The sequence below is a fragment of the Amphiprion ocellaris genome, chromosome 16 (genome assembly GCF_022539595.1).
Source record: "Amphiprion ocellaris isolate individual 3 ecotype Okinawa chromosome 16, ASM2253959v1, whole genome shotgun sequence".
Taxonomy (NCBI): Eukaryota; Metazoa; Chordata; class Actinopteri; family Pomacentridae; genus Amphiprion; species Amphiprion ocellaris.
The window spans coordinates 4,802,754-4,862,813 of record NC_072781.1 but is presented as its reverse complement, the minus strand read 5'-3'; the positions used below and the strand labels follow the sequence as shown (position 1 = coordinate 4,862,813).

Below are 60,060 nucleotides of genomic sequence, written 5' to 3'. Positions count from 1 at the left end.
TGGAAACCAGCATTTGTCCTGTTTTTGTGTTGCTCCTCGGCGACCCCAGACAGCCGGGTCCTAATGTTCTTTGAGCAACACACCATACTATGACGTTTTTACAATGATGGTTCTACTATGGAACCAGTTTGACATGTTCAGGTGTTCTTTGTGTGAAAACTCAGAGATTTCAGGTATCAGAAGGTGGTTTTCAACTTTCTTTGTTAACTCTCTGCTTCAACTTTAAACTAAATTTCCTTGACTAAGCCAGCCCTCTGGACTTCCAGTAAGCTGTGTTCCTATTGGCTGTCCAGGTGGCTGCTTGGTGTTATCAGGAACACCTGAGCAGCTCAGTGTCTTCCTGCTTTATGTGGCTGCATACAAACATTTCCTCTGCTTCTCCACCACTGAACTGGGTTTGGCTCCGTTGCTTTAGTTTTTTGTTTAGGCGTTGGCTTGCAGCTTCCAGCAGTAAAATAGTCTTTAATGTATTTCTTGGTGTGTTTTAGGGCTTTGTACTGGATAGTTGTCTTGGTAAATGTGGTTCTTTAGCCACAGTAAGCACATGGTGGTAATGTGTGCAGTGATTAGTGGATTTGGTGCAGCTGAGTTGTGTCTTTATCTTGGCTGTAGTGAGTCTTTAGAGGTTTTTGGTCAGACTCATTCTGTATTCTTGTTTGTGAACCAGCGTTGGTTGTCCAGAAGGTAAGAGTTCCTGTCCTGATTCTCTGTTCTCAGAGGTTCTCTGGTAGGCTGCAGGAGACTTTAGTGTTTGGGTTGTGTTAGTTTGGTTTTGGTATGGTTTCATTTGGACGACTATCTTGAGGCCCCTCCATGTGGTTTAATGAGGTTTTCTGGAACAGTTCTACAAAGCAACCTGCAGCAGAAGAGACTTTGAGAGTTTTTAGGAAGTTCTGGAGACCAGACTTTAGAGCAGCAGAAACATTTATCAGCAGTTTGAGCAGGAAAAGGTGATCTTCAGAGTAGAAATGAGATGGAAACCTTCTTGACCCGTGTGGTGAGGTCCTGTACCAAGAGTTTGAGCAGGTTGTGAAGAGTCTGTAGTTCTTTGGTCTGAAAGCACAAGAAGAGTCGACTCATTAAAGGAGAAAACAGGAGATATTGTTGGTTCTTCTGTCGCTCTGCAGTTTCCAGTTTCCTTAGACTGAATATCAAGTTTATATTTTAAATGATTTCCCATGTGAACCCGAGAAGACTTCAATAAACTCCCTTCATCCCCTGAACACAACATATTTAATTACGATGTTAAATCTTTTTTTTAAAATGTTTTTTTGAGTTTTAATCAGAGTTGTAGCATAGTTTTTTTTTTTTCTCTTTGCTTGTTTAGCTTTGTCGTCTGTGTGAAAGTTGCTAAACAAATAAAGTTGAATTGATAAACTGGATAATTGACTAACTCATGATTGTGACAACAGAAGTATTTTCATTGTGATTTAAGGGTTCGTTTCATTTTTTAGGTTGGTGTTAAAATCTTGACAGAAAAAGAAGATTAAAGAAATAAACTACACTAAAAAAAAGCAATTAAATCAAAGGAAAAAACATTTAATACAATAAAACTTCCAAAAAAAATAAACATTAAATGCAATTAAATTATATTAAATGGACAACATGTTTAATTAGATAATTAAACAGAACATACAAAACATGTAATTATGAAACAACAAATTTTTAAACAAAAATATTAAACATTACAGAGGAAATATTTTAGATAATTAAACATTTAAAAAATACAATTAAACAAGAAGGATATTGAACATTTAAAAAAAAAAACACTTAATTAGATTATTAAACTTTTAAAAAGACAAAACATTTAATTAGAAAATTAAATGTTTAATTAGAAAATTAAATCTTAAAGACAATAAAACTTTAAATAGGAATTAAACAGAAAATACGATGAAGCATTTAAAAAGAAAATTAAACATTAAAAGGTGGTAAAACATTTAAAAAGAAAAACCTTAAAGATTTAATCGAAAAATTAAACATTGGGAAAGAAAAGGAAATTTTTCAAACAAGCCGATAAAAAGATTTGACAAAACAACAATTAAACATTAAAAAGACAAAACATTTCAAAAAAGAATTAAAGGTGAGAAAAGAGCAAAACTAAACATTTAAGAAGAATCAAACTAAAGACAAAACATTTGAAAAGACACCAGTTAGACTTTAGAAGATCAAATTAAACAGAAGAGACAATAAAACAATCACGAAGAGCAAAAACAGATAAAGGTCTAAAGTCGTTTTCTAGTCTGAAATGAAAACATCAAGTTGTTTCTTCAAACATTTCCTCTTTCTATGTTCTTGGTTTGATTGTGGATAGATTTACTAAGAACTCATTTCAGAAAACTGCTTTCCAGATAAAGTCTACTAGTAGTTGAAGGCATTGATCAAACTAATGTTACCTTCTGATCTCCACAAACTTTACTGTTCAGTGAAGAGAATCAAAGTTTGTTCAGGATTTCTAAAAAACCCACAGGTGAAGGTCTGAGAAGAACTCAGATGGATGGTCTAAATGTGAAATCAAGACTTATGGTCACAAGTTTTAAGGCTTCTGTTAATCAGAAAGTTCAAACTAACAGAGAAGTACTGCGAAACTTCTAAAATTTCAGTCCTCAGACTGTGGAAAGGTTCAAACCAACAGAGAACTACTCAAGAACTTTTAGATTTTCAGTCCTCAGACTGTCTGAAGGTTCAAACTAACAGAGAACTACTGTGGGACTTAGAAAATTTCAGCCCTCAGACTGTCTGAAGGTTCAAACTAACAGAGAACTACTCAGGAACTCAGAAGATATCAGTCCTTGGACTGTCTGAAAGTTCAATCTAACAGAGAACTACTGTGGGACTTAGAAAATTTCAGCCCTCAGACTGTGTGAAAGCTCAGGTCCTGAGGACTCGGGAGGTCTGGAGGCTTTGGAAAGTCTTGGAACTGAGGGTTCCACCCTCCAGAACAAAGGCTGAAGTCCAACCTCCTGAGAAAAACGGTCGATTCGAGACTCGAGTTAAAAAAAAACTCGAAAACGACAAAAAATAGATGATAAATGCGCAAAAAAAAGAAGAATTTGTATCTGAGCGAGTAGCTCAGGGGAAAAGAAGAGTGACTACCAACTGGAAGGTCGCAGGTTCAAGACCCGCCACCGGCAATTTTCTTTGTTTGTCTTTGTCAGAATGTTGAGAAAATTTAAGAAGTGTCTGGTCTTGAACCAGCGACCTGCAGCTCCATAGGCAAATCCTTAACTCACTGAGCTACAGATCAGATACAAAGACATAATTTCGTCGTCCCTTTGGCATCGTAGTTCCTCAAGTGACCACATGGGTGGAGCCAAGGCGGAGTCTGGGTGGAGTCAGGGCGGAGAGTAGGCGGGGACGTGGGTGGCGGCCTCCCCCCTCTACTCCCCCACCTCTCCCCACCGCCCACCACACCTTCCCCCGCCCGACGAGTTCTTCGAGTCTCCACGAGTTCTTCGAGTCGCCACGAGTTCTTCGAGTCTCCACGGGTTTTCCCGAGTTTCTGGAGTTTCCACCAGGTCGGAGGCAGAACAAGCTGTCATGAAGAGGTGTTGAAGTCGGCCAGGATGGACTGACTTTTTACAGCGACTAGAAGGAAGACGACTAGAAGAGCAGGTCTTTAACCACCATCCATAAAATCCATGGAGTCGCTCCAGAGAAATGAAGGGAGGTCAACTTTTATCAACCTCCATCCGGATGTTCAACTTGATATCTTTACTTTGACATTTTTAGCACCACAAACCTTTAGTATCACACTTTATCATTTATTAGGACTTTAATGGAATCCACCAGCAGATTTAGTTTTTGTTGAGAAACTTTATTCTTGTCGTCGTGGGACTGCAGTATTTAAAACTGTTCCTTCAATTTGACCTTATGTTTATTAGTTTTAGTGGAGAAAGTTATTTTAATTGTCAATTAGTCTCTTAAAAACCAAATAATAAACTGGATTAGTCAAGAGGTTTAAATTTCTTACTTTGTCATATTTTAAATATGACAGAAAATGGAAAAATAAAGCATCTTGAGACAGTTTGACCTGTAATTGGCGTTATATAAATAAAATTGAAAATTGAATTTAAATTGTATGTATCTTGTAATGTTGGAGTAATTCAGCCATATATGTTGGAAAACACATTTTCTTTGTCCATTAATCTGTTGTTTTCTCCAGTAATTCATTTCTTGTTTTGGTTTATAAAATGTCAAACCCAAATATATTCAGTTTACTGTCATAAAAACCACAAAGATTTACATTCATGATGCAGGAATCAGGCAGTTTTTCACTTTTTATCTTAGTTTAGTCAGAAAGATAGTTGATAATGTGTGAATTGTTGCAGATTGTGAGCCGTAAAAGGTTTTAATCTTTGGGGCCGAGTGTCAAAAAACATTTAGAAACCAACATCAACAAAACACTCAAAGATTTGAACATCATTAAAGGGAAATCCAACATTTGCAAGACAATGTCTAATTAAAGGACATTTATTTCCAACGTAAATGTGTGATATTCATCCTCTGGAGCTTTCTCTTCACATCGTCTTCCACCTGGACTGGTTTGGTCGGGAGCATGTGCAACAAACATTTGAAAAACTGCACTTTAACATCAATGAATGACACTGAAGTTTAATTTCTACATAAATTAGACTGAGTCTGGATGTGCTGCTCTGTCATTAACTCCTAAGTTTAGGGAAAGTTCAAACAAAAGAGGACAGTTCAGATCAGACTTGAGAATGAGCTTATTTTGAACAAACATCTCAGACTTTCTGAGCTTCAGCACCTCTAGCAAGATATTTTAACAACAAGCAACTCAAGAGATCCAGAAGCTGGAGAGAGTTAGCTTTAGCTGAGCCAAAGAACATGTGGGACGCTAACCTAGCAAACATTTCAGACTTCTCTCTGTGAATTCTGAGAAATAATTTCGTATTTAATGACAGAGCTACACATCTTAACTCAGTCTCATTAAAACAGACTCTAATTCAGTGTCATCCATCCATATTAAAGTGCAGTTACCCAAAATGTTTGTTGCATGAGCTCCAACAAAACCTGTCCAGGTAGAAGGCCACTTTGACAAACAGGAAGTGGAAGATTCCAAGCAGATTTATAGAAGGGGGAACCAGACTGTACTAAGTGTGGTCCAGTATAAAGGGGTGTTTTGTGGGTTTTTAAGGCTGATAATGATTATTAGTGAGACATTTGGAGTAGATATTCATTTGCAGTAAATGAAAGTATTCAAAATCTTGGAGTTAAACCTACAAGAACACAAACTCTAACAGAAAACTTTGCTGATATGTTTTTGTTTTGTTTACAGATGTTAAGTTAAAGGAGTTTTATTCGTGACGTATAACCAATCAAATCACTCCAGAAGACAGAGCGACCACAGGTAGATTAATGTTCAGAGCCAAAGTAGCACCATTTTTAAATGTATTTATTACTGTAAATCAGTAAAAAATAAAATATTGATAATCAGTAAATCAATCAGCCCACAATTACTACAATTCTACAATATATGTCTCTTTCCTTTGACTTGTTATTTGTACAATATACGATGTATATGATGGTGTTTTTTCATACCAGAGGCTATACTATGATGTTTTCTAAGAGACATACGATGCTACTCTGGTTGTTCTGGCTCTGGGCTGATGCACTCCTCCTTTGTTGTTTTCTGGATTGTACTCAGCTGCATGTCTTCGTCCATCCGGCCTCCGTTGACTCGTCCCGCCTGCCGTCTCTGGAGCTGAAGCTGGATTGGAACAGACCAAAGTACAGTCCAATCACGATGCCAGCTGCCTCTCAAAAGGCTCCTTCATCTGGTGGAACTTCTTCTGAGGGGAAGCTGAGCTGGCCCAGCAGAACTTTGGAGATGTGTTCCAGTGGTTGGTGGATGTGTGGGGAGATAGAGAGGGACCTTTGAATTGTTCAGAAAGGAAAACAGGGAACCCATTGGTAGTTTTAGTTTAGGGTGCTACTGTGGTGTGTTTTTGGGTTTTAAGAGGTGAACAGGAAGAGTTTTTTTTCGTATTGATTATCTTTTACTTTGTTCCTGGTTGGAATGCCCATCAATGTCAACGTGAAGTTTACTTTTAGTTTTGTTTATTTATTTTTATTTTACTAACACCCATTTGTTTTTAACCCCCTCACATGTTGTGTTGTTGTAAACTTACTCTTTCAAATAAATACTCGTCTAACCCTCTGGAAACCAGTGTTTGGACTGTTTTTGTGTTGCTCCTCACCTACTTCAGACAGCCGGGACATAACAACGTTTTGTGGACTAAAGGCTATACTATGACGTTTGTTAGAGCGACACGCTATACTATAGGCTTTTTTAATTGACATATTACTAAGGACTTTTTTTTTTTTTTTTTTTTTTTGTAAAGCAACATAATATAAGAATATGAACAGTTTTAAAAATGACTATACTTTTCCTTGTGCAATGAAATATTATTCTATGGCATTTTTTAGACAACATATTATACTCTGTTTTCTTGAATAACATACTATTTTGACAATATGACATTTTTTGAACCACATATCATACATGACAATTTTAGGCAACATCCTATCATTTTGTGCTTTTTGAACCACTTAATAATCTATGGGGGTTTTTTTCTTGCCGACATGCTGTACTATGAACTACAGGCCATACTATGTTATTCTTGAAAAGTATACTATGACGTTTTCTGAACTACATCCTATACTATGGCGTTATACACAGAGTGCTTGCTTTGGTTACATGTTGATTTATAATCTAGATTTTTTTCTGTTTTGTTTTTTTATGGGATTACCACAGACCTGACTGTGAACACTGTTGACACCCACCTCAGGGAGACGTTGCCTAAGATCTCAAGGCTGCTTGGTCGTGGTCTTTATGGTCCTGCTCCAGGACGCCTTCATCAACTACGTCTTCTTTTGAAGAGGCCCTCAGGTGCTGCAATCTCTGACCTTCAGGAGGAACTGCTACTTTCACTCTGTAACGAGACAGCAGTCATTTTAACGACCCAGCTCCTGGTGGCTTTGAGTGAAAATTTAACATCCATCAAAACGGAACTACAGACAGTTAAATCTGAGCTGTTGGTCAGTATTTCAAACATAAAGTCCAACCCGGCTGCCCTAAAGAACGTTGTGGGTGAAACGGAAACTTCACTCTCCACATCACCAACGACATCGTCACACTCCAAAGCAGAGCACCTGTCTGCTGAACTTTTAAAAGTGGACTATAAATGTGAAGAATGTGAGCAGCAGCAGCCTGTGAGCAGCGGAACAGATGTGATCAGAAAGAAGTCATTTTCTTTTTTCTTTTCTTTCTGGTTGACTTGATGCTGTCAGATGCAGATGTTGGAGCTGATTCTGATCTTTCAGGATAAAAAGCTGCTTTTCCTTCACCAGGGATGAGAATGACAAATGGAAAAAAACTCTGAAAATGTCTGCCTTCGGCAGACATTTTCAGAGTTTTTTTTTCATTTTTTTTTCCAGAGTTTTTTTCAGTTTTTTTTCAGTCTTTTTTTTCCAGAGTTTTTCTCCATAGATCTATACGTATCCACGCACCAGAAATGATCAAAACTCAACAATACCGTGTGCTTGCATATCTGCGAAATTTAACACGTGGAAGGAAACAATCAGATAAAACTGGCGCCAAATTGCTGCCGAAAATAGGCGGATGTTGTCATTAACATAGATAGCGAGTGATGTTTACAGATAGCAATGCCGATTTCCGTTCTCACAGCTGTATCTGATTTTGTAATGCGCGTTGCCGAAAGATGTCGGCGGCAGGATGGCCATCACAAGCCTCGGCTCGCGACACGTCGGCCGGCCGGCCGCTTGCCTACCCCTACCCCCTACAATTTTCTCAGCGGATTTACACGATTCACAAAAATTATACTTTCGGCGGAAAAAAACTCGGAATTCCGCGGATCCGCGGAAAATTCTCATCCCTGCTTCACAGACTTTCCAAGAAATTATTCTCTCAGGTTTCTCTGCTATTTATAATGTTATTATCTGTGATTATTTCATTATTGTAAAATAAAGTTTGAGGCATAAAGACTCATTTAGGTATTGTATTCCTGAAATCTTTGACGTAGCAGAACTAAACTTCCATTTTCCTTCTTGTTCTTCTGATACTAGAACTAAACGTGTCTTCAACATGGATCATCTGGTTTTAATGAATCAGCAGCAACATCACAACAACAAATGAGACAATTTTCAACAAATTAATGAAACTGATGTCATTTAAAACTATCAGTCTGTTTTAGTGTCAAATTAAAGCTGATTACTGACAACTAGAACATTAACGTTACTGTTTTAATCACATTTAAGTTTCCTGAACGTTACATTAACGTCAACCACCCACAGTTTTACGAACTTAGTGAACCACATTACAGGAACACAACACACTTCAGCTGCTGACAGGAAACAACACAAACATCGTTAGCTTGATGCTACATTCAGCTGCTAATCAGGACTGGTCAGCTAGCTCGGTTAGCATCGCTAATTCACATTAAAGCTAAAATTCACTGGATACTAACTCTATTATTAACATGTGAATCAGTCATTAAACAACGTTAGCGACTAGAGAGTAGATTTACTGTTTTCTCCTGTTTAATTTCAGAGACTCAGCAGATATTCAGGACTACTGACAACACAGAACCTTAACCTTACTGTTTTAATCACATTTAGGTTTTCTAAATGTTACATTAATGTGAACCGGCGTCTCCACTGACAGTTTTATTAACTAAATGCACATTACAGTAAGACAACACACTTAGACTGTTTACATGAAACTCAACATAAACATCGTTAGCTTAATGCTACGTTAGCTTTAATCATACTACGACTGAGCAGCTAGCTCGGTTAGCATCGCTAACATTAGAACTAATATTTACTAACTTTCTTCTCTGGTCAACACACACATAAATAAACTCCACCAACATCTGGAGTGCATGGCACACATTACATCTGACACTAAAGCTGCATATAAAGTGCAGTAAAACCGGAACCGTTAAGAAAATAAACACTTACCAAACAATCAGAGTCCTTTCAATGTCTGCTGGTAGAATCAGCTGAAGGCAGAAAACTGGTTAAAACAAGCCAACGGGCAGAAAAACTATCTGGAAAAGGTTCTGCTGCTCCACCGATAAATAAACCAACAGTTATTATATCAGAATTAATCCAAACGTGGAGAGCAGAGTCTCTGCTGCCTCCTCCATTGGACCTGTCAATCATTCCAGACCAGACTGTCAAATAGCCCCGCCCCCTGGCTTCGCAAAACTTTCACGCTCTATAAAAAAAATCAATATTGATTTATTTTAAGATCAGCCACCTGATCTCTCATTTTGACGATGAAAACTAACGAAAAAAAAAACAGTCTATGCACCGTACTCTGTTTGGCTCCACACTTGCTGATGACCACTTCCGGTCTCAGAAAATGAAAAAACGGACCTTTTTCCGTTTCTGTCTCTTACTCATTTTACTTTTTTGTTATTCTAAATATAAAATTAAAATCAAAGCATTTTTCAAATTTCGTATATCCATTTTTGATCATGAAAAGGAAAAACGCCTTGTATTTCAGTTTTTGTATTTTAAAACGAAAATCAAATAACCACTCCTTTTTTGTTTTTCAATACCAGTTTCAGAACGGAAAATCCAATTGCCAAAATATACACGGACCGGTAACTTAGTTGAAAGTGATTTTTCGGACACAGATACAATTTGTTGTTTTCCACATAAAATTTGATGAGCTTCACCTTTTAGAAGACGAATGTAGAACAGCAGCAACTTCAGTGTCTGGATTTAAAGTTTCACCGACAAAAGATTAAATCAAACCTATGAGGCATAAATCGTTGTAAACCGTGTCTGTGGCTTTTATTTGTAACGTGGCATAAAACACAACACACATTTGGCTCAATACATCTCAGAATTCTGGCAGTTTTTCACTTTTTAAGAAGAAAGAAAGTAAGAAGAAACGTTTATAGATCCTCTCTGGTGGTTCAGATACAGATCAGACTGAGGGTTAACTTAGTGTTGAAAAAGTTATTAATATTATTATTATAATGTTTGTACTAAATCTGAATATGTTTCCAGAGGTATCAAGAGGTTTTACAGGAATAGGAACTAAATAAAGAGCACAAATTCCAAAAAAGAGCCAGTAGTAGCTTTTTTTTTTTTAAGATGGCTAATCTAAATTTGATTAAAAGGAAAATCTTCATTGTTGGTAAATGGCACCCATGACTGACATCTTGTAGCTGTTAATGTCAATATTTTTTATAAAAATATGGCAAGAAACACTAAAAATTACACTTCATCGGAGGAATGTGCTGTGCTGCATGAAAACATAAAAACAAAGCAAAATAAAAATGACAAAAGAAGAAAAAAAAATCCATACTCAGGCTAAACTAAGTCCAGCTTTGAACTACATTTCCCAGGATGCATCAGGTTAGTGCAGGGGTGTCAAACTGCGGCCGCAGGCCAAAAGCGGCCGCCAGAGGGTCCAGTCTGGCCCTCAAAGGGTAAAAATTACAGAGAAGACATTAACAGGTTGTAAATTTGTAAAACTACAAATTTAAAACAATTATAGTAATCATGACAAGTTTTTTTGATCATAAAGTAAAATACTAGATTGATTGTTCTTTGTTTTGTCATTTTGTGTCTCGTTTTTATAATATTCCGTCTTGTTTTTGTTGCTTTTTGTCGTTTTTTGTCTGACTTTTATCATTTGTCTCATGTTTTTGTCATTCTGTTTCTTTTTTGTCTTGCTTTTGTTTTTCTCATTTTTGTCATTTTGTGTTTTGTTTCATTTGTTGTTTTGCGTCTTTTTTGTGTTTTGTTTCTCACGTTTGTCATTTTGTGTGTTTGTCCATATTTTTTGCTGCCTTGTAAATTTTTTGTCAAATTTTTTCTTTATTTTTTTGTTTTGTTTCATGTCGTTTGTCTCAATTTTTGTCGTTTTGTTTCATGGTTGTGTCATTTTTTCTCTCCTTTGTCCATTTTTTAGTTGTTTTGTAACTTTGTCTAATTTTTTGTTTATTTTTTGTTTTGTTTCATGTCATTTGTCTCATTTTTTGTCATTTTGTTTGTCGATTTTGTAATTTTTTTGTCTTGTTTGTCCATTTTTTGTCATTTTGTAACTTTTTTGTCTCATTCTTTCTCTTTTGTTTTGTTTGATTTCCTTTGTCTAATTTTTTGTCATTTTGTTTCACACTTTTGTCATTTTTTGTCTCCTTTGTCCATTTTTTTTGTCGCTTTGTAACTTTTTTGTCTGTTTTTTTGTTTTGTTTCATGTCGTTTGTCTCGTTTTTTGTCGTTTTGTTTCACACTTTTGTCATTTTTTGTCTCGTTTATCCATTTTTTGTCGCTTTGTAACTTTTTTGTCTAATTTTTTTGTCTCTTTTTGTTTTGTTTGGTGTCGTTTCTCATTTTTTGTCATTTTGTTTCTCGCTTTTGTCATTGTTTGTCTCATTTGTCCATTTTTTGTCACTTTGTAAATTTTTGGTCTAATTTTTTGTTTATTCTTTTATTTTGTTTGGTGTCCTTTGTCTCATTTTTTGTTGTTTTGTTTCTCGCTTTTGTCGTTGCGTCTCATTTTTGTAATATTTTGTCTTGTTTTTGTTGTTTTTTTTTTAAATTGGGCTGAATGCGACCCCTGAACTAAGATGACTTTGACACCTCTGGGTTAGCGGCTCTTGAGTTTGGATTATTTTATTCTATGAGCAAAATGTTTAAAATGCTCTTCTTGAGTCAAACACCTGCACAGATGTTGAATGCGCTGAACAGTAACATGCATTTGAGGCTGCAGCTCGAGGTAGCGACGGATGAATCCACTCATTCAGTGTTTCTGTAGAGTGGAGGAAGAAGAGCAGAAAGACAGTTAGATTCTGAGCCTCCTGCACATCCGTCCTACATCTAAAAATAGTGAGAAGGGTGGGGTGAGCAGAGGTAATTATAGTCTTTGTGGAGAAACTCTCCTGCTAAGATTTCTCCTGCAGGAGTTTCATTTTCCCTCCCTCTTTCTGTCTCGTGGCTTCGGGCGATTGTTACGTGACAGCTGATACTTGACTTCTCATTTTGTAATCTTTTGTTGCCATCCAAGCCGTCTGTGTGCCGCTCAGACAGTCGCACAGAACAGACGCTTGTAACACATTCTCACGGATATACCGGCTTTTTTTTGCTGTAAACTTTTCACTCAGACTGAATGATGAAAGATGAGTGTCTGCGCTGGTGTTCTGTAGCTTGAAACAGGTGGGATTTTCTGCTCGTACCTGAGCGATCAGAGCGTAGTGACGCATTTCTCCGAGCTCCTGGCGCTGCTCTTGGCCTGCAGGGGGATGACGGTCTGAGCCTGGAGGCAGTATTTAGAGTTGTGGTCAAGGTTTTTCAGAGTCAGCTTGTTGGAGCAGCAGTTTATCTGAAAAACCTCCTGAAGAAAACAGAGGAAGACAGTGAGGCCCTGCTGATCACCACACTCAGGAAATGTGTGCACAGAACTGGGCCATAAAGGAGAATCATGCTGAAGAACATATAAATAGTTTTGTTCTTCTTTTTCGTTGTTCTCGTTTTGGTTCATTCTTCCTCCTCTTCTTCTTCCTTTTCTATTTCGTAACAGTAACTATGTCCAGACACCAGAAAAAATCCTTTAAATGATGAAACAGTCGACTGATTAGTCAATGGTGGTATTTTCTGGAGCGAAACCACCAGTTATGTTCTCATTCCAGCTTCTCTAAAGTGTGCACGTTTGATGAAAGTGTCCTGGTGCTGTAGTCTGATGCAAACCATTAGAAAAATAGGGGTGTTCCTTTGATTACCTATCCATTCTGATTATATGTTGATTTTGAGCTAGCTTGTAGGACAATGTGACATCGTACCAGCCTGCTTTGAATGGACTAAAATACTCTCTGCAACATGCATCAACTCAGCATAATTTTGCATGTAACTAGATTAAAATTCAAACATTTTGCCATTTTTGTTGCACTACTTGTTCATATATTCAGGTTGTAGTGCAGCAGGATGCAGGTTAATATATTCCTGAGGCTTGTGAGAACTAATAATTATACTAAAATAAGAGTAATAACTTTTAGGAATATGGAAGATCAAAAACTCATAGCTGGTGTGAGAAGAAATCGTCTTAGAATTAAAATAAAGCCCAAACATTGTGATCATGGAGGCCTGTTGTGTGTTTGTGTGTGTGTACCTCCTTTCCATTGGTGTTTGTGACGTAGATCTTGTAGTGCAGGTTGCTGTGCAGCTTCCGGACCAGCGTTCGTGGTGACTTCACTCGGACCACAATGCTTTGCTCCGTGAGGTTCAGCTTCAGTGCAGGAGGGCTGATTTTAGCTGCAGAGAGACACAAGAAGTTTAATATATTCATAAAATGATGAACATAAAGTTATGAGGTCGTGTTTCATCAAAGAAAATAAAGAGAGCAACCACATATTGTTGTTTTTAACCAAAAAAAAGGGGAAGATTTTTTTTGTTTTGTAAAACCTGACTTCACCTACTTTTTATGTGACATTTCCGTATATAGAGCTTTATTTCTATCTACTACACACCAACTCTGTAAATGAATCTGGAGTGAAGCAAGGAAATTCCTCTCCCGGCTGTGAATAAAGAACTAGTTAAAATGAAATTTAAATATCCTTTTATTGGTATTATTTTTTCATTGATGTCTCTTGTAATTGTGGGAAATTTTTTTAATCAACACAATTTTTTACATAAATATTATTATGCATGGAACGTGCGTCCCACAACATGTTAGCATAACCCGTTAATTACGTTTTTGTCTTTTGTGCTTTGTTTTTAGTGTTTTGTATTTTGTTTTTGTTGTTTTTTTGTCTTGTTTTTGTCATGTTTTGTCTTTTTTTGTCACTTTCTGTCTTGTTTTTGTCGTTTTTGTGTCTTGCTTTTGTCATTTTCTGTCTCATTTCTGTTGTTTTTTATCTTGTTTTTGTCATGTTGTGTCTTTCTTTTGTTGTTTTCTGTCTTGTTTTTTTCGTTTTTTGTCTTGTTTTTGTTGTTTTTGTCTTGTTTTTGTCATTTTGTGTCTTGTTATTGTCGTTTTGTGTCTTGATTTGTCATTTCTTGTCTTGTTCTTGTCATTTTATGTCTTCTTTTTGTCGTTTACATCATTTAACAGTTTTCCTAAAGCATGGGTAGAGCAAAGCTATGTCCTCTCTTCTATTTTTCATATTTTCAGAACATTGTCAGCCTTGACTGAACGTCTCACTCTACCTCATATTATCAGGATAAGACTCATTCTTTTTTTTTTATTCTTTTATTGATTATTTTTATTCTTTTTTTTTTTAGTAACAGCTAGCTAAATATCTAGCTTCTACTGCTGAGAAAAAGCTAACATTAGCATGGATTAGCAACCCTGTTACTGTGATTAGAGTAGGGTTAGCAAACAACAAATAAAACATGGACTAAAAATGCGACCATTGATGTGTGAGCTGAGCCAATCAAGCCTTTGATAGTTTATTACCTATTATTGATGAATATGGAGCAGAAAACTGTAAAAGAGAAGGTTTGTTTTTCAAATATTTTGAAGCCCAAACATCCTCCAATTCTAGAATGACCCTTTTCTCAGTGCCTGTTTTAGGTTTTTGAATGTTTCTTTGTGTTTGAGGATGCAGATGATGATGATGATGAGGAGGAGTTGTTTAAACACTCACTGTCCCATCGGGGGCTGAATCTGGGTGATAGAGTCCATCCTGATTTGCTGCTGGAGGCCACAGAGGAGGCTCGTACCCGGGCGTAGTACCACTCTCTGGGCTCAGAGGTCACAGCGCTGAGGTCACAGTGGAGCTTCTGGACACCCTGACAGCCGTCCACGTCCAGCCAGTCGGCCTCGCCGTATCTGAGGATGGACACACGACATAATGCCAAGTCAAGACATCAGCAGATGAGTGGCCTAGTGGCACGTCTGACTCACAGTGAGTGATAGCTGGGGAGCAGGGAGCACTAAACAGACTGGTCAGGAGGGCCGGTTCTGTCCTGGACTGTTCCCTGGACTCCATAGAGGAGGTGGGTGAGAGGAGGATGTTGGCAAAGCTCACATCCATCATGGACAATCCCTCTCACCCACTGCATGACACTGTGGGGTCTTTAAGCAGCTCCTTCAGCAGCAGACTGAGACATCCACCCTGCAAGAAAGAGCGCTATCGCAGGTCCTTCATCCCATCTGCTATAAGACTTTACAACATCAGCATCACTGGCTGATGTTAACATAAACTGGACTATATCATTACCACCCCAAACCATAAAATTTGCACAGACATTCTTGCACTGCACATCTTTGCACTTTTAAACTTTATTTTTTTTCTTTTAAGCCACTTTATCCTCATCTCTCACCCTTGTATATATTGTAAATATTGTTACTACTGTTCTATTGTTGTTTTGTTCATATCACTACGTCTACTGTTGCATGGGCTGCTGTGACAATGTAAATTTCCCCTGGCGTGGGGAGAAATAAAGGACTTATCTTATCTTATCTTATCTTATCTTATCTTATCTTATCTTATCTTATCGAAGAAGGTGAAATTAGCAAAACTCAACTTAATGTAGAAGCTGAGCATTTAAAATGATCTTTTATGGAAATAAAAGAAGAAGTATTATTATTTTTATCATTGTGTCCTCTTTATTTTAGATGTTGTTTTTGTTTGTTTTTAGTTTTATGCCAGTTACTTTTCAGGTTGCATTTTTTACACAAACTATTCTGATCTTATGAAAAAATAAAGTGGTTTAAGTCAGCTTCAGTTCAACCTGCTGAAACTGTAAATACTTCTTATATTTCTAAATACTAATAGAGTGAAGTAATGACAGGGAGACTCCTGCTGCCTTATGGATACTTTTACTGTGATTCTTCAAGTATATGTTGCAGATGATAGTTTTATAATGATGCTAAAGTAACTATAGAATATTGCTGCTTTTACTCATGTAAAATGTGAATATTTCCTGCATGGCTGTGTTGTTAAATGTACTGCACTCACATCTTCCACTGGACGTCGTACTGCAGTGACGAGCTGCTGGGAGCTGGAGTCCAGTGCAGGATGTTTCTGTAGTCCGTCGAGTTGAACTTTACCTGGGCAGGCGGAGCGAGCGTCACTGGAACAGAGGAAAGCATTCATTAGATACCGCAGGAGTTTATGAGGAAAATAATAATAGTGTTTATTATACAGAAGCTTCTTAGTAAAGATAATGAGGGTAGTAAAACACAGGAAATGAGAGATGGAGTCGAGCATGGACAAGATGGACGAAGCCTCTGGGTCTGAAAAGTGAAGCCAAATGTGTTAAAGTGCCTTAAACCTGCCTCCTTTCTAACAGCCAGCAGGGGGCGACTCCTCTGGTTACAAGTCAGACAGTTTAGACGTCTGTAAGAAAAAGACTCTACTTCTCACTTGATTTGCTTCGTCAATAAGCATTTTCTTGATGAATTTATGGTCTCAATGGCTAGTTTCATGTCTCCATCAATACAACGTGATGCTAGTTTTATTCATCGTGGTCCTATTTAGAAGAAAATAGACCAGGACTTTGTACTTTTAAACAGCTGTGAACTTGTTTTTGGGTGTTTTTCGTCTTAAAACTTGAATCCTTTCACAGTATGTTTGAAATTTAACAAAGTTTCAAACATTTTAGTCGCATAAAAATGTCTTGCCCATTGTCTGGCTGTACTAAAAGACACAACACGGAGGCGGCTGTTCAGTTTTTTCCATAAATACATTTTGTTTTCAGCCTGCTTTTAGTTATCCAAGATGAGCGTCTCATTCAATTCAGCTAAATCCTACCAAAACTTTGGTAAATTTAACCAAAAAGACAAACTCTGGCCCAAATGTGGTCACTTCTGACTCCAAAAAAACTAAGATGGAAACACTTCAAAAGTCCACAAAATATTAGGTGATGCCACAATGTTTATCTTTTTCCAGTAAATACATTTTGTTTTAAGCCTGCTTTTAGCTGTCCAAGATGAGATGGAGTTGAGGACATAAAAAAGAAAGAATAGAGAAGGACCTGCACCTTATAAAGGTAAAAACTCAATATTCAGAGTGACAGAAGTAGTTTCTTGAGTCTTTGACAGATTTTGGAAGGATTTTGTCGACAATAACTCATGAATGAAGATGCCTCTGAACTTTCTGAATGAATTAATGGTGCTCCATGCCCTTTTACACATTACAGTTAAATAATCGATCAAATAGAGGAAGACTAACACAGTTTTCACCACACTAAAATTCAACTAGAGCTCTTTTTCATGAAACAGATTCTAAATCTGGTTTCAGTGATGGTCCAAAGACCTAAACTGATTTTCCTCACAAAGGTTTATCGGAGATTGAGTCAGAAAAAGGACAACACCAGATGATTTCAGAGGAGTAAACACATTTCTCTTTGATTCTTTACTCTTGATTCTCACTGAAAAAAGTCAATCTTACCTTGAAAATCTAATCAATCACTGACATTTTCACAGTAATCACATAGAAAAAAAGAATTGAGAGTTTCTTGTAAAATTATCTCCCTTTATGATCTAAAATTGAGCTCTAATGTGATTTTTGAGCTATACAAAGAGCCCAAGATAGAATCCTGGACTGCTGCATAGCACAAAAATGTGGCAAAGTTCTGTTAGTGGTCTGTTTGTTTTTCTTAGAGACTCCATCAGCTCACAGCTACACTTTGTCATTTTGTTCCAGCGTTTTAAACTCAACCTCATGGTTTTCAGACGCACCAAACTGGGAAGGACGAATCAGAGAAAAGCCCTACTCCACACATCTTAGAGCGTAAATTAAGGTATTTAAGAGTTTACCTTGTGCTTTGACGCAGACGCTCAGGTTTCCCAGCAGCACGACTCCGAGCAGCAGGCGACTCATGATGCTGTCTCTGGACTCACAGCTGGACTGATGCTGCCGGCGGCGACGGCTCCACCTTTAACACACACACACTTCCTCCTTTCAAATTCCACGAACCATTTACGACTGACAGAACAAGAGTACTGTCTCCATCCTTTTTTTGTTGTTTTTCTCTCGGAACAAAAGCACATTTAGTCACAATTTGCACATTAGGTTTCATTACACAACAGCGACGGATCACCTTACCAATGTTCCAGCTTCTGATATTATCCGCCTGTTTACAGCTTAGTAAACATGAACCCAACGTGTGACGCTGTGCTTCCTGACGGTCCAGAAACAAAGACCCCACCTCCACGTGTCCTGGAATCAGGCTCAGCTTTATCTAATGGAGGTGGCCGGAGTGTTCCTGACACAAACAAATAAAACCAACTCCAGTAAAGTCACATTATCTTCAACAGGACCTGCACTTTTCTTGTCATTATGTGTTGGTAATGCTAATATGACAAGTTAAATGTTGAGAAAACAACAAAAATAATAATGTAAATAATAAATATTATTATTAACTGAAAATTGGATTCATCCCTGAAGAGAACCTTAGTCCAATCATCAACAGTCCAATCCTTGTGATCCCAGCAAAGAGTAACCAGCTTTCCTCTGCCTTTCCTTGATGAAGGGCTTCTTCCTGCCCTGTGTGACTTCAGACCAGCTTCAGGAAGTCGGTTTACAACTGTTCAAATAGGACATAAATATTATGGAATCAACTGCATTTTTTTTTTTTGTTTTTTTTTGTTTTCATTGTATTCTTCAGGTAATATACCTTTAGTGTTACCAGGCATTAAAATGAACAAGAAAACAAGGGTGGTCTAATCATTTTTTTCCATGACTGTCTGTGGTTTTCTTAATTTTAAATCTATTAATACATTCTTCAGTTGTACAACCGTGAGTTCAGGAGGACGTATTCATCTCAGCAGGTTTCAGTTTGTTCCGTTTTGGTTCAACATTTTAACACACTGCCCTACTTTTGGTTGACACAATTACAAGTATTAAATTACAAGAAGTCTGCTGGAAATGTGTCAGAAAAGTTCTTCTCAGTGGCAGGAGAGAAGGGAAGAGGGGTGGCATTTGATCTACTTCATGTTTTCATTTTGAGGTAATTATCGATTGTATCCTCACTGGGAATTACAGTAGCAAGGCAGACAATATGCCACATTAAAAACAGACCTCCTTAGTTATCTTACTGGTTTTCTTACTGTGTGCTCACAGATTGGACTTGTCATGACTGTTTTGATGTGAAATCACAGTTAAAATTTCAAACTTTCATCTTTAATAGTTAGTCTATTACCTCAAACATCACCTCAAAATTCAGTAAATGAAAAATTATGCTGAAAATGATTCAACTCGGAAAGCATCTGATGTCAATCTGAAATGTCAGCAATTTCTGATATCCGTGGGCTACGATTAAGAAACGTTCCCAACAAATCAGAGAATTTGAGATTGAATTATGTCCTCACATACTGTCTCCCCTTCATCCTCACCCTGACTGGTCGAGGCAGACGGCTGCCCTTCCTGAGTCTGGATCTGCCAGAACTTTCTTTCTGGTAAAATAAAGTTTGCTTGGATAAAGACAATCATTGGATGTGTTGGGTTTCTTTCAGTACTATTACCAGGTTTAGACTTTGGCGGTACAAATAAAACAGAATTGAATTTGGCCAATAAAACAAATTCTGATTGAAAAAGATCAATCGATTAATTGATTAGACTTTTTAAGAACTGATTCTAAGGGTTTTTACTTTAAACTTTCTTCAGGATTGTGGACAGAACAAAATGAGGATATCGTCTTGATGTATGGGGAACACAGAATGACATTTTCCACCATTTTTGGACATTTTATAGACCAAACCGACTGGAAATTGAGAAAATAATCTACAGATGACTCGACAGTGACAAGAATGGTTAGCTCCTTATTTGTGAATTACAGCATTGAATGAACAGAAAAATTAAGTCGAACTTCAACCACCAAATTCTATTCAGTTCATTCTCAAGTCCATTTGGACATTTACACCACATGTAATGAAACTGCTTCCAGATGTTGCTGATTTCTCACATTCACTGGATGGAACTGATGGAAGGTCACAACCATCTTGACCTTTTCAAGTCCAAAGGAACGTGTGCTTAGTTGGTTCAAACCTCGCACCTCCTAAGAACCTGTTTGCTTTTCTATTGGCAAGCAGCCAAGTTAGACCCCCATCATTGGGTCAGAGTTCAGAGCCTCAGCTGGAGTCACAGAATGGAGCAGGTCTCAATGGGGACTCACTTTTGGCCGACCACTGCTGCGTCCCAGCTTTCTTTTCTGGTCCATCTAGTCCTTTTTGAATTTCGTAAGTTTATTGAGGACTTAGTCGAGGCTTGTCCCCGGCTGCAGCCATCTCCCACTGGATCTTTTCCAACACCGGCTTGGTCTGAAAGGCTCTCTAACTTCGAACCACAGTATCAGGCCATATTTATCAATCAATCAAACTTTATTTGTATAGCACTTTTTATACAATAAAATTGCACCACAAAGTGCTTTACAACATTAAAAACATTGAATTAAAAACAAGAAAACCTTTCCCTCCCACCCTGGGTATGTACATATATACAAGCAGCTACACACACACACACACACACACACACACACACACACACACACACACACACACACACACACACACACAGACACACACACACACACACACACACACACACACACACACAGACACACACACACACACACACACACACACACAGACACACACACAGACACACACACACACACACACAGACACACACACACACACACAGACACACACACAGACACAGACACACACACAGACACACACACAGACACACACACACACACACACACAGACACACACACACACACACACACACACACACACACACACACACACACACACACACACACACACACACACACACAGACACACACACAGACACAGACACACACACAGACACACACACACACACACACACACAGACACAGACACACACACACACACACACACACACACACACACACACACACACACACACACACACACACACACACACACACACACACACACACCACTGACTGTAGGGAGACATGGCATGGCACTGAGGATCATGGAAAACGTCTCCATTGGGGTCGTCCAAACTGGGCAGAGCCACTGGGCAGAGCCGCAGGCCATGACCGCCCCCCGCCCCCCCCCCCCCCCCCCCGACCCCGACAGACGGAGGGACCCCTACACTGAGGTGGGGAGCCCCCCAACCAGTCGGGCCGAAGGGACCCATGGACAGCACCCCCAGCAGCAGACCGGTTTGAAAACACCAACACTAAACACTACTACTACTACTACTTGCTTGGCTGTTTAAAAACGGCAGTTCTGTGTTTCCGCCGTTGATCATTGGTCACCGTAACCCCGCCCCCAGCCCCTGATGTCAATGATTCTTAGCTCTGGCCCTGCAAAGAGTTGGTGCCTGATAAGCACCAGTTTTTGGAACCTGGAGCCGGTGCTTCGGTGGTGGAAACACAAAGAACTGGTGCTAAGTCAGGCTCTGAACTAGCACTGAAACCAGCTTGGAGAAAAACGGGCCTTAGGGTGAAGACAGGGGACACCTGGACAGGTCACCAGTCTATCACAGGGCTACACTTAGAGATGATCACACTCGCATTCACACCTACGGACCGTTTACAATCACCAATTAACCTCAACATGTTTTAGGACTGTGGGAGGAAGCCGGAGAACCTGGAGAAAACCTGGAGAACATGCAAGCTCCATGCAGAAAGATCCCGGGAAGGCCAGGACACAAACCAGGGATCTTCTAGCCACCAAGCATTCAGAAATCATCAACTGGCTAAAAATAAAAAAGGATAACCAGCTGAAATATTTAGCTACAAGCAGTTGACAAATGGTCAAAATCATTGGTTATGAATAAATTCTCAAAATAGCAGTGGATTAAGTGTTGAAATAACAGTCATTCCTAAAATAGAGGATAAATTGGTTGAGATTGTAAGTAAAAATTGCAAAAAGTTACATAAAAGGCTGAAAAAATGGATAAACAGTTAAAATATTTAGCTAAAAGTGACGATCTAACAGTTGGTGCCTTCATCTACCAATCACAAGTGGTGGCTCCAATGGAAACTTGATCGAACCAAATCATCAACTGGGTACAAAAACACGAAAATGTACAAAAACTGTCTTCCAACAATCAATTACAGCAGCTTAAAATGAATGCATTCTAAACATGACGGGTGGTTTCAAAGGAGTCCATGTGACCAGAAACCCTGCTGCAAACTAGATGCCAAGAATCAATAGAGGATCCACAGGTTAAAATAAAGTCTGTTATCAACTGTTACTGGAAACAATAAAAGGTATCCCTACTCCCACACACAGAAAAACAGGAAGGAAACATAACGAAGAGGTAAAACAGAGGCCCCCCTTTTCACACTGAGGAACAGCACAGATTACTTAAATGTCACAGAACATGTCGGCATGCGAGTTTCTTCCCTTATGTTTCACCTGACAGCAGCTGATGCAACATTTAAAATATCACTGAAGCAGATTAACTGCACTGAAATGTCAACTTCCCGTTCACCTACAGTAACCTGATGAACACAACATACAGTAAGGTTTGCAGCAGCGATGATTAGAACCAGATACCAACAGGAAAAGGCAGAAAATTCACAGATGTTTTTTTTATTTTTTGTTGTTTTTGAAAACAGAATGTAATTTGCTGGCGGAAGAGTGAATATTATATGAATTATATAGATGTACAGAACACCACCATATATAGTGAAAAAATTAAGAAAAGAAGTGCTTGGGGATAAATCAGGTAGCTGCATCAAATCACATATTTAAACATTATACATACACATATTATACACTATATATATATATATTTATATTTATTATACACACACATATATATAAATCCTCCTGAGACCTGGCCCATTCATTTATGTCCTCTGGAGTGGACATTTTGTTATCTTTTGACTCATTTGACTACCCTATTAACCCTCGTGTCGTCCTGCGGGTCAAACTGACCCATTTTAAAGTTTGAAAATGTGGGAAAAAGATATTTTCTCAGTGAAACTTCTGTCCATATTTTCAACATTTTTTGGTAGAAAAAAGCTTTTTATATTATAATTTTATATATACTGAAGCTTTTTAATGTACATTGGAAAGACCTACATGTAAAATACAGTAGTTTAACGTGACAGATTTTTTGTACATTTTATGTCACATTTTGAATTTTTTTCTTTTCATGGAGGTGATAAATTAACACAAGACAACTCTTCTGTTCAGGGTGGGTTTGCAAATATGTGAAAAGAACAATTTTTATTTTATATATTGTTTACACTTATCAACCTGAGCAGAACAAGTTTCATACTGAAAAGTTATTTTAACAATTTCTGATTGAGAAAGTTTTTTTTTGTTTGTTTTTTTAAACTTTAAAACGGGTCAATTTCACCCATTTGCAACGTAACAGGAGGGTTAAAGTTTCATTAGAAAATGGATTGACATTCTTGTTTTCTTGTCAGCCTATTTTGATTTCGAAGTGTCGCTGTTTTTTTTTTTTTTTTTTTGTTCTGTTGTCCTCTACAGTGGACATGCTGTAAAATCAAAAATAAACATATTTTTATATTGAGTTGTTTTAGCTCCAAAAAGGCAGGAAATCCACAAAAAAGTAGATTGAAAGATACTTTTTCCCTCAGTTCTCAGGAGGATATATGTGTGTGTGTATGATAAAGTTTAAATTTTATACATAGACACACACACAATCACTCTTAATTCAACCAGTCATTTTCCATTTGAAATTGGTGGAACAAAGGGGGGGGAGCACTTTTCTGTAACCTAACTGGCATCATTTCAAAATAATGTCCATGTTGTTGCTTCAGATGAACTGAATGATTCGATTCTGCACTGCAAGTGTTCTGGGCTCCATCACAAAACGCATCAAACTAAATACATTTAATTAAAACCAAAACACCAGATGAGCACTACAAATGGCACAGAGACAAGGCACTAACCAACTCCAACAAATTACAAAAGAGAGCCTCTGGTGCCAAAAACCCTGATTAAAAATAAATTAAGTGCACATTTGAAGTTTGACTTCCAAAGGATTCATTACTTTCTCATTTGGCTCTTTATCCTAAACTCAAACCTGATAAGGAGGGAAAATCTAATCAAATGAAATCAGAAGAACTTTAATGAATCCTTCTAAAACTATACACACATTGCATTTCACACATAAAAAAGTCACATTACTGAAGCTAAAGGTGCGCTAACTTCTGGTTCACTGCGACTTTAAGGTGCTGCCAGCCTAACTAGAAACTAAAGCATCCCAATTAGACAGAAAAAGATAGTGCAAGTGATTACAAGGACAATCAAAGGACACTATTCCACAGTGTTACAGTAAAACGACTACCCGGTTCAGAGCAACATAGTAATGCTTGTGTGCAACAGAAGCAGATGTCACTGAGTTACAGAAAGATTAAACCATTTGTAAATGTTGCTATTGGTCTATAATTCTAAACAAATTATTGTACATGATATTGAATTGTTTTTCAGTCTTAAATCTGACTTCACAAGATAAATCAGCAAAACACCACCTCCTACAGGAAGTCACGCCTCGTCTCATCCAGTGAACTCCCTCAGCTTCACTGTGTTCTCTTCTGTCGAGGATCATTTCACTGCTAACGCCTCATCGAGACAAACCGGCTCAAACTGATAGGGATAAGAACCGTCACAAGCGGAGCCACAGATCCTTTAAGTATTAAAACATTGAAGACAAGCGCTGGCTACTTGGCAACCTTTGATTCTGGCTTTCATTATAATGGCACATAATGCTGAGTAGACCTAGTTCAACACTTCTGTCTTTGTTCCTCCTGGAGGGTATAAAATAATACCCGGACTAGCGCACTACCCGGGGATTTAGAAACTGAAATGACCTCACTTATGCAAAAATAAATAGTTAAACAAAAGTGGTCTGCATTTCATACAAACACAAAAGTTTGCGACAAACCAAAGGGCTTGAAAGTAACTCCGATTGATGAGACAGTCTGAGATGTTAAAGTCAACACAACCAGTGAAGGAATGTCGTGTTTTTCCAGTAGTTCTTTCATATCTCTACTGATGTGGTTTTAGTAATCAGGTGACCTTGTTCACCGTACAGCTGTTAGTTTACCAAAAAGGTGCAATTTTATTAGACTTAATTTCACAAAAGCTTCTTGTTGCCTTTCGTTAGCATGCTAACACAGAGCAGAATGTAACACAAGAACGCGGTTGGCCTTTATCTCGGCACTGATAAGGAAATAACAGAAAGCGAATTTTGCAGCCACGACTCCTCTATGGTCTGCCTCGTTTGACCTCATGTCAAACACTAAATGTGCTGATTGTTAGAGGGAAGCAGCTCCTCCTTCAGGCTCGGTAGCCCTCGGCTGTCTCTCCTGGTGACAACTCAACCGTCACTGGACTACGGCTCTCATAGGCGGATCGACCTGCATCGGGTTCTTCCAGGTGCCCGCCTCCCATGTACTCGGAACCTTCAACGTTCGGTTCCCCTTGTTCTGTGACATCGGACACACCTTCGTTGTCCTCAGGCGTCATCCCGATGGGAAATCGCATGTCATCGTACGGAGCAACAGCGGTGAATCCTCTCCCATCCTGCTCTGCTGTGGGTGTCAGCAGCGGTGTGGGTGAAGCAGGCAGCACCTCCTGAATGCTGTCAGGATATTCATGAAATGGTCTCATGGTCTGATTTGGCAACGACCTGTTGAACGACTGAGACACAGTGAGGAGTGTTTAAGTTAGTGTGTAAATATGAAAACTTCTTCTTTTCAAGGCCTCTACACACCGCACGGTTTTCAGCCGTCCCAGACGACAGATAACAATCGTGACAGAATCGTGGCGATATCTTTGGCTCTAAATCGGTGGTCCTACATCGCACTGTGCGACAGGTTCAAGGACGGCCGTTGACATGGTGTTGCGACCGAAGACCAGCTCCGATAAAATTCTGTCAGAAATTTGGGGTGATCATCTCACAGTGTGACTGCTGCTGCGACCTACGACAACTAACTAACCAATAGAAACACAGGATGAAATGACATACTGATCAGGGCAACACTGGCGCTAAACCCAAATAGATGATTTGTGGCGACAAAACGCATCAAAACAAGTCTGTGGGATTTAAACAAAGAAGACAGTCTTGTAGGGTTGTAGCAGCAGAAGCCTTTTTGACGTGTCCTCCAGCTGGTACCACAACTGGACAAAAAAGGACCAAGCATGGAAGGATATAGCAGTGGAATTACAGTTTCCAGGTTAGTAACCTAACATTAGCGGCCAGCTAACACACACACACACTGCTGTAAATAGTGGCCACAGCACTTAGTTTATCCATCCATTATCTACACTGCTCCTCATTAGGGTCATGGGGGGGCTGGAGTCTATCCCAGCTGACTTGGGGTGAAGACAGGGGACACCCTAGACAGGTCACCAGTCTGTAGCAGGGCTACATATAGAGACAAACACTCACACCCACACTCACACCTATGGACAATTTAGAATCACCAATTAACCTCAGCATGTTTCTGGACTGTGGGAGGAAGCTGGAGAACCTGGAGAAAACCCACACATGCACAGGGAGAACATGCAAACTCCATGCAGAAAGATCCCAGGAAGACCGAGGCGTGAACCGGGGATCTTCTAGCTGCAAGGCCACTTAGTTTATGTTATTAAATAATGTAACCCCTGTGATTGTAGGAGCTCCGTTTATGCTTCAGCTGTTTATTTTTTCATGGATGGACGGCGCACGCTTATAACGTTTTATTCTTGTGCATTCACGTCGACTCACGTACATCGTAGGCTGAGATTCAGCTGAGTTTTCATCGTGTAACCTGCACAGAGCAAACTACACGTTGTGCCCAAAGATTATGAGATTCACGTCATACAGTGTGGCAAGCTGTGACCTTGTAAGATTGTTAAAATCCCACAGTGTGTAGAGGTCTTCAGAGAGGATAGGTCCTTCTAACAAATTCAACCTAAAGAATCTCTATCATAGAATTTAACCCTCTGAACCCCCAAACCTAGTGGCAGGTTTAAAAGGAATTACACCAAAATTACACCACTTATCAGAGCAACAAAACTGTAAAAACAGAAAGATTTTCAAACAACTCATCTGCGATGTGACAAATCTAAGTTTAAAATCATCACAATTAATGAAAATCATTTTATTCTACATTTCTCTTTTAAAAGAGATTTTAAAAACTTTACAAAACAAAAAATGTTGGCACTGACAAGATTAAGTAAAAAACCAAAAAAATTCTGCATTATTCAACGCAGATATGAAGCCATTAGTGACTGAGCTGTGACCAGCGGTGGCGTATGAAAAATTCAGGGAGTTTTCAGCCGATTGAAGTATTAATTCAAGGAAAACAACGGTGGATCTCACAGCTGAAACATGTCGTCTAAATTATTCTTATTGCATAAACTTGGTTTTCATTCAACATATTGAAGCATTACAACTAATTCAAATATCACTGCCAAAACTAAACCTTCATTTTGTAGCACTTCTGCTTAAAGAATCACTGCAATAAAACATTTTCTGTTCCTCTAATGACACTCCTGCTGAAGTTAGTAATAAAACATCTACAGTATGTGAAGCTACTATTGTTTTCCCAGTATTGGTAGCATCTGATGGCAAAAATACTGGCTGTGCTGATTTCAGGTTTACTTTTTTAATCAAACAAATTTTTTTTTTTTCAGCGTATGGTATTAAAACTTTTAAAGCCATGGTTGTGCTTTTCCATAGTGGTGCAGGACTTTATATTGCAGTAAAAATGACTCCACAATGAGTAGAAAATGTGACAGGAGCAGAAACTGTTTGGTGGTCAGAGAGTTAAATGTGACCAGGATGAGCATACGTACCAGGGGGGTGGGTATAGAAGATGGAGGACGGGTTTTTTTGCGGTAAACCATGAAGCCAACAGCAGCAAGTGGAATCAGAACCAGCACGCTGACGATAACGTAAATGTAATCTAGAAGAAACAGATGAAAAAGTAAACACATTAATGGCAAAAGACCAATGATTAGGATGAATCTGTTTTTCAATCTTATTATGTGCTACAGTGATAAACTGTCGCAGACTGACTACATGATGTCATCTCAGAGACTCCTAAACAGCTGCAGGCAACAAAATGAATTTTAGCTCTTGATAATGTTCTTCTGAAAACTTTCATTACAACCATTATTATTGCATTACATTAATTTGACCTGTTTATGAGTCTTTAGCTCTATTATTATGGGCATGTCAGGTTGTATTGAATGTGCAACTGCAGGGTAAAGTCAATGAGAAAGGTGTGTTGTGATTTTGGCAGCAAACTGTCTTTTGCTCTCTGTCATGTTTTGGGATCAAATTGGTGCTGAAGTGTGGAAATCCCACATTCTCCAAATCTCTTCACACTCAAAAGTATGCAACTCATGTGTGCTTATCTCTTAATGGAAAAGAAAGCACTTTAGACTCGTGCCAAGTTGAAAGTGACCGAGTAATTACTGGATTACCAGTTACTAGGTGTGACTGCTATGGAGATTTTTACAGAAGAGTGACCTGTCTGTTCATTTAGGGACACAATCAGATGCCATCAAATTAATCCCTTGACACCTGAATGTATTTACAATTAAATAAAAAAACTTTTTTGTGTGTTTTTGCTTTCCAGTTGATGCTAAAATAAGTGGAGATTGTTACTTTATCTATTACACATAGAACATAGATACATAGATGCTGCTCCCCTTTTAGTGTGCTGTGCATGAGACGCCTGAGCCCACTGACCAGAGGGTTTCTTACATCTACCAGGTACATAGTCTGCGTTATTAATTACAAAACATTTCACAAAGCAGAGCCGAGGGGTTTTGAAGCAGCCGGTGACAGTGTGACTGAGTGTGGTTACATATATGTGAATAAATAAAACAGCTAAATAAACTACCATGTCTACTATAAGATGGCGCCTCTCCTGCCTGGGCGCAGTACTCCTGGTTGGATTGGACGGACATTAGATTCATCTCTCCGTTGATCTTCAGACAGTGTTTTTTCTTTGCAGCATCAACGGGCAGCGTGCTCGTACACACTCTCTCCTCACAATCGTAGCTATGTGGCGGCTTCCCCTGCACACACAGCAAAGTCTTTTATTAGTATTATTAATCACTAATAAACCCACACCAGAAGCAGTACTTCCTGATATAAACTTTATTGCTGTTTAATCACGTGATCATTACACCATGAGGATCTACAGCATCGATGTTGTAACAGAAAATGAGCAGCCTCACCTGGTTGATGACCATAACTTCATAAATAAAAAGAGGTAGTTGTTCGCTGCTCTGTGCGTCATGGCGTCTCCTCTTTTTAAATTTGGATTGCCCACCATCACGTAGCTTTTTCTTGTAGAGCAGCCAGGGATGCTCGAAGCTGAACTGGACCTGGTCATGTGGCTGGGTGGTGACGTTCACTGACGGGAGGTCCACAAAACCTGGACACCAACATGAACATGGCTTCATTATTGGCATTTGTTAAATTGGAGACGGAGACACACTGAGACGACGTGTAGAATAAAACACAGCTAACCTTCACTTTCATATGTGACTTGGAACAGAACCAGACACATGAATAAATGTTACATGCAAGCCATATTACAAAATTATGTTAAAAGTCATTATTTCTCAGTGCCATGCACCATGCATAATGACCACCAACATTCATGGTGCCCAGAGGATTATTCTAGATTTTGCAGATTCCCTTTGCTATTTTCTGTGTTTAACTCATCAAATGAGCTGTTCTTGTAGTAAACAGTAAATACTAACACTAGTACTCACATTTCTGATTCGCGGAGGAGTCTTTGAAATAACTGAAAGTTATTCCATCTTCTGAAGGGTCGGGTTCAGACTTCTCCTCACCCATTAGAGCCGTTACAGTGACGTAGAATTCTATTGATGGATCTGTGAGAGGTGGTAGTTCAACTTGTAGATCTGGTGGCTCAACCAAAAGTTGTTCAGCAACTCTGGAAAGACAAATAAGTCCAAAGTAAATCTTTAAAGCTTTGCCAAGCAACAAAATTGAGTAATCAACCCCAATGGTGTCAAAATATTTTATCATAGTTTGGACCTGAAGACTGTAAACTTCAAATAAAAACCTTCAGTTATAAACTGGGACATGTAGTTTGAAATATGTTGGTGTTCAACCAGGCAGGAACAGTGGAATCAAAAAATACCATTGGTTGCATTATGGGACATGTGACTTTAAGTATTAAATAATCATAGTTCACATTAAAACCACACTATTAACCAGCTGAAAGAGGCCAGTGCCAGAGAGTAGCACTGCCATAAAGGGTTGAAAGTCCATAACAATGTTTAGGCATGTCAGATGGGCACCATCCACATGTTACACTCGTAGCATATGTACTTTTTCATGCAGCATGTACACAATCGGGACACACTACTTCATCGTTATGAGGCACCTTAAACTGTCTTCCTCTTGATGGCCCAAACATTTCAATACTCGCACGAGATATATCTGACAGACCATCGTGGATCAGAATAGCCAGAGACATGCTGGCTTGCATATTGCATAATGGACTCGGATGCAGAGGAAGATCCTGGTGTTTTTGGCATGCTGTGTGCTGCGAAATGCTAAATCTTTTCATGAAATCTGACACCTTCTTCCACTGCTCCATGGTCCAGTTTTGTGGGATTCTGGGGGGATTGGTGTGCTCGCTACCCATGCATATCAATGAGCCTTTGAGTGTTTACCCAATGAGGTTTAAATGTTATGGCTGAATCACGTCTCATCAGTGGTTTTAAACAAGCATAAATAATGAACCCCTGTCGGAGATGGGCATAATATATAATCAAAATGTTTTGAGGCTGTAGTAAATATTTTGCTGAACATTTCTTCATTCATTGAAAACAATTCATAGCTACTATCCACATTTGAACAACTCAAGCCTTAATCAAGGATGTGCTTCCCTCTTTAGGTTTGTAGAAGAGCAGAGCACTTCGCTGGTTTGTCCACATCCTACTTCAGCCGTTCATTTCCCTTTCATATAACCCCGATTATTTACACAAGTTTAAACAGTGAGCTTGATCATGGCCGATAAGTGGTAGCACTCAGTGTATCATACATATCACAAAACATAAATTTTTTTTACAGATAAAAGCAGACATCTCGAAAAAATTGTTCTGAAACAGGCAGACACAGACGTCTGATGGGTAACGTGTACAAAGTGAAACACAAACCCGACATATGGTTTGATATCCACTCTGAATGTAACCCCTGGGGTGAGTTGGTTGTAATCCCACTTCAGGATGTTGGTGAGATTGTGGCAGTGAAGGGTCACGTTCACCGGTGGCTCCACTGTGGAAACAGAGACACAGATGTCAAACATTTTGAGGAATTTGACAACCAAACACCAAATTAAAATAACAACATTAACAGCATCAAATGTTCTGTGGCAGGTGGACCTATCTTTCCCTTAGAAACTGACTCAGAGTGCTGCTCTCAGAACACTGACGAGATGTTTTTTAAGAGAGCAATAGTTTGACCATGACACGACTTTTCCCTGTTTACAGTAAAGCTTTCAGGAATATTCTGGTCAATAATATAATTCAGAGAATAGGGGTGATTTTAATACCACAAATGCCCCACTAGAGGGCAGTGTGTGAGAACTAACACAAAAACTTTCAGTGAGTGTGTGTTTACCCCACATAGACACACAAACGCAACTAAACCACGAGCCCAAAAGCACAATATCAGGATTTCTTTTGTAAACGAAGCACATAAATGCATGTATTTTGTAAACATTGTAATGAGGAAACAATGATAGATCTGCAGTGCAGGAAAATTGTATTAACCCCACACCCTTTATGCAATGAGAAACTAAGGAGGGAAAAGGCACTTCCTGACATAACATTCTTTCCAGTGTTCAAACTTCCTCATATCCTAAGTAGAGTGAAAAAACTTCAAGTGTTTTCCCCTTTAGCCCTCTTTGCAACTGATCTTCTCTTCATTGTTGTGACTTCCAGCTGAACTGAATTTGAAGGACACAAGAAGACTAAATTAGTTTAAAAGCGGATCCAATCAGCACTGTGGACACGTATTGGTTCTCCAGTACATGTTTATACAAGCCTGACATTTTACCTTTACAGGAAGCAGGCTGTCTTCACAGAAGTGCAGTTGTTGTGTCGACACACCACAAACACAGACACATGTCAGTGAAGAACACGCCTGGTTTTAGTTTTCTTTTTTTGATCAAATATAAATCCTTAAACGAGTTTCTTCTCCTTTCACCTTCGTGTCACAGCAAAGCTAAATGAACGAATAAAGCTTGAATTTGTTTTATCATTCTTTCTGTGGTTTAATGCAGCAACATCGGCAATGCCCTTCGTGTTTGCACATTTTTCATAGAGGCAAAAACGCTTTTCAGTGGACATGCACATGCACGTAAGCACGGTTCATTTCTCTGACAGTAATAATGGAGGTGGAAAAGTCTTGCATGTCTATGGAAACAGCACAACCATGACTACAGGGAGAGGGAACTCAAATACGTATTTGTTGTAACACCAAAAATCCTAAAAAAAATTAAAAAGAAAACAAAGAAATGGCAAATTTCTTTTGCAAAAATAATTTATTTTTACAAAAAATACATTTTTTCCAAGTGTTTCCTGGAAAACATGATGCCTCTACATATTATAGTATAATCTATACTAATCACATTTAGTTTTACACGATACGAAGCACATTTAGTTTGTTTCTATACTTTTCTTCTATCCGCTCCTAGTAAATACAGCCAACACTTCAGCTGAAACGTCCTTGAGTTTTTGTCACATGGCTACTGGTCACACCCAATCACTACTGGGTTCAAGTTTCCACAGACAAACACAGAATCTGGTCCAAATGGTTTGTTTTGTCAGCTTATTCTACATGTATCATTGAAGAAAGTGATTTTGATGAAACACCACGATTAGGCTTGGATTTGGTAAATTTCCCAGATGAAAGCAGACCACTGGAAAGTTGAAAATCTGATGATTCTTTCATGTTCTGCCTCTGATAAGTGGTGTAAAAAGATCCAAAGATGTCATGGAGTAGAGAAAAATAATCAGCACTTGATAAATTACTGTAATTTAAAAACTTTAAATTCCATCTTTCTGCACGAGAACAGGAACATTGGACACGTTGAGACCTATTTTTGTCAATTGATTTGTCCCTTTTGTGCAATAGAGAATGTTTTATTACTACAAGGTTTATGTTTTTGAACATGGTTACTGCTGTTAAAACTGGTCTACATTATGGATACAGGCTTTAATATTGCTGCTTAATAAACTGCATCATCTGTAAGGTTATAAACTGACTTCGAACCAGTTTTAAGTGTTAGAGGACGCCTAAAATAAAGTTTAAAAAAGCTGCTACAAAGCTGAGGTGCAGCGAAGATCAGAGGCAGAGAATTTATATATATTTTCAGGTTTTTGTCTCAGTCAAATATTAATGCGTGAAGCGAAACATTCTCAACAATATCTGCGCTGTCATAAACCTGTGGACTGTGAAGGCCACACTGAACAGTAGACTGTGCAGGAAAATGGTGCAAGACATATGACTTCAATAGTTTCAATAGTTATTAATCAATTCCAAGATTAAAACCTTCTCTCATGAATTTATATTTTTTGTCCAAGTCAAAGAGCTCAAATGGCCTCCAATAGGAACAACACGTGGCATGTGATGAGTTCAAGGATGTTCAAAAGATGAAACTTGTTTTTTCACTTTCTGACTTTGATAATTGAAGACAATATGCCTTTCAACCCACTGATGAATTTTTGGGTTCAGAGGGTTAGATGGGGTTTGACGAGTATTTCGACGAAATGTAAAAACAAACATCTAAATATAACGTATTAAGGACTTCATTTTTCAGTGTTTTTGGGCCCGAGATGCGTCATTTCTTTTAAAATTACATAGAAATATTAGTAGAGACAATATTTTATGTATAATAAACTTTTTTGTTTTTATTTTCCTTTAAGGACTTCATTTTTAATGTTTTTGGGCTGGAGATACGACACATTTGCCCTTTTTTTAAAAAAAAATATTATGGAGTAATATTCGTAGAAACAACCTATTTTTAATGTATATTCAGCTTTAAAAGTTGTTCTTGTTTTTATTTTTTAGGGTTTTTTGTCTCAAATTTTTCAGATCCGGTGTTCAGGCATGAGATACATCACATATGCACATTTCTTGTTAAATTACATAGAAATAGTAGTAGAAACAAACTTATTTACATATAATTGATGCAACCTGTATAACACTGACGTATTTTTGCAACCGCGGGTTTTACAGGGCTAGGATAAAAACACAGGCAGTGTTTGGGATTTGCATGGTGTGAAACTGGAAAAAGAACCGACAAGTTTCAGTAAATCTTTTCAGTTGAGCTGCTAAATACACCCTAACATTTATGAGTCACCTCTGTTATCATACAGCTTAAGAAAAAATTGTACATTTCGGTTTCATTTCCTTTGTGAACTACCATTTACGTGCACCAGCGTGAGAACCTACACGCCCACGAACACAGAGGCTCGAAAACAAACTGAGAGGCGAGGAGTGAAATCACAGATGGCAACAGACGCTAAAAGAAGTGATAACCGCAACAGTAATGTTGGTCTGAGGGCTGCGACCACAACTCAGCTACACAAACACACATTTAACCACACTGTGTCTTCATTTTCATTTTGTCTTTGAGCAGTTTGCTAGGTGTCTAACACAAACTGAAACTAAATAAGATATTATAATAATAATAATATTAACTACTATAAATATCACTCTACAATGCAAAGTGTCAACTATTCAAATGATTTATCCATCATATCACAACTGTGAAAGAACGTACAAGTCACATAGCAGCAATCTGTATTTACAGTTTTCAAACCTCATTTCAACCCCTCACCTGTTTAAAATTAATACTGGGGAACTAATCTGAAGCAGTCAATGCAAAAAAAGGTTGTAACACAGCTTTCAGACATTCCAGCTGAGAAAACCCCCCCACAAATGATGCGCTTGTATCGATAAATGGACTAGACCAACAGAAGCAACAGTAGCAGACACGGCTGATTTGTGCATACAAAGCAAAAGCATCTTTCACAGGCAGGAAGAGAAAGCAGATGCTATCAGGCTTTAAAAGTAGGTTCCTTTTGATCTCACATAAAAAAAATTACTGAAAACATTTGCATCCTCCTGCAAAACACTTTCAAAACTACTTCCTGGAGACGAGCATAAAATGCACATTTTGCACAGATACTGAGAGCAGAATATCCATCCATTATCTATACACCGCTTAATCCTCACTAGGGTCATGGGGATGCTGGAGCCTATCCCAGCTGACTCGGGCGAAGGCAGGGGACACCCTAGACAGGTCACCAGTCTGTCGCAGGGCCACATACAAAGACAAACAATCACTCTCACATTCACACCTACGGGCAATTTAGAATAATCAATTAACCTCAGCATATTTTTGGACTGTGGGAGGAAGCCGGAGTACCCGGAGAGAACCCACGCATGCACAGGGAGAACATGCAAACTCCATGCAGAAAGATCCCGGGAAAGCCGGGACGCGAACCAGGGACCTTCTTGCTGCAAGGCGAAAGTGCTAACCACTACGCCACTGTGCAGCCCGAGAGCAGAATATGAAAAATAAAATAAAATAATGATTGCACTAAAACTATAACTTGTCAGTTCTGTTTCTGGACACATTTGGCATGTTTACTGCTTATTTTGCAACTTTTATGCTGTTATTTCTAAATCTGTGACTGAATTTGCAACTGCATGTTCCTTACAGTAACAGTAGAGCGCACGTGACGCTCGCAGTCAAAATGAAAACTCAGTTCAAACACAACTTCTGACGTCAAAATGTTGAACAGAAGCAGCGAAAAGGAACACAAGATATAGACGCAAGCTGAGCGAATATATAAAATTCACAGCGAAACAAATTGGGGCAGTGAAATGTGAAATCAAGTCTCTAAAAGACACATGGGATTCCTGTAAATGCAGTTCCTGTCCACTGTGGAAGTCTTGTTAAAGTCTTTTAGTACAAAAGAGTTTAGATGCATCACTGATGACGTTTACATTATTTCATTAATATTATATTCTCACTGCACAGCTTAGTGAGACATTTACCTGCTATTAAAAGTGAAACTGTCTGCTGTGAAAAAAGCTTCATTATTTTAAGGAAGTACATGTCTTTTACAGACCCTTTACTTCATTTAATGAAGTTCAAACCATTATAACCTGAGGACTTAGCACAAACAAAATAAGACTTTAAATTTAGGAGTTCTTTAATCACAGAATTATAAAAAAAATTCAAGTTTTTTTAATATGCCGCCAATTCACAACAGTCCATAAGTCATCTGAAAGCACTTCGCATACCAAAGTGGAGACTTTAAAAAGTTATATAATGGAGAGAAATGCAACAAATCCAAAGATTTCTAAAGCTGATACATTCAGATTTCTTGTTTTGCGTCCAAAATCCACAATTATTACTAGGACATTATCATTTTATGTCCAAAATCCAGGCACATTTGAATTGAAAAGCTGGAAATTTTAGCTGAAAACTAAAAGCCTTTTAGTTTTATCTCAACTGACATATAGTTTCTACTCTAATCACTTTTACTTCTGGTTTTGGACTCATTTGAATCTTTGTCAAAAACTACTGAGGTTCAATAACCAGCTTTAATTTCTCGTAAACCGTCAAGTCGTCAATAAGCCTTTGTTCTCGCTCTCACACTGATGTCTCACAAAAGGACCTGTGGTAATCTAGTAGATAACACATGAAACTCTGACGGGGAAAATCTACTCCAAGATATAAATGAAAGTAAACTTAAAGTGATGTTGTACATTTTGTAGGAAAGTCCCAGTAATGGTGACACAAGTTTATTACTGTAATCAGTGACTCATGATAATTGCGTACGGAGTATTAGGGGATTACTACATAGATGAAACACTCAATATCTCGCGAGGATCCATGTTTTGTCACGAGGCTCTGCAGAAAAACAGGAGGCTGCCCTGACCTATTCTTGTTCTAACTACTACCAGTACTCTTCACATAAACACATCGGTGCCTTGTGAAAGCCACAATGGCAAAGTCAAACCCACAAAGCAAGTCATCGTATACCCGAGGTCCACACATGCGCCCACAAGACCCCTCTCAAACTGACAGGATGCAGCGTCGACGCCACCGCAATACACAGAATAACATCTCAACACAACACAATGTGAGCTTTGCAAACTGTAAGTGGTTTCCAATTGTCCACTATACAGTGGATTCAGAAAGTAATCGGCCCCTCTGCACCGTGCACACTTTAGAGTGCTTTAAAAGTCCATACTGACAGCCAAATTTGCAGTTCAATGCACTCTGGAGCAGGGTTGTCCACAAATTTCGCTGCAATTATCAGTTTTGACTCCACAGCTCGATGATATCATCACTGTACACAACAGAGGTGGTTCCTACCCAGACCAAGGTCATTCATGCTCGGTTATTCAGTTTCAGGAGATGTCTAACCCAAGGAGTGCTCTAGTGGTTCCAAATTATTCTTCACAACTTTTTTATGCTCCTTTAAACACTAAAAGTTTCAGAAATCGTTTTATATCCATGTCGTCATCTATAGTCTTTGTCACAGTTTTATTATTCTTCATGGATTTCAACAAACGTCATGGTTGTTCAGCCATGCAGTGTGAATTGTGGGACCTTATCATTACTCCTGTATAGATAAGATCCAAAAAGTGCACAGTATGTCTTTCTCAGCAGTATCCAATTCATTTGTTTCCCACAAGTACTTGACCACAATTCTGAGTACCACACCAAAGAGTTTCAAAACAATCCTTTGAGATATAACAACTAAAAACATGTTTTCACTGTCAGTGTAGAAATCGATGGGAAAAAAACAGCAATTTTATTAATTTAAGATAAAATCTAAAAAATGTAAAAGACGTGAAAGTTTAATACTTTCTGCATCCATTCATCTACACAGGAATACACAGCATCAGACAAAACATCTTCAATCCAGATAAATACATCAGACACAGATGTACGACATGAAGCTTAATTTAGCACCAGCTGCAGTCCAAGTTCAACTAGATACCTACATTTCACTTAATGTTTTTTTTAAATACAGTGGTCCCTCGTGTATCATGAGGGTTACATTCCAGACCATGATAATGTAGCGATTGCAGAGCCGGTCGCTATGACTGAACTGTTGTGCTGCAATGCACCATGGGAGTTCAGGGTGTTGGAGGTTTAAATGTCATTATTGTGGTTTATGTTAGTATTACAGTGTCATTAGTGTTTGTGTTTGATTGTGTTTTTGTGGTTTAGTCAGCCTAGTTAGTTTGGTTAAGTTATGTTGTCAGGACTGTGAGTGTGAGGGGTGTTTGATGACTTCCTGTCACATTTTCTATTGGTTTTTACTCTGTGTGCGTCAAAATAAAAGCATCTGCCAGTTGCAGAGTGCATAAAAGGCAGATATTCTTTCTCCAGCGTTGTTCTTCAACGCAGCTCGCCACAATAATAAACATATAAAAATACCTACATACCGCAAAATCCTGCAACATAGCGAAAAATCTGCGAAAAGTGAACCACGATATGGCGAGGGACCACTAGTAATTGTAGCCTACTTAATTAGACATACCATATTTCTTAGATACACCTTGAAGCAACTGCTGGAAGTCTAGATGGAACATTATTTGTTGAAATCTCAACCTGGAGACATGATATGAATCAGTAACTAAAAACACACACTTGTAAATGTACAGTGTTGTTTCAGAGTGAAGGTTCGTCCAGGACTAAAGATATCTGGCTATGCACAGACTCCATCTGTAGACAACAATGTACATGTTTATAGATATATTCGTTGGTTCAGGTGTCAGAACTATGAGTCACTTCAACCTACTGGTATTCATGTGACACCGAGCACTGTAGAGGAAAGTTGTGGTAAAGCAAAGAACCCCTGCAAGATAAGAAGTGGTGTACAGCCAAGAAAGGATTGCATTGATTAGCTTTCTTTGAGCCAATACTGAATCTTTAAAATATGTCTGGATCCGCACTAATGCTAGTTATTAGGATCAGTTTAGGACGTGAGGACAAAAGAAAGTGCTGAAAAAGCTCTTCCCCCCACCAGTATCCTGTCTCTGAAAGGATTTCAATTCCCTTCAAAAATTTCACTTCATGTGTGGGAAGACGGCATATGAAACAGGAAACAATACTCTGGTCAAAGAGAAGAAGACGGCAGTGGCCTCCTCATCACAAGTTACCCCAGTAAGTTTCTATCTGATATGTTTGGTGGTGACAGATTAAGTGTGTTTGGGAGGTTTGTCGCTGCTGCAGTACGAGGTCTGAAGACGGCAATCTTAACAATAGTAGGAGTTGACAGCTCCACAGTTAAATAAATCACAGTTTACCCTCGGTAGCCATGTTAGAATTTAACTAAATCCTTAAATCTCTCTTGGCAATCAGCAACCAATACTTCCTTTCTTTGCATACTAAGACAAAGACAAGCAGAAAATCCACATACCTAAGTGGATACTGTTGCTTCACAAAGCCTATCTCCTAAAGATTTAATTATTAAATAATTGTTAGTTATTTTTCTGTAAGACAACACTTCACAGTAGTAACTTAATGCTCATTCTAACCCTAAGGCAGGAAAGTCCATCATGATCAAATGTTTCCATTCATTGATAATTCTGCCTGATCTATTTCTGTTAAAGATAAGCAGCAAAAAATAAGTTTACTTTGAATTTAGCTACCATTTATTAGTGGGCACAGATGAAAATTTTAATGGTACCACAACAATGAAAAGCATAAAATAAATCATTATGTGGTATATAGAGATTAGGAGAGAGGCACACGGTTGGGATTCATTCATGGAAGCAAATTTTGTGTTTTTGTCGTGTGCTTTTGTGGCGGTTTGAATCTGATGCATCAAAATGAAACTATCAAACATTGTATTAATCTATTTTCTTATTGCTATGGCTGCAGTGTCCAGCATCGCTAGTGTTGTATTACTCGAGACATCTGACACCACACTGCTGACATGTATGTACCGACTGTTTGTGGCTGGGACGATTATAGCACTTTTCAAAATAATCATCATCGGCCGGAGTTTTGTAGCTTCACTCATTATGTTGCTTATATACAGCATACACCTATGTCCTAAATCTAAAGATAAATTCATCAGTAGAACTGCTAGCCGTATTCATGCATGCGCCATAGAAAGAAAAATGCACAATGCAAATTTAAAATAAAATACCCCACATTACAGACATATTTGTTTGGAAAACATATTATTTACTGATGCATATTAAGTTTTAAGAAGGTTATACATTGTATTATATTATTGTATATTATTATATTTTGCAGAAATTTATTGCAGTTTTGCGCATGATTTTGTTCTTGAAAGCTGTAGAGGAGAAAAATAAAGGAGGCTTGTGAAATGAATGTTACCGTAGTGTTTTTGTTGCTTACAACTTTTTTTAAGAAGTTTTTTCTGCTTGTACAATAACCTACCTCTAATTTGCAGCAACACGAAGACCAGATGTATTCCATAACTTACTTACAGATTGACTCTTTTTTAAGGTAATATAATTTCCCAGAGGTTTAATGCTTTGTTGCATGTTTTTGTACTTGGAAAGTCCTCTCTGTTGTAAAGCTGAACAAATACTAAAGGGCAAAGTATTGTAAAACAGTAAAATGTTTTGCCTGTAATTCATATCTTTGTTGTCGGAAGTGTTAAGGGACTAAAAAATAAGTTACTTTATTCATTATATATTTTTAAAATGATTCTGTTATCTGATTTTCTTCTGCCAAATATCGGCATCGGCCTCAAAAAATCCGTATCAGTTGTTCCCTAGTTTATGTCTGTAGCCTGTAAGAATGAATACTGATATTTACAGCTCTTAGTGTCTGTTCACTGAAGATCTATTTTATTGTTCAATGTAAGTGTGCAACTTCTCTCACGGGATCAATACACATCTTTCCCCTCATCGCTGTCATCAGGGGCTGACGTGAGCTGAACATTAATTTGATTAAACCATTAAAAGCTACAGTCTGGACTTACTCACTGCTGCACCATTTATGAGAAATGCATCTGTGGCTTTTAGTCTGTCCAAACATTTGACTCTCCCTTCCCCATCACAAATGTGAAATGAAGCAAAATGACAGATTTCCAAACTGTTCCTCAATCATACAGATATTATTTACGTCCAGGTGTAGTAAACCATCACCTGTGTGCCATAATTAATAAACTGGTCTTTCTTAAAAATGGGTAATTACAATCAGTAATTATCTGTGGACTGATGTGAGACATTTTGCATCACTCCGCCCTAATACCTACATTGCAGGTTTAATGCTTACTCTGATTAATGCATGTCTGCTCATCTTTGTAGAAATAAAACTGGACAGCTGTGCAGAAATATGTTGCACAACCAAGGAGTTGGGTAATACTGAAAAGTTAAAAGAGGAAATGAAGAAAAACCCAAATAGCTGAGGCACTGTTTTCAGTCTCAAGTAAATTTTGATGGCCCAAGTAGCCATAAGTGAGTCTAACTTTTAGATATTAACATATTTGACAGAATATTTGATTATGTTGATCAAATATTCACAAAAACGCACAAGTCATCACCAGTCAAAGTCATGTTTTTATAGCTGTTTACAGCCTCACAATACAAGTCAAACTATCCAAGACAAGGGTTACTAAACCCATCAAATAGACCACAAAACTGATTATCTTTATGTCTCTGTCTTATTTGCCTACTCTGTGCACCTGATTAAACCCAATCCAGCTCTTTTTAGTGGTTGATTAGCTTTAAGAAGGACCAGTTCACCTCAAATAATGCAGTTTTCCATTTACAAAAAAAAAGTGATTACAGGCTTAAATGTCATTAATGCATCAAAATGCATTGATTTTTATATTTGTACATATTTCCTTTGGGATTAGTAAAGCTCTATTTTGTCTAAAACGACTATGGCATGAGAGATTTCTTGACTTCACACATAAAACCCATTCATAAGTCATGTTACAGTCAAATTTCCAAATACACACAAGGATATAACACAAACCAAACACAAAACAGCAGCAAAACTATTACAATACTGGCCATAATTGTAAATACTGTACCCAGGTGATCACAATTATTCGATTAGAACCTTCCCACTGCGTATAAATTGTGTATCTGCAGGTTTGGACTGCTGTTGATTAAAGAAGCTGGAGTTGATCGGAACCAAGACCTCCAGCCTGTTAGCATGCTAACGGCTAGCTAGCCGGGATTTTGGGTGTTTTCCAAACTCTGGAATTCAGCAGCGGTCTCTCCTCATCCAGTCCTCACACAAACAGTGACAGAAAATGTCCAACCGACGAGTCATTTGACAAATTTTGCGGTTTTTAGACGTGCATTTAGGGTAAAGTTAGCTAACAGACTCACCCAGGGCCGTAGAAACTGTTATCCACACGGCAAACAGGGAAACGGGATGAAGTCGAGCTAAATCCATTTTCTGCTGTAAACTCGGTGTTCGGAGATTTTCTCAGAGGTCACATGAAGGGAGGCTCTAACTAAAGACGCCGTTCATGATGGAGCTGCTGGGAAATAACAGCAGAACGGCTCGGTTTTGTCCCAGAATATGCAGTAGATCCGACCTCGAGCCTCCTCAGCAGTGCACCAAACCCTCCTCCCTCCTCGCGCTGCGTTTCCAAACGTCGAGCTTTACGTGGATACTTCACGGACCCACGGACTGTTGTACATGTTACACTCAACCATTAATTCATATCATTCCAGCTTTATTTGACCTAAATTTCTTAACTCTACCAATTTGTCCAACACATATTGCAAATTACATATTCTTATTTAATTTAACTTACTTGTTGATATGCATTTTTAAATAGTAATGTAGAAAATTAGTGATAACTCTATTAACTCTGTAAAACCCACTATTGCAAAAGTATATCAGTTAAATTTATTTGTTATTTTCTATCATTTATATGTATGTATGTGTGTGTGTATATATGTGTGTGTGTGTATATATATATATATATATATATATATATATGTGTGTGTGTGTGTGTGTGTGTGTGTATAATATCTGGGAATATATATATATATATATATATATATATATATATATATATATATATATATATATATATATATATAGTTCAGATAAGAAACAAATGACAAGAAATGCAGGGAAATGCAAGTTTAAAAAGCTTTACGATATAAATGCAATACATGACTGAAATTACTGAAATAACTGAGTTAAATTAAGGCTACAGTGGAAAGTAATGCTGGCAATTATACTGGTAAAATCACACATGATAATGAAAATAAATGAAACGAAATATTACATTGCACCTGATAAATGAAAATATGAAACACTGCATTTTACACATTGAACGCATCAGTTACTGGGTGGAACTGTGTGTTTATTGCACGTAAAAATCTAAGTGTTGCATAAATAAAAGTAGGATATTATTAGCAAAATGCACCTAAATTAAAGCAAAGGTTTATAATATTAACAAAGCAATGCAACAGCAAAGCACCACATCATATATTTACCAGCTTGTGAAATATTTTGCATGTAGTCAAACTTTATTTTTCCCTTAAGCTTGAAACAAAATATATATGCATCTATCTGCTTGAAAAGGAGAGAGAGTAAAAATTAAAAGTCAGTGTGGCTCCACTAATAAAATCAACAACTGTAGTACGATAAAAATCCCACTGCACTCATGAAAGTCAGTTCTTAGTTTCCAATTCCTTCCTCGTTCACTGGAGCTCAGGGCCGAATAGAAAAATTTCCGACTGTACTTGAACGCAGCGAACTTGGCTCACGTCCCCATCGCGTTACCGGGAAATCACCAGCTCTTCCAGCAGAATTTCCCAAAAAACAACTCCTCACTCTGCCAGCAAAGACTTCAACGTGTCGATTTACTGACAGATGAACGATTTAAAAAGACATTTGTGCTTTCATTCCGGGAAATATGACTTTCATACAGAGTGTAGAAGATGTTTTAAAAGCAGATTCTGTTTTAAATGCCAAAACATCTGGCTGTGCTCTGAGCATGCGCACACCTGTATCAGCTTTCCTTAGAATAACAATAAATAAAGGTGTTCCACTATCCAAACAGAACAAGTCTGCTTCTCTGTGAGACGAGCGTGAGGTGATAAAACGTGAAACATCTGTTTGTTTCAGGGCCGCACACACTTAAAGCCGAGCCCCACTTGATGTGAGTTCCAGCTTCCTCTGTGGGATTCTTCATGGATACTTCCCACATCCTGACGTCAGCTGGATGTGTGACTTTTCCTCCCCATCCCAGCCTCATACTGACGCATTCACATATCAGCTCCTCAGCAGCAATTTGAGGTAAGTTACACCCCACAAAACCTACCGAACAAACTTTCTGAATGTGTTCCGATCACTTTTTTACACTTTGAAGTCTCTGATGGCATCCTGATGTTAACTCTGTGAACGTAAGAGGAGCCAAGCCTGCTGTATAATCTCATGTTACATTACATAGCTTGTGCATTCCTGCTTCTGTGTGTTATGTAATATTCTCGCAATTCTGCTCACATGGAAAACTGTAAGCCGCCTGTGATGCTGGACCTTTATTTTGCCGTTTCTTGACATCTCGCTGTGAACTTCTGACTGGTTCTGGTTGAAGCGATTTCACAGTTTCCAATGAAACAGTTAAAAGAGGTCAAACCTCATCCTGAATGCACAAACTGACTGTAAAGTTGACGTTTGAGTCACCTCGAGTCCAAGTCAGTGATTCATTTTCCAAACCACATATTTGCTCAGACGCTTACTCACCTTTTATTTTAGTAGGTAAAAGTTTTTCCAGCTTGGACACAGAAAGACGAGGCTGGAAAATGCTAAATTTGCCTCTAACACCATCTTTTCCATTGCTGTGAACTCGTCCTTTTCGGCATATTTGCTTTTTGCTGGTTTATTAACTTGTCATCATTTGGCCTGTTGTTGTTGTGGTGATGATTCTTTCCTTCGTTGCTATTTTTACTTCATGTTTTCCCCTTTTTTTTGCAACCACAACAAGAAAAACACATTTAACCCTCGTGTCGTCCTGCGGCGCAAAACTGACCTGGTTTAAAGTTTGAAAATGTGGAAAAAAATATATATTTTCACAGTGAAACTTCTGATGTCCACATTTTTGACATTTTTGGGAAATCTTTGAACATTTTTTGGTGGAAAAAAAGAAATGTTAAAAAAAATGTTTCTTAAGAACATTCACAAAAAAAATCAACCAAAATGCAGCGAATTTCGCTGTTTTTTGGTTGATTTTTATGTGAATGTTCTTAAAGAAAATATTAGAAGTTTTACTGATATATATGGAATCACTTTAGATATTTTTAGGATTTTTTTGGAAGATTTTTATTAATTTTTTGAAAATATTTACAAGAATTTTCTTGCCAAATTTTGGGGGAAACTTTTAAGGAATTATTGGAATTTTCTTCCTGAAGGTTTTGCAAATTTTCATAAATTTTGGGGTTTTTTTTGCTGAATTTTTTTTATTTTTTTCTGACAAGGAAACAATATTTTTGGTGCCTGTAAATGAGGACAACAGGAGGGTTAAATGGACATTAGATGCCAGTTTACAAGTAAAAGGATGTGTTTGAAGGAATAGTAAAGTAAAATCAGATAATAATTTTTAATTTACAATAATAAATAATTCAACAAAAATTGAATTGAAGTTGACCCCCCCAAAAAGGCTAAAACTGTACATAATGTTCATGTCAAAAACTGTATTTTTTTAGATAAATTATTCTCTTACAATGTGTGAGCATAAAATCGAACATTTTTAGTCTATTTAAATAAAAAAATATCCCCAGATTACAGATATTGGTCTTCATTTTCACAGTTAGTAATATTTTTGAATGTTTTAACATAGTTTTATGGCACCCTTATAGCTAGATTTTCACTATATTTTATGTTGTTTTTATTTTCTTTTTTTTTTACAGTGTACAGTTGTATGAACAGGGACAGCAGATGAATATAAGGGATAATTGGAAGTAGAGGAAAGAAGAAAAAACAAAGATCTGATCCACAACTCTTCTATCCAGTAAGACTTTTTCTCTAATCTTTGATATGAAGTTACATATTATTATTGATTATTTGAACTTTTAATGAAATTAAACCAAGTCTAGAAGGAAAAATCCCTTTGGTTGAGCTCTTAACAGCTCATAAACATCTGTAATGTGACCCCGGATACACACTGCTTTTTGTAAGACATCAGAAGATAAAAATGTTGGAACCACTGGTTTAATCTTGTGTATTGCATTTTGAAAACTTAGTATATTATCCATTGTGCAAAAACTTCACCTGTTGTGAAATATTTTCCTCTGAAAAGTAGTGAAGTGGAAGTATAAACATTATCACAGACTGAAAACGGCCACAAAAATGCACAAAATGACCAGTAAAAGACCTAAAATGCCCACAAAACAGACTGAAAATGATCAAAAAAAGAAACAAAATGACCAGATTTCTGGGACACATACAATTTGTTATTTTCCATGTAAAATTTGATACATTTTAGTGATATCCAGTCATTTTTATTAATAAGTGATTGCTTCCATAATAAATAATTATGGAATTTGTAAAGACATGATCATAATGAACCTTAAAAACATTAGGTTTTTTACTTTTAATAAAAATGGATGCAAGATATATCCCATGGACTTCAAAAGTCCCTCAATTATACATTGACCCAGCTGTTTAGCTTAGTGTTATAAAATTATAATGATGTTATGATTAAATATTCTTTATGATTTAAAACTACTGTGTAACTGTGTGACTGTGAACTCATAGAACCCAATGTACTCACTAAGTTTCCATGATTAACTCTGGCCCTGAAAACATAACAAGTTGGTCTTGCAAGCAGTCGGTTCATCCATATTTGCACTAGTATGTTACCAAGTCCAACTTTAATGCAGAGTTGAGTTTTTATTGGTTAAACCGGCGATCAGAGAAGGATTTATGGCATCGTTCCTTAATAAGAATCAGCTCATTTCTTTTTGCTGACTAATGCTGAGGCTGTTTGTTGTTCTTCCCTTTTCTTTTTTCTCCATTTTACATTCTTTCTACTACCTTATGGTAACTCTCAGAGTGTGAAAACTCATCATTTCCTGTGTTTTTTTAAGCTTAGATGTACGTCGTTGTACAAATGTCCTGTTTCATTTGCACGCGTGACTCTAAAAGTTCATTAAGTGTCAAAAAACTACATTTCGATGTAGATCAGAGTTTTTAAAATTTTGCTCAGTTTTAATATTTCACTCAGGATAAACATCATATAGCTTTAACCCTCGTCGTCCTGCGGGTCCAAATTGACTCATTGTAAAGTTTGAAAATGTGGGAAAAATAAAAATTTACAGTGAAACTTCTGGTGTCAACATTTTCAACATTTTTGGGAAATCTTTGAACATTTTGTGGTGGAAAAAAAGAAATGTTAAAAAAAATGTTTCTTAAGAACATTCACAAAAAAAATCAACCAAAATCCAGTGAATTTTGCTGGATTTTGGTTGATTTTTATGTGAATGTTCTTAAAGAAAATATTAGAAGTTTTACTGATATATATGTAATCACTTTAGATATTTTTGTAGGATTTTTTGGAAGATTTTTACTCATTTTTTGGAAAATATTTACAAGAATTCTCTTGCCAAATTTGGGGGATTTTTTGCAAATAAAACTTTTAAGGGAAATTTTTAAGGAATTATTGGAATTTTCTTCCTGAAGGTTTTGCAAATTTTCAGAAATTTGGGGGACTTTTTTGCTGAATTTTTGGATTTTTTTCAGACCCGGAAACAATATTTTTTGGTGCCTGTAAATGAAGACAACAGGAGGGTTAAATAAGAACTGTCAGACTTCAGCTTTAAGGCAAAATAAAAAGGAGGAAAAGGGCAAAGTTAAATATACTGTAGATGATAATTTGCTTTTGTTGAATTTAACTCAGGGCCAAAGGAAGAATGCAGCGGTCAGCTCTGTCCGGGCTTCAGAATGAGGCAGAAAGTCGTGTTCCTCTTCTGATATTATTGCCAAACCAGAACATCTACCCAGACCTTTGTAAAAGCCAAGATTTCAAAACAGTGTTTTCTCTGGAATCTCAAAGCAATCTGCACACTTATAATTTGCTGTGTGTGTGTGTGTGTGTGTGTGTGTGTGTGTGTGTGTGTGTGTGTGTGTGTGTGTGTGTGTGTGTGTGTGTGTGTGTGTGTGTGTGTGTGTGTGTGAGAAATTCAATGTGGGCTCCCAGTGCCAAACAATGTAGCTGTAGGTCAGGAGGAACACACCCAGACAAAGTCCTGATCCAAACCAGCTGTCAGAGTCCACATCGTCTCTCCTCGGTACAAGAAAGTACTTAATGGATGAGGAGTGACCTCAGAGCGTTTTACTCTATTATCCAGCTACAAAAATCTCTCATATGAAAGCTGACCTGAGCTGAAAGACTTTATTTACGCAACCCGAGTGTTCTGTTTTCATATAAACACTCATTTCACTCAGACATACGCTGGAATTAGACTGTCGAGGATATAATCCAATTTTAGGAAAGTTGTAATGTTGTTTGTGTTGATGTGAAACTAAATCAGAGGCACTCCCTCAGGTCAGTCAGAGGTTGTTGTTTTAAATCGTTTAACCCTCCTGCTGTCTTCATTTACAGGCACCAAAAAATATTGTTTCTTTGTCTGAAAAAAAAATCCAAAAATTTAGCAAAGAAACTTCCCCAAATTTCTGAAAATTTGCAAAACCTTCAGGAAGAAAATTCCAATAATTCCTTAAAAGTTTCCCTTAAAAGTTTTATTTTAGAAAAAATCCCCCAAATTTGGCAAGAAAATTTTTGTAAATATTTTCAAAAAATTTGTAAAAATCGTCCAAAAAAATCCTAAAAAAATATAAAGTGATTCCATATAAGTAAAACTTATATTTTCTTTAAGAACATTCACAAAAAAAAATTCTGTGAATTTTTTTCCGCCCCCACATTTTCAGACTTTAAAACGGGTCAATCTGACCTGCAGGACGACACGAGGGTTAAAGTCGAGATACAGAAAATAAAACTACATGACGTCAATAATTTGATCCTTTGCTTCAAGATCCATGAATTTTGACCTGGTCTAAAGTTTGAAAATGTGTAACTTCTGATGTCCAGATTTTCAACATTTTTGGGAAATCTTTGAACATTTTTGGTGTAAAAAAAAGAAATGTTAAAAATGTTTCTTAAGAACATTCACAAAAAAAAATCAACCAAAATCCAGTGAAATTCGCTGGATTTTGGTTGATTTTTTTGTGAATGTTCTTAAAGAAAATATTAGAAGTTTTACTGATATATATGTAATCAGTTTAGATATTTTTAGGATTTTTTTGGGAAGATTTGTACTCATTTTTTTGAAAATATTTTCTTGCCAAATTTGGGGGATTTTTAAAATATAAAACTTTTCAGGGAAACTTTTAAGAAATTATTGGAATTTTCTTCCTGAAGGTTTTGTAAATTTTCAGAAATTTGGGGATTTTTTTTGTTGAATTTTTGGATTTTTTTTCAGACAAGGAAACAAAATTTTTAGAAGGTTTTCACAAATGCTGCGTTTAAAATCGGATTGTAGAAAACAAGCCGTAAGTTGAGGCCTGATGGATGTGCATCAGAGAACTTCACATCACAACAGGCAGTCTGAACTAATGATGACTAAATCTGCCTGTCTGTCGACTGCAGGCTCCGTGTCAGCGTCCCTCACAGAGCTGAAGGTTTTGGCTGATATGAAACAAGCCTGTTTATAATCTTGCCATGCACAAATGTCAGCCTGAAGAAGCTGCCAAGAAAAAGCCACAGAAAGGAAGCAAATACCAGTCGACGTCTGTCAGTGCTCAAACGGGACAGAAAAGGGGCTGTGACGGCAAAAACAAAGCAAAGAGTTGTTTCCAAAACATGTCCACACTCTTCTCATTTAAGGACAAGTCAGTGGAGCCACACATGAAGTGTACAAGATAAAACATTTCCTTATGTTTGTAGAATCTTTCACACTTTCCTTATTCTCAGTAAGAGGACTGGATTAAATCCTTTAGGCTATGTTTGTCAGCACAGAAAGTACTACATTCTATTATTAGCTATTATATTATTAGTTATTACACAACTAAAACATCTAAAATATAACGTAGAGTCACATATTACCATGCCTAACTGGATACACACTCTACTATACTTTAAAATCGATGTCTTGCCTTGTCTAAGACAAATTTCTCCCACGGGGGACAAACAAAGTGAACTTTGAAGTTTAAAAGGTCATTTATCTCATGTCATATTTCCAATGATTCCTACAACTCTTCATTTTTATGATGAAATCTTTGAGAACACATGCTGCTTTGTTGCAGAAAACAATTGTGAATTTTGATTTTCACTGATTAAGTATAGGACTATTGGAAAAATGAATGTATCTTTGAAGGCTCATCTTGACAGAAGTGCTGCAGTTCAACTAAATTAGTTTGCTTTCTGAACAGATTTGTTTCTACAGCAAAGTTCTTGATTTGGTTTAACCCTTGTGTCGTCCTGTGGGTCAAATTGACCTGGTTTAAAGTTTGAAAATGTGTGTGTGTGTGTGTGTGTGTGTGTGTGTGTGTGTGTGTGTGTGTGTGTGTGTGTGTGTGTGTGTGTGTGGTGGTGGGGGGGGGGGGGGACATTTCACAGTGAAACTTCTGATGTCCAGATATTCAAAATTTTGGGGAAATCTTTAAGCATTTTTGGTGTAAAAAAAGAAATATTAAAAATGTCTCTTAAGAACATTCACAAAAAAATCAACCAAAATCCAGTGAATTTCGCTGGATATTGGTTGATTTTTATGTGAATGTTGTTAAAGAAAATATTAGAAGTTTTACTGATATATCAATGAAATCACTTTAGATATTTTTAGAATTTTTTTTGGATGATTTTTATTCATTTTTTGAAAATATTTACAAGAATTTTCTTGCCAAATTTGGGGGATTTTTTTTTCCTTTTTTTTTTAAAATAAAACTTTTAAGGGAAACTTTTAAGGAATTATTGGAATTTTCTTCCTGAGGGTTTGGAAATTTGGGGAAATTGGGGGATTTTTTTTAACTGAATTTTTCGATTTTTTTTCAGACAAGGAAACGATACTTTTTGGTGCCTGTAAATGAAGACAACAGGAGGGTTAAATCGGGATTTAGAGACAACTAGTCTAAAACCTTAATTCTAGCCTGATTTAGCCACTTCTTTACCATGTTTGTTGTGTGTCTGGGGTCACTGTTTTGCTGGAACACCCAACTGTGTCCAAGACCCAAACTTCTGATTGATGATTTTAGGTTTTACTGAAGAATGTGGTGGTAATCCTCCTTAGCATTATTACATTTACTTTTTGTATTGGTTAGTATTGTGTTATTGTGTTCTGGAGCTGTTCTGCCGCCAGTTTCTGCCTGATTTGTTCAAGTCACTAATTTGCTTTTCTGATCTGTGCAGAGCTCCTCAGACTGATCCACTGTAGTGTTTGTGGTGGTCCAATGAGTGCATCAAATGAGCTCTATTTAAATTGGCTCAAAGGAGTTACCAGCTGTAGTCAATCGTAATCATCACCGAAATAGCTTCTTTAGAATGGGGCAAAAAAAAGGAGTTATCGTGAAATTAACTATTTTTGCAGCATTTTGAGCTGACAAAGTGAAATACACGCTCTGGGGACATGTGAGATTTTCAACTTTTACATGTAACAGGGTGGTTTTTTTTGGGTCTGAGTGTATTTTATGTTTGATCTTCACTGTTTTTCTCCTGTCTTTTCTCTAGGTTCATGTCTACAAACATAGAACATCCACACATTAGCTCTGGTCAGTATGCAGCCTAAGACTCTGACCCTGCAGTGATGCCGGCCTTCAGCCCTCCAGCTCCTCTCCTCTGTGTGCTGCTGTGCGTCTCGGTGGCTCTGCAGCGATCTGACCTTCGCCTGGCTTACGTGACCCACAACAGCTTCTTCTACTACTCCTGCAGCCAGAACCCAGAACCCTGCAGCACCTCCTCACTGGCAGAGTGCAGATGTAAAGACATCCGCCCCCAGTCGCACTCGTCTCCCGTTTTCCGGATGAGACGTTTGACCGTTTGGTTCACGTCACCGTCGAACACGGCTCGTCTGCTCAACAACTCAGAGGTGAGGCATCTCACTCTGATCCACTGCGGTCCTGGAGGATCCAGAGGGACACCATCTCTTTCCATGGAGGGACATTTTGCTGTGCAGCACCTGGAGAGAGTGACGGTGGTGAACCTGCCGCAGAGGCCTTTTCATAACTGCCCGGATGCAAACAAAGCCAGGAACACGGACTCAAACGCTGACCCAGACAGAGATAACGGCGCCTATTTAGACATGAACAGATACAACAGGGATAGAGACACTAATCTGGACCTCATTGAAGACGTTAAGAGAGATTCCTTGGCTTTGTCAACGAGCCAGATCCAAGACATCTTCCTGGGCAGGGAGCTCGGAGCGGCGTATCACGAACAGGCCAGACTAGGAGTCATCCACGGCTCGGTGCTGGAGTGGGGAGCCGTCGTCAAAGCCTACACAATTCAGACTCACATAGACAGCGATGGTCTGCTGCCCTTTCCTGATCTCCACCTGCCCAAACTACCGGAGACATCTGTTATATACGTCAGCTTCGTCTACTGACACCACGTTAGCTTTTAAGGCCTACAAGAGGAGGAAGATGATCCAGTGTTCAGGAAAAAGCCTCACGTCTCATCTACAGTCTATTTATCCTCTTAAAGTGGGAGATAAAGTGGTCATTAGTTTACAGACTCTGTCGCCTTTGAAGTCACAAATTAGTGTCTTCAAGCTGACATTTGGCACGAGAGAAAGTCTGAGGGCATTTTGTATTTAAAGCCATTTGCTAAAAGATAGAACACAAAGACTGAAAAGACTGTTTCCAGGACATCTTAGGTTCTTTTTAATCTTTTCAAAATGCTAAAGTTCAGTCATCTTCTCAAAGTAGACTTAAGGGAAAATCGTCTAACATTCTTGGGCAGAAACTGAGAAGAAATTTGAATGTGTTCTTTGCTATTTTTTCTGAAATAACTTTTTCTTGTTTAATAGCTTTGATGATATTTTTCACAAGTGGTTGAAAACTTTGCACAGCTGTTAATCAGCATGTCAGAACCAAATCTGTCAACTAATGAGAGACGCTCTGAGGGAAGAGCAAAGTTTCGAGATGATGTCTATACTGAGCTGGGGAATAAAAATAAAAGAGAAAGTGGTGCTACAAGCACAATCCACTTCCATCCTCTGTTAACCAGCTGATCATTCTTCATTCCCTTATTTTTCCTACATATCAAACACAATAGCTTCCAGCCTTATTTAATGTACCAGCTGTTTTTCAGGTGTTCATGATGCAATACTTGTCAGACACTGTAAAAGGTGCAGCATCACACATATAGACAAGGCTGCTCCGTCGTTGTATCATTTCGGATGGAAGAAATCTTTAAAAAATTCATGGTCCTCAGCAGTGGATTTGTAGTAGGATCCAATCATGTGATCGTCAGCAGGCAGCTGATGTAGTGTTCACTTGTTGTCATGGTTACAGTGATGCTATCTCGCAATGATACAGAAATCTTTACCAAATCCGTAGATCCAGACTATAAGCCGCGTCACTGTTAAAATCTAATCAGGTGGTCCTTGTGTCATTTCTGACCTTCCCGGAAAATTCCATCCAAATCCGTCCGTTTTTGAGTAATGTTGCTAACAGACAGACGGACAAACAGACGGATTCACAGACAAACGTACGCCGATCGTCATGTAACTCCGTTGCGTTCCTTGGCGGAGTAAACACGTTACTTGATGAGAAAATGAGCAACTGTTTTCTAAGATAATATATAGTCTATAGCAGGGGTGTCAAACAGGCGGCCCGCGGGCCAAAACCGGCCCTCCAGAGGGTAAAAATTACAGAGAAGACATTAACTGCAGATTGTAAATTTGCAAAACTATAAATTTAAAATAATTTCTAGATCATGACAAGTTGCTTTCATCATAAATTAAAATACCAGATCGCCCATTGTTCTTTTGTCATTTTTTGTCTATATTTTTGTAATATTTTGTCTTTTGTTTTTGTCTGACTTTGTCTCATTTTTGTTGTTTTGTTTCTTGTTTTTGTCATTTTGTTTCCTTTCTGTCTTGTTTGTGTTTTTCTGTCTTATTTTTGTCATTTTGTGTTTTGCTTTATTCGATGTTTTGCATCGTTTTTGTCGTTTTGTGTTCTGTTTTGTCTCGCTTGTTATTCTACTTTTTTGTCGTTTAGTTTCTTGCTTTTGTCATTTTTGGTCTTCTTTGTGTCGTCTGTGTAATTTTTTTGGCTCGTTTTTGTCGTTTGTCCTTTTTTGTCAAATTTTTTGTCTATTTTTTTGTTTTGTGTCGTTTGTCTCATCTTTTGTCATTTTGTGTCTTGTTTTTGTCATTTTGCGTCTGATTTTTGTAATATTTTGTCTTGTTTTTGTTGTTTTTTTGTCATTTTGATCATAAATTAAAATACTATATCATCCAGTTCCTTATATCTGTGACATAGTTGTGTGCCTTTGGGGAAACACTGCGATCTGATAGTTTAATGTGTAAACGATAAACTGAGACATAATGTTGCTAAAATTGTTGAACTTATTTTTCTTAACAAATTTCAGGTTGTTCATGATGTTTTGTAAAAAGATAATTCCTTAAATGTGAACATTTTTGCACTAAAACAAAGGAAAAATTTGGAGCTGTGGTTATTTCTAGGTTATTATGCTGTGGTTTTACTGGTCCAGCCCACTTGAGATCAAATTGGGCTGAATGTGGCACTGAACTAAGATGAGGTTGACACCCCTGCTCTATCACATTGAAGCCTTGAAGTTCTTAAGAAAACATTGTTAGTCTTATGCATTTGACCACTTTAACTTTAAACTAGAGTAGTAAGAAGTGATGAGAGATGTTTTTACGACATTTGTTTAGATGCCGACTCAAGAATTTTAACTATATTTGGTTCCAAACACGAGATTAAAACATGTAGAGTGACATCAGGCAGTTTGACTCAAATAAGAATAAACTGTGAAAGCTGTTCAGGTTTTCTAGAGAATGACAGAAGCTTCTCACATTTCTCCTTTTGCCCAGAAACAAGAGAAATCACTGGAGGCTGAAGCTAATTTGGACTTTGTGGTGAAGCAAGAGTCCCTCAATGTTCTGCTCTCTAGGAATTCCCTGATCTCTGACCTCGAGTCTGCTTCAAATCAAGCAGAGACTTTAATTCTGTTTTCTGTGCATGTTCACTTTTACAACTCAGCCACAAGATGGCAGCAGATCCATTTGAGAGGAACAAACTGGGACACTGAGGAGACCAGCAGCAGGAAGAAAACAAGTTTTAATCTTCCCAAAGTTATTTAAAACTGCAGTAAACCTTAAATTTAGCAGATGTGCCGTGACACATATCAACTGCTGACAAAAACTTATGAGGAATTTGTTATAATGAGGCCATTAAGAGCTAATAAAGCACCATTTGATATTTATTTGTTCAAAAGTATAATTTAAAAACGTCACAGTTTGCATCTTTTTCTATAAGAAAAACAGCAATTAATGATTTCTTTATCATTCATGGGTTATAAATTTAAGAGGATTGATTTTTGTTCTGGTGCTTAAATCAGCAGAAGAGTCAAGAACATATAATTTGTATTTAAAAAAAATAAATATATAGTAAAAATATATATTTGGGCATATGTGCATATGCATAAATCTAACATTGCAGATATATAAAAAGTTTCTTATAATAAAGGCTTTCCATGGATTTCTAGATCAAGTTAGTGTGAAACATACATTTGAAAAGGTTAATTTGTCAATTTTATTTTCATGTTTTAGTATTTTTGTCGTTGGATGTTTATTAGTTTTACATCACTGGTCATTAGGAGGCACAGCTGCATATGTCAGGATCCACATCGCGTGTCTGTGGCTGCATTTGTAATGTGATAATGACTGCAGGCCCGTTTAAACACCATGAACACACACACTGACACCTGCTAGAGAGCCGCTTATTTGCATGATAAACGCGCAGATCTCCTCCTGAATGCAAACTGATCCAGCCTGTTGATCCCACACCTGAGAGGTCACCAACCCACTGGTGAGGAGGCTTTCCGTGGAGCCAGCGCCGTGCGTAAAGGTCGAACCGTGACCTCCACTTTGGGCTGATCTGAACTCCCCCAGTAAAAACAAATCAATTACACGTCCAGGGTGTAAAGTCCTGCTCTGTGTGTAAATATTGATGCCAGTTTAAAAAGGTGGACGGGCCCAGACTAAATTGGATTGATTTTAGGTGGGCTCTCCCTCCTCCGCTCCCCTCCAAGTGCGTCTTTAACCACGCTGCCGCCGTCTCCTCACCGGCAGTTTAGCAGTAAAACATTTTTATAATCAGACGTTATTGTTCGCCGCCTCCTTGTGGGAGATGCGCCCATGTTCATTTTTTAAAAGGGCAAATCAGCCATAATTCAGTTTATAAACTGCAGCGCGCAGGGGAGAAATGCCTGGATGAATATTCATTAGAGCCCGCCCGAACTGCCACGCTCGGTGATTCATTAGGCATATGTAAATATCACTCACTTTAATTGCCCCTAAACTGACTCAACATAATGTTGTCATTAGCAAATTATTACTTATTTGTGATACTAATGGTACGGTATGGCGGGCAGAGCTGAAGCTCCACATATATGATTGCAATTACAGCTCTTTTTTATTCACAGGATGGCTGCTAGGATCTGATGGATCTGTGCTGCGTGCGTGCATGCGTGTGCGCGCGTCCAAACTGCCAACACTTAATTTTCCTGCATGCACTGAAACACACACATGCACACGTTGATCCTCTGGCCATAAGTTTAGAATGATTTCAGCCCTCAAGCATTAAAATCCTAAATGCAGTTGGTGAATTAAATTAAACACAACTAAAAATACTCACTTCCATTTATCTGTATTTGTGCTTTAATGCCTTCACAGCATGCTGAATAAAAACCAAACGCATGAGTATATTTGTGTTTTCACACAGAAAATAGTTTTAAATATGTGTGCAAAAATATAATCATGTTTTTTTTTCTTTAATGGCCATAAATAAAAAGCCAGATTTTAAATGGCTTTACTGTTTTCTGTATGTTCTGAGTAATTTCTATCTAGATTATCCACAAACTGAAGTCACTGAAAGGTGCAACCCATTTAGATTTAAACTGATTCTGCATTAAAAACACATGTCTGAATGAGAGAGGAGAAAAAATCAATATTTTTTATCATGCACAATGTCTGATATTTGCAGCTTAATACAAATCTTGCATGTTATATTAAAATTAGCTTTCCATCAGTGGTTAAGATTAGACAGAATATATGCAAAACATTTTAGAGGCTTCAATATTACTGCTTTGAAATGATCAAATTCAGTTGTGTGCAACTTAAAGAAAAAACTTCATTATCACTACAATGATCTGCAGAAGCATAACTTGTTTCTTATTCATTTGAGGAAAACCGGTGCTGGATTAGCAGTTTTGTGAGATTTATTTATTTCAACACAAAGTCAGTTTAGCTTTAAAAACACAAAGCTCAGCCTCACATTTCTGGCAGTTACCTAAATCCTCTGACTCACACTGAACCCAACGACTGTCACATTTTTAAAATAAACTGCTGCTGCATTTTCTTCTCTCTTTTTTTTTGCAAAAAAACATAAAAAAATAAAAAGTCCGTCCCTGCTTGTCACAGTCTGCACAACACGACTTGGCTTGGAGTTGTTTTATAGAGGCAGCAGCAGTTTGAAACAACAACCATGACCAAACAGGCCCGCAAAACAGAGGGAGAGAGAGGGACAAATAATGATGTGTGTGTGTGTGTGTGTGTGTGTGTGTGTGTGTGTGTGTGTGTGTGTGTGTGTGTGTGTGTGTGTGTGAGGGAGCTAATAAAGTAATGTGATGGATGATCTCCTTTCTCCCAGAGGGACCAGCACCATGTAAATTGGCCCACACAATGCATTATGGATAAGGCAGTTGAGATTATAGCTTGTTAATGTGTCCCTCCCTCGTCCCCTCCCTCTCCTCCCCTCTCTCCCCCCCTTCTCCTTGCATTTCTCTCTAGCTCTCTCTCTCTTTCCCCCCTTCCTCCCTCTGCTTCGGCTCAGGCACTGACGTGGTCACCTCATTGTCGGGGCGCGTGGGTCTTTTAGGTGCAGATGGAGAGGGAGACGGGTTGTACTGCAGCGATCTGCCAGACTTACTGGAGTAACTTTATGTATCTGTGTGTGTCTATGTGTGTGTGTCTGTGTGTTACACTGTGGGGATGACAGTTTATCCACACAATCGCTTCATGAGGAATCACCTCCCATCTGGGGATCCAAAAGCTGCTCCCCAGCAAAAGGGGAACCACAGCATTTTCTGTTTAAGATTAGGTTTTTGCGATCTAGTCACACATGGATAAATGTAAGTTGACACAAGTTCCTTCTAATAGAAACAGGTTAAGACATGTTGTGTGTTTGTGTGTGCAACAGAGATGGCGAGCCAGCCACCGAGCAGCCAGCAGAGACGCTCCATCAGCAGGGGCCAGGACTGTGGACATATGTCTCCTCCCTCCCTCACCCACCCACCCTACACCCTCCTCAGGCCTCCTAAGAGGGTGCCAATCTCCCCCCCGTCCCCCCTTCAACTCCCTCATCCTCCCACACTCTCCCCCACCATCTCCCTCTCGCTCCACCTTACAGGCCTGTCCAGGGATCCGCCGGGCCATCTGTTGAAGCGGGGCCAGAGGAGCTGGTCTAGAGGAAATGCTGCTCCAGTGTGGCTATGTGGCTGGTGTTGCTGTCGCTAACTAGCCTGGGTGGTGTGTGCGTGTGTGTGTCTGTGTGTGTGTTTTGCAAAGTAGATGTCAGGGCATCCTAGGGTAGATGCTTCCTTACATATTTGTCCAACAAAAAAGAAAAAAAAATGTATTATGCATTCAGGGGGAAGTGGACTTTCTTCCTCTAAGCTTTAAAACCTAAATAACTGATTATTAATAAAACAGCACATTGTTTCTTTATATGAGACAAGTTTAACTGACTGAATTTACTTCAATTTAATGCACTTTTTTTTGCTTTTTGGTGACTCCTGAACTGAAGACACCTGAAAACCTGAACACACAGTGTCACTTTTAATGGTTCAAATGCTGCTCCTGACCATATTTTATTCTATTTTATTGATTTTTATTTCATTTCATTTACTTCCCACATTGTATATATCTTGCCTCTTTTGCATGTTGTCATTTTTAATATAGTTTTGTTTTATATGTACATTTGATTTTTTTAATTTAATGTTTTATTACTCATTGCTTGTTATCAATGCACTATCCAGTGGCAGCTATTTACATTTTCATCATGCCTCCATGTAGGATGACAATAAAGCTATTCTATTTTATTCTATTCACACATTCACCTCGTTGGTATCATGTCTGAAGAAGCAGTCTGTAAAAGTTAGTATGGTAAGTTTACCAGGTTGGACTAGTTATATTTCTACATCACTTGACACTAGTCTGAGGAACCCAACGACGAAAGGGTTGAGCAGAGATGAAATGATCGTTATGATAAATGTATTTTCTCAATCATATCTCTTATATGCACAAAATCAGTTTGATAACTGTGAAAACGGTGTGAAGAGTCAATCTGAAGTTGCCTCTCATATCAGATCAGGGTGTGATCTGAGCAGAGAAATTAAAAACCTCTCAGCCTCTCCCTGTAGTTTAAATTTTCATTCAAGCTAAATGATATTCAGCCTGAATCAAATAAGAATTAAATTAAGCTGCTGCATGTTCAACTTTATAGAACATACAGCAGAATTTGTTAGCTACTAAATTAAATCATGAAAATGGTAGTATTTTGGTAGTATAGGTCATGTGGGGTTTCCTACAATAAAAAAATATCACATGACAATCTAAAAACATTGTAAGAATGTGAACAGAGTCTCCCATAGTGATAATTATTATAGTTATTAGCTGAATCTGCAGCTCTGCTCAACTTTATGGAGTTTTATGATGAGTTGCAACTCATTGTTTAACTCTCTGGTCCACAAATTTACTGTTCTGGTTCACTCCCACCTCTCTCATAATCTCATTTTTGGCAACAACGGACAACTGCATTCAATGGGAAAAGAGCTAACAACTGTTA

General features: G+C 38.0%; 3 protein-coding genes across 4 annotated transcripts; 1 reads left to right on the top strand and 2 right to left on the bottom strand.

The window, feature by feature from the left end:
• Positions 1–9,818: 9,818 nt before the first annotated feature.
• Positions 9,819–18,524, bottom strand: il22ra2 (interleukin 22 receptor, alpha 2). Its single transcript, XM_035958614.2, has 8 exons — positions 18,369–18,524; positions 18,051–18,210; positions 17,762–17,880; positions 15,960–16,074; positions 14,643–14,827; positions 13,166–13,308; positions 12,237–12,394; positions 9,819–11,812 (listed from the first exon to the last, which is right to left on the bottom strand). Exons 3-7 carry the CDS (start codon positions 17,823–17,825, stop codon positions 12,245–12,247), a joined length of 657 nt encoding a protein of 218 aa, XP_035814507.1. The 5' UTR covers positions 17,826–17,880; positions 18,051–18,210; positions 18,369–18,524; the 3' UTR covers positions 9,819–11,812; positions 12,237–12,244.
• A 4,003-nt stretch (positions 18,525–22,527) lies between these two features.
• On the bottom strand, positions 22,528–42,594 carry ifngr1l (interferon gamma receptor 1-like). The gene is made up of 7 exons (XM_023293189.3): positions 42,339–42,594; positions 31,130–31,247; positions 29,711–29,895; positions 29,168–29,367; positions 28,828–29,005; positions 27,773–27,882; positions 22,528–25,630 (listed from the first exon to the last, which is right to left on the bottom strand). Exons 1-7 carry the CDS (start codon positions 42,403–42,405, stop codon positions 25,268–25,270), a joined length of 1,221 nt encoding a protein of 406 aa, XP_023148957.1. The 5' UTR covers positions 42,406–42,594; the 3' UTR covers positions 22,528–25,267.
• Positions 42,595–44,119: 1,525 nt separating this feature from the next.
• On the top strand, positions 44,120–53,184 carry si:ch73-52p7.1 (uncharacterized protein LOC100321084 homolog). 2 transcript variants are annotated; one of them, XM_023293190.3, is made up of 3 exons: positions 44,140–44,271; positions 45,882–45,982; positions 51,692–53,184. In XM_023293190.3, exon 3 carries the CDS (start codon positions 51,768–51,770, stop codon positions 52,563–52,565), a length of 798 nt encoding a protein of 265 aa, XP_023148958.1. In that variant the 5' UTR covers positions 44,140–44,271; positions 45,882–45,982; positions 51,692–51,767; the 3' UTR covers positions 52,566–53,184. The 2 variants fall into 2 exon arrangements, with proteins under 2 accessions (XP_023148959.1, XP_023148958.1); XM_023293191.3 differs by lacking the exon at positions 45,882–45,982 and having other exon boundaries at positions 44,120–44,271.
• The last annotated feature ends 6,876 nt before the right edge of the window (positions 53,185–60,060 follow it).

Coding starts and splice junctions, on each gene's coding strand:
- ifngr1l (XM_023293189.3), bottom strand. CDS start 42,405: ATGGATTTAGCTCGACTTCATCCCGTTTCCCTGTTTGCCGTGTGGATA. Junction 29,896..31,129: donor GATATCAAACCATATGTCGG/GTTTGTGTTTCA, acceptor TTGTCTTTCCAG/AGTTGCTGAACAACTTTTGG. Junction 27,883..28,827: donor GCCATCTTATAGTAGACATG/GTAGTTTATTTA, acceptor TGTTTCTTCTAG/ATTACATTTACGTTATCGTC.
- il22ra2 (XM_035958614.2), bottom strand. CDS start 17,825: ATGAGTCGCCTGCTGCTCGGAGTCGTGCTGCTGGGAAACCTGAGCGTC. Junction 13,309..14,642: donor ATTCAGCCCCCGATGGGACA/GTGAGTGTTTAA, acceptor GTCTCTCTGCAG/CTAAAATCAGCCCTCCTGCA. Junction 12,395..13,165: donor CAAACACCAATGGAAAGGAG/GTACACACACAC, acceptor TGTTTTCTTCAG/GAGGTTTTTCAGATAAACTG.
- si:ch73-52p7.1 (XM_023293191.3), top strand. CDS start 51,768: ATGCCGGCCTTCAGCCCTCCAGCTCCTCTCCTCTGTGTGCTGCTGTGC.